Below are 72089 nucleotides of genomic sequence, written 5' to 3'. Positions count from 1 at the left end.
TGAATACACTTTTGTAGCTTTCCAGCAGTTAAGAGAGTCTCTGTTTCTTTCCCTCTCTCTCTCTCTTTCTCTCTTTTTCCCACAAGGCCCATTAGAAACCTGGACAAAGACATGAGATTGCTTTGTAATTTTCTCCTGACAAGGTCACTGAGTGAGGCTAATGCTACAGATCATCTCTCTTCTAGCAGACAGTGACCTTACCTTGGTCTAATATTCATTAGTTAATTTGAAACACTTTGATTATTATGTTTGAAGTCTTCTAGGGAAAAAAAAAAGTGAAGGTATAAAGCCGGCTCCACATTAAGTACAGACTTTTTGCACGGAGGGTAATTTTTGATCTTTTACTGACTTAATAAAGTAGCTTATATGTATTTGCCAAACTTAACTCTCTCTGCAACAGCTTACCTATGTTGTCCCTGGGAATGGAATTTTAGACCTGTTGGTGCAAGAGTAGCAACTTATCTTCATGACTTGGGTGGGGCTTATGAGAAGAGGCATATTAAGGCGATTTGGACAAATTTAAAGCTGGCTTTGAGTATTCTAAGACATTACGGCTTGCAAATAGGAAACGACTACACAAAACTTTCCTCTGATATATTTTTCACAAAGATTTACTTGTAATTTTGAAGGGCAGTCTAAGTTGAGTGACTTTGTTAATTGTGGAATACTAAAATGATCCAATCCCCTATTTTTATAAATAATGAGGTTCATTAGTATGTTGAGAAAATACTAAGTTGTCCCATGCCAAAAGCCAATGAAGACTTGAAATGATTTTTATGGAGAAGCCCAAATAAAAAATTAGTTACAAGTTTGGCTAAATTCATTGGCTGGTCAAGTAACACCCATTTCGTAATGTTGTTGAAGCCAACAAGGAACAAGAAAATGATAATGCAATAGTAAGAATTAGTTCTGATTCTATTGTTTTCCTTCTAGCCAATGACTCTAAAGGAAGATAATATAAGATGACCTCATTTTATGCAATTGTCAAGGAACTTGGTCATACATATTAAAATGTGCTTTGAATACATTTACAATACTATGTTAATCTTTTGCAAATTATAGAAATATTCGAAAAACATCACTCATAGTCACTGTAGTTTGAAGTTCAATATGTTTTTTCTATTTGTTAATAATGGCAAATGTTAGATAAAAGGCAGGGTCAAGAGGTAGCTGAAAAGGTCAGATAGTATTTGAAGGCAGAGTTTCATTGTAGACCTTAGGAAAGAAGGAACAATATAGCTCACAAAGCAATCGTTGAGGTATGGCACAGAAAGAACAAACAATACTTTTTTCCTTAGTGACAGTAAGATTAAGAGCTATGTCTACTTGGTGAGTCACATTTATCAGTCACTCTTCTTGTAGGTAGAGGCAAACAAGTTTACTTACAAAGTACAATGAACAGTCACAGTACCACAAACAGTCTTTGTTGATGGCACCTCACAGTAGCAGTGCTTATTTTTAGCGTTCAAAGTACTTCATGAACATGTTCTCTATTTCTTCACTTCCCTTACAATCCCAGATAAGCCTACCTTGCATCTGTACCTACTCAGATCACAATGAGAGTTCACATAGAGTCATTCACTAATAGACTCAGTATGTGAGGCTTCCCGAGTCCTGACTAATGCTGGGCTGCAGATAGCAAGGCACACTTTTGAGTGTTCTGAAATCTTCCTGATCACTTCTCCACAGCCTCCCTGACTTTGCTCATTATCCGCCAAAGTCTTGGTTAAACCACGCAGTGGCTAAGTCTCTCCTTCCTTGCAAAATCAGTTACTATGTCATAACTAATCCACTCCCTCATCTCCTCCCTTTCCAGTCTCACTACCTTTCCTGGAAGTCTGTGGGAATGTCTGTTCACAGGAGAGCCTGAAGGCCCAGAGAGTACTGGAGACATCTCCCACTCATTCAATAACCATAAAAGACCAAGTGTTTCCTCATATGTCCTAACTGCTGGATCTCTCTATTTCTTTATAGATGGAAGACTTCCATTAAAGAGCAGAAAGTATTTCCTTGATGAGACTGAGAAAGTATGAAATATTAATATAAAAAGTGATTTTGGATTCAGAAATCTAAGGGTTAAGTTTTAAGTTTAGCATGGATTAGTTACTTGGCCCTGTGCTTTGTTTTCCTAATCCATAAATTAGGATTAAAACAGCTTAGTTCCTGGGGGCATAGCAAGAGTAATGAATAATGGAAGTGCTGTGAAGATCACAAAGATTCATTAAAATGTTAGTCATTATTCCAGTGTTTGGTGTTGAGGATGCATGTTGTCAGAAAATCCAGAAAATTGAAGGTTTTCTAATTCTGTGGTGACATTATATGGCTGAAAAATTGAGCACTTTAAACATTTGCCTTTGGAACAGGGAAGGGGGAAAATAGAAAAAAAAATTCTGCTTTACGCATTATGTCTTCCAGATGGACATAATTGGCACCACCAAAAATGTAGACTATAGAAGAATACTAGCTTAACTAGCAGCTCTTGTTACATTTTATTGTTGTATGGATCCATGAGGATGTTAAAAGCAGTGATAACATTAAAGGTCAGATGAATTATTATTGCTCTAATATTGAGGCCAAAATTCCTGATAAAGTTTTCCAAACTTATATAAAGAATTATTCTTATAGGCCTGTCTCAATGAATTGTTCTTTATTTGCCATCCAGAACTTTGTAAATATTTAACTTTCATCAGGGTTTGGAATGCAAGAGTGTGCTTTATTTTTTTCTAATGATTGGAAAGTACGTGGTATTTGCAAATAAAAGGTATGAGTTGAAAGAGACTGCAGAATACAATCCATTTCTTTGTAAAGTAGCAGACAGAACAGCACACAAAGAGAAAAAAGGAAGTGATTCTTAGAATGACTCTTCCCTCACCAATACCCAAAAAGGTGTTTAAAGTAATAAAAGCATTTGTTTCTTTAACACTCACTATGTGTAAGATGCTTTTGGGTTAGGTGCTTTATGTGCAAGTTCTGTTTTCTGAAATACACCAACTATCGGAGGACACAAATTTGTGTTGAGAGTGTTGTTTATCAATCTTTGTATTTTTTTTTTCAACTCCTTTGAATGATAAATCCACATATCCTTGAGAATGGCAGAGGCAGGGAGAGACAGAGACAAACTGAAACTGATTAGTTGTGAAATTCAGAACTTTGTGGAAAAAAAACATGACTTATGGCATGTAATATAAACACGACTCATGACGTGTAGCATAAACGTAACTTTACATTGTCTCCCGCAGTCCTATTTCAAACATTCAATGAAAGTAATTTATCTCTTGTTGAGTCAGAACTTGGGTAGGTTCCATAACTTTTCTGCTCACACTTCAATATTAGCATCTCCTACCTTCTCTGTTAAGATACAAACCTAGTTTCAAATAATCAATCAGAGGTGCCAAGTATAAAATGTTAATCAAACTGAGTTTGATTCCATGTCAGATATTTCCTTTTTTGCAAGTCAGGTCTGATTCTAGCTGATAGACATGATGGGAGCAAGCAGGTGGCCTTCTCTCTCTCTCTGTTGTGTGTTTTCCTTCTCCTCAACAGTCTTCTTATCCCAGTTTTTGAGCTTGTTACTGATGAGGTTTAGAAGTATGGGAGTAAGGGAACAGAATGGTCATAAATTTACTCTTCCAGGCTAGGTTTATTCCAAAGGTGATTCTTCAGTGAGCATCTTTTGTGGGCTCTTTTGGGGTTCTCATCCCTGGAGTCTTGTCCCTTTTAGCATGGTCCACCTTGTCAGATCCGTTGTTGTGTTGCATGGCCACTTGTACCCACCTGCCACAGTTCCCAGGAATCCGATGTCTTCCAGCTTCTCACTTTGGGATTATTTGTCTCCTCACAGGGGGTTCAGCCTTACAGGACCCAGTTTGGCACAATACCAGCTGTCTTTACCAATGGACCCATGTCTGATCCTCCAGAAACACATGACCTTTGTCTCAACAAAAATTTGGGTGTGTGGATCCAGCCCTGTTGAGATTCTTACTGAACTGCGACCACAGATCACTTTGGCTAGCTCAGGCTTCGGCATTCTGTGCCCACTACTGCAAGGACACACCAGGTTCTTCAAATGGTGCCTTGAAAGTCCATTCACTGTGTCAGAGAGAAGTGAGGCTGTTCTGATCCAGAAAGACTGTCCTGAGTAAATGGGAGGAAGCCTAAAGCATGTTTTTCTCCACAGAAATCTCTTCTCAAGTTCTTTTATTTTTCACTTTTTATCTCTCTCTCCCCTTTTTTATATTTTCAAAGTGAAATAGTTGAGTTAGGGAAAAATTTCTATGATTTTTTCTTTGGGACAAATTGTACCTGTGGTGATCTGTCTCATACTCAATTTGACATATGTTATAAAACATATTGGTGCCTCAATCAAAATAAAGGTAGGAAAAATCTCCCTTTATTTTAGCAGCAACATGATTTGCAGATCCAATAAACATGATTAGAAAATAAATAAGAAAAAAAAAAGAAAACAAATAAGTAAATCAAGTAATTTTAATGACCTAAGTGATTATAATCTCAGAGCCTAGTATAGTTCTGGTTACATTGAAAGTACCTAGCCAGTGTGTGTTTACAGTCAGAAGGGAAGAAAAATGATAGCTCTCCTTTTCTATACATGTACACATATTCTAATGATACTCTGCTCTCTTGCTCTCACTCCTCCCAGTTGTGACCTAGAACCCCAATGGTCATCTTTATTTTGATTATATCTACTATTTCTCCTTTGAGAAACTGAATATCTGGTCTTAGGTATTTCTCTGACTTCACATTTGCTATAAAGAGTGGATTTTAGGCTTACACTTTTTGATAATGAACTCTTGTCTATCTTATTTTCACTAATTTGCCAAAAAATTATTGAGAACCTACCATAAGGCAAGCATTAAATAGACACTGGGAATATAAAGCTTGTAAAGACTGTCTTTGTGTATGAACACAAATAACTGACGTAAATAACAAACACTAAATGCTTTATGAAGATTATCTCATTTAATCCTTAAAATAACCCTGCAAGTAGATGTCATTATTATCCTTTCCATTTTATATATGAGGGAATTAAACACAGGAAAATGAAATTAATTGTCTGGGCACCTATAAAAGTAAGATGGAGCTGGTAGTCTAATTCCTAATCAGCTTGCTATTCCTAATCAGCTTGCTATATAACGTCATCTGCTTGGTTCTGCCTCATGTGTTGAATAATTTGTTTGCTTCTAGGGTAGAGTTAGAACATTGGCAGTGGGACTGGAACTGGGGCTGGTGAGGAGTGATGCTTCCAATTAGAATGAAAGAGGTGTGATATCATGAAATGATAGCATTGGCTCAAATCACAGCTTCAATATTTACTAGTTTCATGTGTATGAATTTTCCTTAACCTTATTAAGATATAATTAACAAATAAGAATTGTATGTATTTACATTGTACAATACTGCATTTTGATATATATATTCTTTATGAATAATTAAATGAATCAAATTAACATATCTATCACTTATATATCTACATTTTATGATGAGAACAATCAAGATCTACTCTCAGCAACTTTCAAGTATACAATACATTGTTATTTACTATAGTCACCAGGTTGTAGAATATATCTTCAGAAATTATTTACCCTAACTAAATCTTTGTACCCTTTAACCAATATCTTCCCATTATCACCTCTGCCACATGCACACTGTATCCTCTGTAAGACTTATTTTCTAACCTACAAAATAAGGATAATAATATTTAGTCAGGGCTGGAGAGAGAATGAAACAGTGCATGTAAAGAATTAATAGTATAAAACACTCAGCAAACTTTCAATAATTAATAACTTTTTAAGATAATTTTTTTAAAGTCACAGTATATTGATGATTTTCAACTAGCCTGATTTTCTTTTGAAAATGTCTAAGGCTTTGCTCTTAGTAGGACACCCAGAAATGAGAAACTTACTGTTTCTACTTTAGACTTGAGGAAGATAACACAAAACTTTTATTAAAATTGCCTGATAGTTTGGTTTCTAGAAACAAAAAAGCCTCCATAAAATGTGCTTGTGTGTGTGTGTGTGTGTGTGTGTATGTGTGTGTGTGTGTTTATCTCTAATCCCATAGCACAGGAAGACCTGTGAAATCCATTCATTTTCTACTTCATTCATGACTTAAGCATACCAAAGCTGCTGCACAGTGAGGTTCTCCATATAGGGACATCAGACATACTGATGAAGGGTGATGACATCCACAAAGATGTGTAAGGCATGTGCGGGATGTGTAAGCTCACACGGGTGGATCTTAAGATCCTAAATGACAGTAAGGTAGTGGATGACATGGCCCTGTTTTAGTTATAAATAAAAGTGTGTTTCCAGGTCAATTTGGCATTGTGCTTGGCTGTTTGTAAACCTCTCGTGGTGTGTTAGTCAACTTTCTGTCACTGTGAAAAAATAGCTGAGAAAATCAACTTAGAGGAAGAAAGATTTATTTCAGCTCTCCATCCATGATTGACTGACCCCATTATTCCAGAGCCTGTGGTGAGGCAGAGTATCATGGCAGAAAGGCATGGTGAAGCAAAAGCTCCTCACCTCATGGTGGCCAAGAGAGAGGCAGGGGAGGAGAGATGAAGGGGTCAGAGAAAAGATATATCCTTCCAGGACATCCCATCCCCAGTGCACCTCCTCTACAGCCTCTACCATCTCCCCTCATTGCCACCAGCTAGTTGCCATCATTGCCACCAAATCTTTATCTGAAGTATAACACATATTTAAGCATTTTTTCCATTGGATAAGCTTTGGTTAATTAGAAAATTATGTCATCAAAATGAATAGAAAGATACGTCTGTGACATTAGAGAATCCATAAAATATGCAAAAACATTCTCATAAAAGGAAATAAAGTTCCATTATATCTATTTGGAGTTACATTAGCTTCAAAGAGAAAAATCCATAGATTTGAATTTAAAATTATCTTTTAAAAATTCAAATCTTTTGTTTTAACTTTAGAAAGAGAAAATCATTCTAAAACAGAACAAAACTGAATTTCTTAGATCCCTAATATTCTGCTTAGCCATTTTACTTCAAAAAGTCCATAGAAAGTAAAGTCCTCCAACATGAAAATATTCTTTAGCTTTATGTCAATGGCTACCGACTGTGAGTTTCCCAGAAAGCCCTGAGATGCTCAGGACATCCTTGCTAAAGCACAGTGGAAAGTTGTTTCTCCAGTCTTCTCTTCTGTAGCTACAAAAGCAAGAGTGGAGGGAGAACTTTATCTCTACATGAGAAAGTAGTGGGGAACTGGGAGAACAGACAATGCTAGCGTCAAAGAAATAAGAAAGACATAAAAATCAAGTCACTTAACTGCTTCTCTATGTCACAAGCATGAAACTACATGCAGATTTATTTTTAAGCAAATGAGTGTAATTTTCCACACTCCCTAATAAAAGATCTGGACTCATTCATCACAGGAGACTACAGTAGTTTCCAGGAAACTCCTTAAGGGAATGGCAATGAAAAAGAGTTGAGAAACGCTGCCCTGAATGGATTTTAGTAAAATGATGAATTTTTTAGAACCCCCTGAAGAAAATAATTTATCTTACCTCAGATCTGATTCTGGTTCATTTTACTGAGCTAGAGCACTGAGTTGAGGTGAACCAAGGTAATGTGAGTAAAAACACAAACTCAACTTGGTCAATATAATTTTGGAAAATGTACGTGAGGTAAATTATGCAGAAGTTAGTTTTTCCCTGACTCATGGAGAGAATGACTTCCAAGGTAATTAGGTAATTTTTCTTTCCCCTTGATTTTGGTGGCTTGGCATTGTCATTCACATGGATTGCAGAATGCTTTCAGAGCCCATTACAGTCATTAAATAATGAACAATCTCCAGTTTCACCAATTCCATTAAAAATGACATCATGAATTACAGTACTGTTTGGTGGTAGAGCTAGGATTCAAGGCCATTTTTTTTTCTTCTAGGAGATGCACTCAGTTTCACTCTATCATTTTATTAGAAAATAATTATGAAAGCACAAAATATATAATGAATATAAAAACTAGGCCCCATGATCTGAAAGCCTTAGCAGATTAGAAAATATAGTCCTAGTCTAATAGGCAGTGCAGAAAGAATATAAAACTCATGATATTTTGCTTTAGAAAAAGTTCATGTGATAAGTTACTTTGGCAAAAATTAAACCAAAACAAAACAAAATACCTGTTTTTTGTTTGTTTGTTTGTTTGTTTTTTTAAATAGTGTTTGTCTTCTTTGTTACAGTAATGAGAGGAGGTGCAGAGCTGGAATCAATCCATCATGACACAGGCATAAGTGAGCCACGGACCTCTGCTCCTGTAAGTTGGTTCAATTTTGTTACTATATCTCTACCTTATCTGACTTCGACTAAAAGCTAGACTGGCAAGATTTCAATGTGTAAATGCAATTTTGATGAGACTGATTCATGAGAACTGTGGAGAATCCTTCCTTCTACAGAAACCCAAGAGGATGGAGCTCAATAGGAGAAACATTATTATGAACTATGGTCTTTCAATAGATAAGACAGTGTTCTCACTGCTGGTTATATTTTATATTTATATAAATTATGTGTACAGATATAAAGTGTATATTTGTACATTTATCTATTTTAGCTAGTAGAGAGAGGTATAAGCTAATTATTTGAAAGTGGGGAATAAGTAATTAAAAATGCTTGCCTGTTGCATTCTTTCCTCCTCCTCCTCTTCCTCCTCCTCCTCCTTCTTCTTTTTCTGTAGTGAGGATTGAACCTATGAGTGCTTAATCATTGAGCCATATCCCTAGTTCTTTTTATTTTTTGAGACAGGGTCTTGCTGAGCTGCTTAAAGCCTTGCTAAGTTGCTGAAACTGGCCTTGAACTTGTGATCCTCCTGCTTCAGCCTTCTAAGCTGCTGGAATTACAGACATCACAACCATATCTGCCTTACTTGTTATTTTTCAATTTAGCAATTCAGGTGTTAATTTTTCTCTCTTAGAAAGTGGGTGTTTCAGGGAAGGAAGAACCTAACTGTTTATGACCTCAGGTGGGGTTTTCCTATCATTCTCCCACAATTTCTTCTAGTGCTCTTACTATTTCCATTTCTCCATCTGTATCGTATCACTTTTCACTTCACCCTTTTTCCCTGAGTGTGACAGCTACCACTAACAAACACATCTTTAATGTTATTATTTGTAGAAGAGGAAAAACCCACCCAAATGCAATGTTTCTGGTTAATAACTAACATTTATAAGCTCACTCTGTTATCAGACAGTCTTATAAGAGTTTCTCATGGATTATCTCAATTAAATCCTCACAGAGCCCTATGAAACAGGTACTATTATTATGCCCATTTACAGCAAAGGGTCCTGAGGTACAGAGAGATTAAACAACTTGCCCTAAGTTTTATAGTCAGTGAGTGGCAGCCTGGTTGTATGAGCCTAAAAGTTGAAGTTAGGAGCCATGAAACCATTTTCCATTCCTGAGTCTGTCACTAATGAGTGATGAAAATTTGGGCAATTTCATATCTCTAGACCTCAGTATTACATATTTCCAAAAGGAAAGGTTGGCTCAGAAAGTCTTTCTGTTATTAAAAATCAATAAATATGTGGATCATTAAATGAGGACACTGAAATTATTAATATATGGTAAGAAGTGCTACCACATATTGCAGAGGCCATGAGTTTGGCCTTGTCCAAACCTGTGACCTCTGGGGAGTCTCTTGGTTTCTCTAATTCTATTTTTTAGGTGTACATTGTCAGTAATATCTATTTCAGAGATTTGTAACCATGTTTAAGTGAGAATGTATATATTGAGCTTCTTTGCAAATTTTAAAGAATGATGTAAATATAAGAAATTATCACTGTATAAAAGACATTATTCATCTAGTCTTTCATTGAGCCATCTATCCGTTCTTTATTAATCTACCCATCTATTAATTCATTAACTATTTGTTAAATGGTGAAAAATAGAGTTTCCTCACTGTACAGAGCTCTCAACCTGGATGGGTGGCAGACACGTAAATGAATATGCACAATGTGAGGAATGCACTTGGGGGCAGGTTTAGAACACAGGTTCTATGAATCACTTAAACGCGTCAGGAGGCTTTGCATGAAGGCACTGTTTAAAATCACATTCAAAGCTGTAATCATATAAGTGTACACTGATGTAAGTGACAGTAGGTGGGGGGTATTCCAGGAGAAAAAACACAATAGGCAAAGCATATTTGCATGAGAGAGCAAAGCATTTTTGAGGACAGGCAACTGGGTCATGGAGCCTGTGTGCAAACTTCAAGGTGGAGAGGAAAGGAAGTGGGGGAGCAAGCAGGTGGAATTAGATCATCAAGGATCTTATACATATTTATGATTTAGGGAGGTTAGAATTTATCCCATAGGAGATGAGAATCTACAGAAGAATTCTAAGGGAAGGGAAGTGACTATATTCACATTAAAAATACCAGTTTATTTTGTGGAGGTTGAGTAAAGAGAATGAGATGAGAAACAGTTTGATGGCAGTGTGGTGGTCTCTTTTGTTTACTGTCTGGGTCCCACGAAGTGACTGGACCACTGATAGTTCTGAAATTATAGCCATGAGAAAACATGCAGGTATCTGATGGAAAGAGAAAAGACTGCAGAGACATGTGTCCATCTACTATGCTGGAAGGGTTCACTTGAATATGGCTAAAATTGTGTTGCTACTGGAAATTCACCCATGTAGGGGCTGCTGTTCAGCTTAAGAAGTTGCAGGCAGGGAAGCCCCTGTGAGGATGGGAATAGATTAGGAAGATATCTAAAATTGATCTTACTTTAAACCTTCCATTCAGTTTGTCTCTCTTTTAAATCGGTCCCAAGCAGAACTAACTTCAAACAGTAGCAAAATTGTCATGTTTGTGTTTTTCCTTTGTTTTATTCTTTATTTTCTAGCAGACATATCAGAAAATGGGGAAGTCATAGACACCTAGATAACCAAGAATCCTTTAATTAATTTCTTTTTTTTTTTTATTGTAAACAAATGGGATACATGTTGTTTCTCTGTTTGTACATAGCGTAAAGGCATACCATTTGTGTAATCATAAATTTACATAGAGCAATGTTGTTTGATTCATTCTGTTATTTTTTCCCTTCCCCCCACCCCTCCCACCCCTCTTTACCCTCTATACAGTAGTTCCTTCCTCCATACTTGCCCCCCTCCCTAACCCTAACTCTAACCCTTCCCTCCCCCCCATTATGTGTCATCCTCCACTTATCAGCGATATCATTCGTCCTTTGGCTTTTTGAGATCGGCCTATCTCACTTAGCATGATATTCTCCAATTTCATCCATTTGCCTGCAAATGTCATAATTTTATCATTCTTTATGGCTGAGTAATATTCCATTGTATATATATACCACAGTTTCTTTATCCACTCATCAATTGAAGGGCATCTAGGTTGGTTCCACAGTCTGGCTATTGTGAATTGAGCAGCTATGAACATTGATGTGGCTGTATCTCTGTAGTATGCAGATTTTAAGTCCTTTGGGTATAGACCAAGGAGTGGGATAGCTGGGTCAAATGGTGGTTCCATTCCAAGTTTTCTAAGGAATCTCCACACTGCTTTCCAGAGTGGCTGCACTAATTTGCAGCCCCACCAGCAGTGTATGAGTGTACCTTTCTCCCCACATCCTCGCCAACACCTGTTGTTGCTCGTATTCTTGATAATCGCCATTCTAATTGGGGTGAGATGGAATCTTAGGGTGGTTTTGATTTGCATTTCTCTTATTACTAGAGATGTTGAACATTTTTCCATATGTTTGTTGATTGCTTGTAGATCTTCTTCTGTGAAGTGTTTATTCATTTCCTTAGCCCATTTGTCGACTGGATTATTTGAATTCTTGGAGTAGAGTTTTTTGAGTTCTTTATAGATTCTGGAGATTAGTGCTCTATCTGAAGTATGATTGGCAAAGATATTCTCCCACTCTGTAGGCTCTTTCTTTGCATTGCTGATAGTTTCCTTTGCTGAGAGAAAGCTTTTTAGTTTGAATCTATCCCAGTGGTTGATTCTAGCTTTTATTTCTTGTGCTATGGGAGTCCTGTTAAGGAAGTCTGGTCCTAGACCAACAAGGTGAAGATTTGGACCTACTTTTTCTTCTATAATCTGCAGGGTCTCTGGTCTGATTCCGAGGTCCTTAATCCATTTTGAGTTTAGTTTCGTGCATGGTGAGAGATATGGGTTTAATTTCATTCTGTTGCATATGGATTTCCAATTCTCCCAGCACCATTTGTTGAAGAGGCTATCTTTTCTCCATTGCATATTTTTGGCCCCTTTGTCTAGTATGAGAAAATTGTATTTATTTGGGTTTGTGTCCGTGTCCTCTATTCTGTACCATTGATCTACCTTTCTATTTTGGTACCAATACCATGCCGTTTTTGTTACTATTGCTTTGTAGTAGAGTTCAAGATCTGGTATTGCAATACCCCCTGTTTCACTCTTCCTGCTAAGGATTGCTTTAGCTATTCTGGGTTTCTTATTCTTCCAGATGAATTTCATAATTGCTTGCTCTATTTCTGTAAGGTACACAATTGGGATTTTAATTGGAATTGCATTGAATTTGTATAGCACTTTAGGTAGTATGGCCATTTTGACAATATTAATTCTTCCTATCCAAGAACATGGAAGATCTTTCATCTTCTAAGGTGTTCTTTAATTTCTTTCTTTAGTGTTGTATAGTTCTCATTGTAGAGGTCTTTCACCTCTTTTGTGAGATTGATTCCCAAGTATTTTATTTTTTTCGAGGCTATTGTGAATGGGGTTGTTTTCCTAATTTCTCTTTCTGAAGATTCATCACTTATGTATAAAAATGCGTTGGATTTATGGGCATTGATCTTGTAACCTGCTACTTTACTGAAATCACTTATGAGTTCTAAGAGTTTTCTGGTGGAATTTCCAGGTTCCTCTAAATATATAATCATGTCATCAGCGAACAGGGATAGTTTGAGTTCTTCTTTTCCAATTCGTATCCCTTTAATTTCTTTGGTTTGTCTAATTGCTCTGGCCAGAGTCTCAAGAACGATGTTGAATAGAAGTGGTGAAAGAGGGCATCCCTGCCTTGTTCCAGTTTTTAGGGGGAATGCTTTCAGTTTTTCACCATTTAGAATGATATTAGCCATGGGCTTAGCATAAATGGCCTTTACAATGTTAAGGAATGTTCCCACTATCCCTATTTTTTCTAGTGTTTTGAGCATGAAGGGGTGCTGTATTTTATCAAATGCTTTTTCTGCATCTATTGAAATAATCATGTGATTCTTGACTTTAAGTCTATTAATATGGTGAATTACGTTTATTGATTTCCTGATGTTGAACCAACCTTGCATCCCTGGGATGAAACCGACTTGATCATGGTGCACTATCTTTTTAATATGTTTTTGTATGCGATTTGCTAAAATTTTGTTGAGAATTTTTGCGTCAATGTTCATTAAGGATATTGGTCTGAAATTTTCTTTCCTTGATGAGTCTCTGTCTGGTTTAGGTATCAGTGTGATATTGGCTTCATAGAATGAGTTTGGGAGGGTTCCCTCCTCTTCTATTTTATGGAATACTTTGAGAAGTATTGGAATGAGCTCTTCCTTAAAGGTTTTGTAGAACTCGGCTGAGAACCCATCTGGTCCCGGACATTTCTTTGTTGGTAGGCTTTTGATGACTTCTTCTATTTCAGTACTTGAAATTGGTCTATTTAAATTGTTTATGTCCTCCTCACTCAGTTTAGGCAATTCATATGTCTCTAGAAACCTGTTGATGTCTTCGAAATTTTCTATTTTGTTGGAGTATAGATTTTCAAAATAGCTTCTAATTATGTTTTGTATTTCCATCCTGTCTGTTGTGATATTTCCTTGTTCATTCCGAATTTTAGTGATTTGGGTTTTCTCTCGTCTTCTCTTTGTTAGTGTGGCTAAAGGTTTATCAATTTTGTTTATTTTTTCGAAGAACCAACTATTTATTTTGTCAATTTTTTGTATTGTTTCTTTTGTTTCAATTTCATTGATTTCATCTCTGAGTTTAACTATTTCCTGTCTTCTACTACTTTTGGTGCTGGTCTGTTCTTCTTTTTCTAGGGCTTTGAGCTGTAGTGTTAGGTTGTTTATTTGTTGAGTTTTACTTCTTTTATTAAATGCGCTCCATGAAATAAATTTCCCTCTAAGTACTGCTTTCATAGTGTCCCAGAGATTTTGATATGATGTTTCTTTATTCTCATTTACCTCTAAGAATTTTTTAATTTCCTTCCTAATATCTTCTGTTATCCATTCATCATATAATAGCATATTGTTTAATCTCCAGATGTTGGAATAGTTTCTGTGTTTTACACTTTCATTTATTTCTAACTTCAATCCATTATGATCTGATAGAATACATGCTAGTGTCTCTATCTTCTTGTATTTGCTAACATTAGCTTTGTCGCATAATATATGGTCTATTTTAGAGAAGGATCCATGTGCTGCTGAGAAGAAAGTGTATTCACTCTTGGTTGGATGGTATATTCTATAAATGTCCGTTAAGTCTAAATTATTGATTGTGTTATTGAGATCTATGGTTTCTTTGTTCAATTTTTGTCTGGAAGATCTGTCCAGTGGTGAGAGCGGCGTGTTAAAATCACCTAGTATTATTGTGTTGTGGTCTATTTGGTTTCTGAAATTGAGAAGGATTTGTTTGACATACATAGATGAGCCACTGTTTGGGGCATAGATGTTTATGATTGTTATATCTTGCTGATTTATGCTTCCCTTAAGCAGTATGAAATGACCTTCTTTATCCCTTCTCACTAACTTTGGCTTGAAGTCCACATTATCAGAAATGAGGATGGATACTCCAGCTTTTTTGCTGAGTCCATGTGCATGGTATGTTTTTCCCCATCCTTTCACCTTTAATCTATGGGTATCTTTTTCTATGAGGTGAGTCTCTTGCAGGCAACATATTGTTGGATCTTTCTTTTTAATCCAGTCTGCCAGTCTATGTCTTTTGATTGATGAATTCAGGCCATTAACATTCAGGGTTATTATAGAGAAATGATTTGGTTTCCCGATCATTTGGTTCTCTTTTAAAATTTTGTTTATTTATTTGTTTGACACAACTTGTTTCCTCCTTTATTTGACAATTCCTTTAGGATAATTCCTCCCTTTGCTGATTTGCTTCTTTGTTTTTCATCTCTTCCTCATGGAATATTTTGTTGAGAATGTTCTGTAATGCTGGCTTTCTTTTTGTAAATTCTTTTAGCTTTTGTTTAGCATGGAAGGACTTTATTTCATCGTCAAATTTGAAGGTAAATTTTGCTGGGTATAAGATTCTTGGTTGGCATCCATTTTCTTTCAGGTCTTGGTAAATGTTGTTCCAGGCCCTTCTAGCTTTTATAGTCTGGATTGAAATATCTGCTGATATCCATATTGGTTTCCCCCTGAATGTAATTTGGTTCTTTTCTCTCACAGCCTTTAAAATTCTGTCTTTATTTTGTATGTTAGGTATTTTCATTATAATGTGCCTTGGTGTGGGTCTGTTGTAATTTTGTGTATTTGGAGTCCTATAAGCCTCTTGAACTTGATTTTCCATTTCATTCTTCAGATTTGGGAAATTTTCTGATATTATTTCATTGAATAAATTGTTCATTCCTTTGGCTTGTTTCTCTAGGCCTTCCTCAATCCCAATGATTCTTAAATTTGGCCTTTTCATGATATCCCATAGTTCTTGTAGATTCTGTTCATGATTTCTTACCATCTTCTCTGTTTGTTCAACTTCGTTTTCAAGGTTAAATATTTTGTCTTCAATGTCTGAGGTTCTGTCTTCCAGGTGTTCTATCCTATTGGATATGCTTTCTATGGAGTTCTTAATTTGGTTTATTGTTTCCTTCATGTCAAGGATTTCTGTTTGGTTTTTTTTCAATATCTCTAACTCTTTATTGAAATGATCTTTTGCTTCCTGTATTTGCTCTTTTAACTGTCGATTGGTGCGATCATTCAATGCTTGCATTTGCTCTTTCATCTCATCGTTTGCTTCTCTGATCATTTTAATTATGTACATTCTGAACTCTTTTCTGTCATTTCTTCTGCCATGCTGTCATTGGGTTTTATTGATGTAACATCTAGATTTGTTTGCATCATTTTCTTTCCTTGTTTTCTCATATTGTTCAGGTATCAGTGGACCGCTGAGATATTGCAGATTTCCTCTGTTGATTTACAATGTCCCTGAAGATTTCTATATATATCCCCTCTTAGCCTTCAGTAGGCTGAAGTCTTGGAGGAAGTTGATAATGTGGTGCTCCACAAGGAAGCTGCCTCTCTAGGAGTGGTGGCCTTCAGGTGGGGTATATTCCCTGCTAGTGGGCAGAGGTGCCTCCACTTGTTGACCAATGGTCATCCAAAGGGGACCTAGGCTGTGGGCTGAGGCAAGGCCTGTTTGGGCCTGTGTCTCTGGTTTTACCGTCCTTGTGGGGAAACCTCACCAGGCAGGGAAGACTCACCCAGTGGGGAGGTCTCGCTGGTCAGTTTCCTCCTAGAGGTTCCCCTCAATTTACAGCTACTACCTGGGCTGGGCTGCCTTCCTCTGCAAAGTTTCCAGGGGCCCGGCCCTACCTCCTGGGCCTGGGAGCCTCACCCTTCGCAGATGAATCTCCTTAGGCTGCCCCTCCTCAGAGAATTTGCCCACAGGCCTGGAACCTTCGCTCCGCCCTAAGCCTGTCTCTGTGCGGCTCTTCCACCCAGAAGCCTCCTAGATCCTGGGACCCTGTTCTGCACCTAATCGCCTGGCTGCGTGGCCCCTCCTCTGAGCAGCCACCTGTGGCCCCGAACAATCGCTCTGAGTCCCAGAGACCCGCCACAGGCCTCTTCCTCCAGACAGCCGCCCAGTATTCCGGTGCGGTCACTAGGAGTCCAAGAAACTCACTTCGTGCCTCCTCCTCCCACCAACCACCCGTAGCCCGGGGCAATCAATCACTCTGAGTCGAAGTCACCCTCCCCGTTCCTCCTCCTTCTCCAGATAACCCCCCGGGTGTTCAGGAGCAGTCCCTCTGAGTGGCTCTGAATCCACGTGACCCGCTGCATGGGTCCTCTGGGCACCACCCGGAGCTCAGGTGCGGCCACTCAAGACCAAGCGTCCCACCACGCTTCTTCTCCAGGCAGCCCCCCTGTGTTCAGGAGCTGTCACTTTAAGACCAAACAACTCACCACTCGCCTTCTCCTCTGAGCAGCCGCCTGGAGCGCTAATGCAGTCACTGCGAGTCCAAACGGCCCGCCGCGCTTCTCCACCTCCTCGTCCTACTCCTCCGGGCAGGCCCTGGGGTTCAGAAGTGGTCAGAGTCCAAACAGCTCGCCACGCAGCCCCTTCTCTGGCAACCGCCTGTAGCTCTGGTGTAGTCACCCGAATCCAAGCGGCCGCGCTCCTCTTCCTCCTCCTCGTCCTCAGGGCAGGCCCCGGGGTTCAGAAGCGTCGTTCTGATTCCAAACAGCTCGCCGTGTGGCTTCTCCTCTGGCAACCGCCTGTAGCTCTGGTGCAGTCTCTCCGAATCCAAGTGGCCATGCTCCTCTCCTCCTCCTCAGGGCAGGCCCCGGTGTCCTGAGTCCACACAGCTCTCCTCGCCACTCCTCCCCTGGCCAGCCGCCGGAGCCCCAGTGGTTGCTCCGAGTCCCAGCGCTGTGCCGAGCGGCCTCCTTTACGACGCTCCCAGCTGTCCGCGTTCACTGCTCCAGCTGGGGGGAGGGGCGTCTCTCCGGCAGTTCTACTTCACAAAGTTTCCTGCGTTCCGGGACCCTCGTCCCATCCGGGATGCCCCCCCAGGGGGTGAGAGTCACCCGGCTGCTTTGAGTTGGTCCCAAGCGTCTCAATATCTCCTCTTTTGAATCCTGAGTCCTGGAGCAACATGAAATGCAGCCACCCTCTAGGCCGCCATCTTGAAACCCCCCCTTTAATTAATTTCTAACCCTCCCTCTTCATTGACCAGAATAAATAAAAATAGATACACAAGCAAATCATATTTAAATATCTTTCCACATGTTTAAATATACATCCATGCTTTTCCACATATATAAATTAAAATTAACACTTATTCTCAAAAATTTTATTGGTAAACATAGAAAAATATAGACTAGCATAGCATATTGTAAGGGTGCCAACTCTGGAACCAGGCTGGCTGGTTTCAAACACTGGCTCAACTTTGGACAAGTTACTGAACTTCTCTCAGCTTCAGTTTATTCAACTATAAAATGGAGGAAATTATAGTTTCTATAAGTTCAAAGGGTTTTCAAAACTTCAATGAATATAAAAGTGTTGGAACAGGGTCTGAACCATAGTAAGTGTTTAATTGGTGTTAATTATTAATATTATCAGTAATGATTAATTTTCATGCTGCTGAGGAAGCAAGTTTGCCTGCTCAAGGGTGTTTCTGAAGACAGACATATATTAAATATGAGTCCAACCTTCACTTAGAATGGTAGTGCAGTCAGAGAATAGTGAGAGAGAAGAAACTTAGAACTGGGTCAGTCAAACCCCTTTTAGACTTGCCTTTTTAAATAGAGCTTCTGTCTTGAAATTGCAAACCACCTTCTTCATAAGGACTCATTCTGGTATTGTCCTCTTCCCTGTTTTCATTCTCGCCCTGATGTCAACTAACCCTGAGCCTGACCCCCTCAGACATGCAGATGCACCAATGCAAACCTGCTTTCCAAGTGTTAGAATTTCTGGGTCCTTGCCATTGGCTAAATGCCATAGCGGAGATAACTGTGTTGCCTATTAATAGAGCTGTGTCTGGGTTGATGCCAACTCCTCTTTCACCAGAGATACTTAATAATCTCTTGGCTGATGATTTCAAATTGACTTCTAACAGAATGGCAATAGTCAGTATCATCAGTTTTAACTTTAATCTTAGATCGCTGAGTTTTCGAATACAGGAACTATTTTTTTTTAATTGAAAGAATGAGTTGATATATGGATGCATTGAGGATTTCCTCTACTTAATTCCCAAAGTGTACAAAAAGAAAGCAATGAAAGAAATTCACTAGTATATTTGAGTTTAAAAAACTCAATGTCACAATTCACAAATAATTTTAAAATTCAGATTAAAAATTTGGAAAAATTTGAGTTATTGTAAAAGAGAAATTGTTTCTTAATGTGTAAATAATATAAATCAATAAGGAAAATACTGCAAATGGAGCAAATAGCCAGATGTGGTGGCATATGCCTTTAATCCCAGTGATTTGGGAAGTCAAGGTGGGAACATTGCAACTTCCAGATCAGCTTCTTTTACTGAGCAAGACCCTATTTCAAAAAATAAAAAGGGTTGGGGATGTAGCTCAGTGATACAGTGCCCTTGGGTTCAATAAACACATGAGAGCCCCCTCACCAACATACACACGAAAGAAAACAGATAGGAATAAGTGATTAAAGGCAGAAATAAAAAATCAATGAACATGCCAAGTTTTTATGTAATCCTACAGAAACAAGACAAGTTTCTCTAGTAATCATACCGAAAGAAATAAAAGAGATACTACTTTTGGCCCATAAAATCAATCATGATTAAAATAGGTAATAATTCCAACAAGGCTATCATAAAGTTAATTTTCTTACTTTGTTTAAATAGTACAATAGTTCAGAAACAGAATCTGACAATATGTGAGCAAGAAGCTTAGAAAACTTCATACCCATTAATCCAGTGATTTCAGTCTTGAAAATTTTATTCTAACGATCTCTATGGAACTAGAGATTTTTGCATAGAAATTTTTTTTTTTTTTTTTTTTTTTTTTTTTTTTTTTTTTTTTTTTTGTGCAGTACTGGGGATCGAACTCAGGGCCTTGGGCCTTGTGCTTGCGAGCCAAGCACTCTACCAGCTGAGCTATCTCCCCAGCCCGAAATATTTTCTGATAGCAAATAAACCCAGTGATGTCAACAAAAAATAAAGTCAAACTAAAAATAAAAATCTGGGAATGAGTACTTTTGTTAGCTGAACATGGAAATGATCAAATAAATTATGGTTAACTCATGTGGTGGAATCATTAAATACCATTTTTTAAAATGCACCCAATTTTAACCATGTTTGAAAATAATTTTTAAAATCCTAAAATTATATACACCTGTACATCATGCTTTGTTATATATTACATATAATGGACTTAGTTTAAACTGTTAATAACCATGTTTTGGAAGATCTTTTATTAATCTCTATACAGATATAATATACACAAGTATAATAATACATAGTTTTATTATAACACATATTTTAAAATTATGTGCTTTTATAAAATAGATACACATTGAGTTCATGATACATACTTGTATCATAATAAAGTGATACCTATATTTAATAAGGTAAAGCTATACATTCACAAACAGTTGTGTACTTATTCTAGAAAAAGAATGAAAGAAAACAAGTGAAAATCTCAATAGTAGTTATTGCTGGCTGATAAAGAAGAAAGGCCACAAAAACTTAAAATACCACAAAAAATCCTGCTACAGAAGAGTGACTTAAACAGCACTTTTGCATTCTTTTCAACTTCAGCTTACTACAACCCTGTAGGTAAATGCAGTCAGGTATTGTTTCCCCTTTTTGTGGGTAAAGATGCTGAGATGCTTGGTTTGGTCAAGGTCACAAGGCTAATGAAAGGAGGAGCTGAAATTTGAACTTGGGTCACTTGACTCCATATCTGGAATTACTTACATTCACTAAACTAAATTAACTTTAAGGTCACCCTGCTAGAAAATCTATAGCTATGGAGAGGCCAGAAAATGCTGGGAACCTATAGGCAGGATTCCTAAATGTTTTTCATGTGTTAAAAAGAAATAGAAAATGTCAATTAAGATTCTAGGTAGGTATTACAGGCAGAGAAAAGATTCTTCCGGCTTAAGGAAATTATTTTTTATATAAAATATCTTAGTGCACTGGCTAACTTGAAGAGTTTTTTCAGGAGTCATTCTTGGGAACTTCAAAGAAAATTAAGTGGGTAGCATTTCATTCTGTGCAAAGGGAAACACTTATCAATGAGGGAAGAATGCTCTCTCACACCATCACAGTTGACAAGAGCAAGGTAATTCCTGTCTTCCTGTGTCATGTGGTGATTTCACACTCCCAGTGCCCTAATAGGCTGAGTGGCTGAGGAGGTGCCAGGACTCTCTTGCGTGGGTAAGTGAGCAGATGCACTCCTCACTGAGGTGCATGCTCCTGACTTCTTTCTTCTCATATTCCATTTTGAGTTTCCAAATAAGAGCTTGAACATTCTAAGCTAAGAGTTTAGAAATAGAAAAATGAGCACTGGAGTAATTTCCTATTCACTGGAAAACCATAGTATGCAACCTTTCCTCCTGTCATATTAGAAAAATCTGTCCTGTGGTAGATGCAGGAAGTCCCTGGGGGTCAATACCTCCTTTGTGCCAGTTATCTTTATCTCTTAGGATCAGATTTATTTTATTTCACTAGTGGGTACTCATTTACATAATTTCCTCTAAAGGAATTATCTACTTAATTCAAACTCTAAAAGGTTGCCCTCAGTTTTCTAAGTTTGTCTGCCTGTGGTGGTTTTCTGTTTGTATTTTCTATTGCTTTTTTTAAATTTGCCAAATCACTTTGTACAGACAAGCTTAGTGTGTTAGTCTTTATATGTAAAGTATGGTTAATTCATTTTATGCTTGATTCTTTCTTTGTGTTATAACTTATTGAAAACTTTCTGTACAAAGAAGATACAGGCTGATTAGAAAATATTATGATTTAAGCGTACATAGATCACTATCTAACATAAGCACTTTGGCAAATGTTCTATATGTTATATAAAAGAAAGTCTTTGTGAAGTTCTGATAGTTCTTATCAACCTGAAAATTGTAACCTAAGATGCCCCAGAAGTAGGTATGTTCATCTCTAATTACCCCATCCTGGTTCTCTAATCTCATGCCAGTTATTCAACCCCTACATTCGGGCTTCTAACAAACGGGAAGAGTTTATTGGGTGGGTTAGATTACTGTACATAACAATGTGCTAGGTGATAAAAGGTCAACAAAAACTTCTACGTATGACTGAAAACTAAGACCAGTTTTTGTGTGTACCTGCAAATGTAGGTTTACGGCTCTAAGGCTCTTTGAGTAATTCTGTCGCTTTAGTAGGTTGATAATATGCTTAGGGAAAGAAACAAAATATACTCATTTAAAATTAAAGCAATTAGTTTACATTATAGCAATATAAAGCAAGTATTAGTAAAGAAAATATGAACCAAATACAAATGTACTTGGAGGAGAGCTCAGTTCAAGCCAGGGGAGGAATCATTATGTGGTGGAGTCCCCAAGAAAGTATTGGTGGAGACTTGGTAAGAGTGTCAGTGCAATGTCGTAGCAAAAGCAATAGCGTCAGCTTTGGATCATAACAGGCCAGGCTTTAAATTCAGGCTTTGTGATCTTGAACTGTCTGAACTTTTGTTGTCTTCTGCTAAAGTGTGTAGTAAAACTTATGTTGTAGATGTGTTGAAATAATTACATCAAACAATACGTGAACAAAGCATTCAGCTTTGTTTTTGGTACATGGTAAATACTGAATAATGGTAGCTGGTATTAATTACATTGCAGCTTGAATGATGAGTTTTATTTCAATGGTGGAAATGTGGATAGAGTGAGCACATGGGAGTGAAAAGGTCCCAACATGCAGCTGTTTCCGGAGAATGTACATGGACAACATTGAAGATTTTGGGGGACTGAGAATGTTAAGCCATTTTTTTTGAACAGAGGCAATCTGCATCAGATCACAGGCCATTTGACCTTAGCAGGTGGCTTGGCATCTTCTGAGATACTGCCTTTTGGAAAGGTACACCCAATATTTACTTAGTTTCTTGCTTCACAGTGACACATCTGTGAGATAGGAAGAGCTGGGGGAAATGCACCATACACATTAGTGCCTCACAGCAGGTGAGTGCTGTGCAGATGGCTTGGTCTGCTATCCTCCTTCCTAGAACTTCCCTGTGACCAGTCTTGGCATTTCTTATTAGGTATCTATTATGGGGGAAAAAGAAAGGAGAACAGAGCATTATCAGGGCTTAAACAAAGACTGCAAAGCCTTCTGTAAATGAGTCATGGAAACTTTGCTTTACATATATGGAACATAAGTCTGTAATTATGAAAACATTTATATATGACTTTCACAATAGCAAGATTTCAATCAGCAGGGCCTGTCCCATTTCTAAAATGTTTGTTTTTGTGTTTCACGTTAGACTTGGTCTTATCTTTGGACAGCTAATAGCTGTTTCCCCTTTTCTTCTGCTGATGAGGAGGTGAGCAGAGATGGCAAATATCTCATGAAAATGTAAATCTTGGAGAATATCTGTATTCACCAAAGTCACAAAGTTAAAACACAAAAATAACTCATTGGTTCTTCTTCATGGTTTTGGGATCAACAGAAGGTGAATATTAATTAAAGGAAAAAATTTTTTCATTCATGATCACAGAGTTGAAAAACTTGGGCTGAAAGGATACTCAATGGTCACCTAACTGATGCTTTATTTTCACAGAAGAAAGCTTAAGCCAAGAGAACTTGATCAGAGATTTGAAAACTTGGCTACATATTGGGATCTCTGGAGATTTGGAAACCACTGCTGCCTTGGTCCCATCTCCAGAGTCTAATGTAATTGGTTTGGGGTGTATTTAGGACACCTGTAGTTTAAAAACCTCTCTATACTACTTCTGTGTAACACAAGATTGAAAAACCACCATACAAACAAGATGTACAATACTACTTGGGTTGATTATTAACATGTACTTAATAAGATAAGCCAATATAAATACCCAAATATGCCAGTAGGATTCCACATTGCTAAATCTGAGGCTTTTTCCTCAAGCCTCCAAACTTCTGTTCTTCTTCCTATTTTCTTTTTATTTTTAGCCTATGGCTCCTGCATTCTGCCGTCTCTAAACTATAAAAATAAGCTATGGGAAAAGGAGTTGATAAAAGCATCATTCTGAAGTGTAGCTGTCTAACTTGTAATACCTCTTTAGACAAATTTTAACCAAAAATGAAGGCCCAGCTTGGGGGAAAAAAACAAAACCTTCATGATAACCTTGAAATAATAACCCAAAGGCAGTTACTGTTCATGAAGAGATGACCCAGATTTTCTCTATCAAGTAGATTAGCTGGCTTATCCAGGAGAGCTTCAAGGTCTCTACATACTTGAAAACATGTGGCTATGCAAGATTTATTGGGCAGTTGGCATCTAAACACAGAAAGACTCTCACTCTGATTGTAAAGACCAGAATTCTTTCTATTCTGTTGGAATATTTCCTCACAAATCTCAATCCCGATGCAAATAGAAAACAGGGAATCTGTCTCAGTGGCTCCAGAGGCTGAGGCAGGAGGATCACAAGTTCAAAACCAGTTTCAGCAATAGCAAGGTACTTAGCAATGCAGTGAGACCTTGTCTCTAAATAAAATGCAAAATAGGGATAGGGATATGGCTCAGTAGTCAAATGCCCCTGAGTTCAATTCCCAGTACTCCTACCCCGCCCCAAAAAAGAAGACAGAGAATCTGAATCTTTTTCCTAGAATAAAACTTAAGTATGTTTGATTGTGCCTAGACAGAGTGGTTTCTTCATGGAATATGAAATCTGGAAAACTGTGTGAATTCTGCTAACCACATAACTGTAACTTAATCTAAGAAATCTGATTTGTTCCTCCACTGTGTGTTGTTTGTAGTGATTGTCTTTAGACATGTTGTCTGAGTCTCTTTCCATAAGGTTGCATTGAGGTAATTAAGCAATTGTAAATATACATTTCTTCCATGAAGCCTCACAGAAGGTGAGAAGTCTAGACACTAATTGTTGTGATTGTAATTCCTGCTGTCACTATTTTATAGATCTTTTTATCTAGGATGATAGTGTGTTCATATTTCCTGAAGTAGGTTTATAGCCATTTGTAGAAATTATCTACTAGAAATTGGTCTTTATTATGTTATAGTTAGTGACGTATGGAAAGAGAGAAGACAAAGAATGTGGAAGTTCAAACTTCACATCAATTAGGACTTAATTCTGTATTTAAGAACTTTATGCCTGGCTTTAGATTTTAGCCATGACTGAATAGCTGTATTAGACTTTCCATCCCATCAAAGCATATGTAAAAGAGAAAAAAATTAAAGTGTTATTTGTAGGAAATGGGCAGCAATCAATGCAAGGGTGAGACCCATAAGGCAAGCAAAATGTATAAGCTTAGGATTTTTCCTTGAGTGCAATTTCCAAACCATCATATGGGAGAATAGAGGCCAAGCAGAAAGTAGTAGAAAGCATTTGTTGGCTTGGATGCTGTCAGAGGAAACAAACCAGTGTGTGGAATTATCAAAATGACTGGGGTGAGATACAAGATATGAGAGAGTCGTAGAGAAGGAGCTACAAAAAGTTACACAATTTATATTGAGTCTTAGACTGACTCATAAAGCTGTGGATTCACTGAATGAGGATTTATAAACTACTGCAGAAAAAAGGTATAGGAAAGCCTAGAGATAATCAGAGATTTCAGAGGCTGTACATGGGTTGAGATTTTGGTCCAGCTAGTGAATATGCTAGGTTTGTTGTTGTTGGAATATCAAATCCTAGAATGTAGGAGCATGCTAGGAATAAGGGCTAGACTCTGTAAGGAAAAAAGTGAAATAGATCCACAATAACAAAGACTAAAATCAATCTGTAAAAGGATCCGGTGATTTTCTGTAATTTAATTTTCAGATAAAAATGTAATACTCTCTAGAGTAACGTAATACACTCCATAGAATCTATGGTGTCTATTTGTAAAATCAAGCATATAATAAAAAAGTATGAGCCATTTAATCAAGTAGAAAAAATGGCTAGCAATCAAGAGATAAAATAGTAAGTAAAGGAAGACTTAAAGATGATGTAAATATGGGAGTTAGTGAAGGAGCTAACAAAACAACTAGGATTAATGTACTGAAAGGGAAGTTGGTTAAAATGAACAGAGAGATGGATCAATTTAACAGAATTGGAATCTATTTTTAAAATCTAATAGATTCTGAGTCTGCAAACTACCATATTTGAAATTAAGGTGTTTATGTTTGACAAATGACTAAGAAGTCTGCGTTCTCATGGCAGTTGTATTTATCTGTCATATAGATGCAAAGTAAACAGAGAAATCAAAAAGGTCAGGTTGGTGGAAAAGTAGTTTTCAACTTAAGGGACTGGAGCTTACATATGCAAAAGAGGGAAGTCTTTCAGTTGACCATACTGACTCAACCAATCAGAAGAAACAACTACAAAACATAGCCTTTAGATGACTCAGAAGTACATATTTAGTCTGTGTGTTAGTTCCCTGGGACTGCCAAAATAACAACACAAATGGAGTGTCTTAAACAACAAAAATCTATTGTTTTACAGTTCTGGAGCCTGGGAGTCTGACATCAAGGTATTAGCAGGGTAGCTACTTCTGACGGCTGTGAGAGAGAAATCTGTTTTGTACATCTTTCCTAGTTTTTGGTGTTTTATTGTTAATATTGGGCATTTGTTAGCTTTGATGAATCATCCTGATCTCTGCTTTCATCTTCATTTGAAATTTTCTCTGTGTGCATGTCTCTATCCATTTTTTTGCCCAGATTTATTACAATTAATTGCCATTTCATGCAACTCAAACTAATAACTGAACAGTTAGGCCAATTAGACTTCAGCAGTCTTGGAAGGAGATAAAATGGAATGAAATTTGGAGTTCAGATGAATAAACCACTGTTTTTTCTTGGTGGTGTGCAAATGAAAACAGTGTTCTTGAAAAAAACCTCACATATTTTGGTACTGGGGATTGAATCTAGGGGTACTTTACCCCTGAGCTATATCCCCAGCCCATTTATTTGTTTATTTGTTTGTTTATTTGTTTTAAGTACCAGGGACTGAACCCAGGGGTGCTTAACCACTAAGCCACATCTCCAGTCCTTTTTACATTTTTAAATTTTGAGACAGGATTGCACAAAGTTACTTAGAACCTCACTAAATTGCCCAAAGGGTCCTTGAACTTGCCCTTTTCCTGCCTTAGCCTCTGAAGTCACTGGGATTACAGACGCGCCACTGCACCTGGCAAAATGTCATGATTGATAGGTAGAGACAGAAACTGAAGTCAACCATATGAGCTGTCAATCGTTGAGTCTCAATAGAGACTGGTCACACCAGAGCATGGAAGATCTTCCCTGGTTGGCAAAATTTTGTGTGTATGATCATACGTTATTTCTGGGACAGTAATAAGTCCATGGAGAGAGGACAATTAGAAGATCTGTGTTTGCAACTTTCCTAGGCTCTTCCCTATGTACCTCTTCCCTTGGTTGGTTTTAATCTGTGTAATTTAACCTGAATTAATCTGCATCCAAACCATGATTGTGAGTATATCAGCTTCCTGTGAGTTCTGTGAGTCTTTCTAATGAATTACTCAACCTAAGAATGGTCTTGGGAATACTGAACTTGCAATTGGTGTCAGAAGCAAGGGTGGTCTTGTGGGCTGTCTCATAACTTCACATGCAAAAATAAATTTATAAACTGTGTTTCTATGATTACTAATACTGATAGATTAATATGTGATAAACTGCTAATTTGAAGTTGGCATGAGGGTGATGCTGGTTGTGGCTTATTAAAAAAAAAAAGAATTTGGAATTTTAAAAACTTAGCAGATCCTCTAAATACTGAGGTATTCATTCATTCACTCATAGCAAATGTTCGGCAAGTACCTTACTATGTGCCTTGGTAATTCAATTGGGATGATGCCACGATTTTAAAAATATATAATAATGACTATTAGAGAAATATGATTTAATTCAAATAAGAATTAGTTTGCTACTACAGATAGATACATCAATAATGTCAAGTCTATTTTATAATGGTCGTGACACTGGAGCCAAGGGCTATAGTTTAGATCTGGAGTGTCCACAAAGGCCTTTATGTTAAAGGCTTGAACTCCAGCTCCTGGCACTTTTGGGAGGTGGCAGAACTTTTGAGAGGGGGTGCTTCATGGAAGGAAGTTAAATTATTGGGGTTGTGTCATTGGAGGAGACACTGAGACTCAGGACTCAGTCCCCTTCTTGTCTTTCACTTCACTTCTTGGCCACCATAGGTGAACAGGCCTTCTGCTATGTGCTTCCACCATGATATACTGGGCTGCCACAGGCCCAGAGCAATGGGACACGTGACCATGGACTGAAACTTCTGAAACCATGAAATAGATCTTTCTTCCTTATAAGTTGATTATCTCAGGTATTTTGTCAGTCATGGAAAGCTGATGTTAACACAGCTGTTAGGTCTAGGCTAACTACTTAACTGGCTATTTTCAGAACTATACATACTGTGCTATTCATTATTATCTTAAATTCTTTCATTTTCCTTATCTGCAAAATGGGGCTAATAATATTTACTTTATATAGAATTGTTGTGAGGAGTAAATGAGATGATGCTTTAAAAGTGCTTAAGGCCAATTATATAAACAATACATGTTATATAATTATTATTATTATTATTAACAGATTCAGTTTTATCTTTTCAACCACAATTTGATTCACTAGTGTGAGGGTGAATTTCTTCTTTAAATACCTATATTAGTTGTGGTGGTCACTTAGTTCCTTGGTCTCTGGAGTTATTATGGCATCAAGTGAAGAACAGTATAGGGTCAGTTTTAAACTGTATATTGCAGCAGAAAAGAGAAAATGAACAAGTTTGTAATTTATCTAGTAGCCGTGACTTCAATTACAGCTGCTTTTACTGCCTTTCTTTCTCTCTCTCCTTCCTTCCTCCTTCCTTCCTTCCTTCCTTCCTTCCTTCCTTCCTTCCTTCCTTCCTTCCTTCCTTCCTTCCTTCCTTCCTTCCTTCCTTCTCTCTCTCTCTCTCTCTCTCTCTCTTTCTCTTTCTTTCTCTCTCTCTCTGTCTTCTTTTTTTGTCAGTAAAATACCAGAGGGATTTGACTATTTTCTATATGGGGTACAAAGCCCCAGAGAAGAAAAAATTGGACTTTGTAATCTCATGGCTTTTAGGCAGGAGGAGGATTATAAAACAGCTGGTGAGAATAAAATATTCATTAGTTCAGTCTGTAGCAACATTCAAATGTTTAGATGACTTCTCATCTGGGGTAGCTCAAGCTCTGCCCCCAAGACATTTTAATTGTGGAAATTACATTGATTGGGCAGGAGTAGCATGAATCCTTAGAGTAAATTGCTTATTTGAGATTGTCTTCTCATGAAAATTCATATTAGGCTTTATTTAGTTTGCCATATTGAATTTATGGGATAAAAAGTAGAGACTACATAATATGAAAAACTAACATTTTATAAAACAAAAATGCTTTTCCTTGAGTACATTAAAAAAAAAAAAAATGTTGTCAAACATGGTGCCTTTTGCATACCTCTGCCTTATTAAGCAAGTTAGCTGTTTCAGCTCTGCATACAAATCTTGTAGGTAATTATACTTTACACTGATAACAACACCTTGGGCCCTCCATTTTTAATTCTCAAAACTAATTATTCTTGTTGGTTAGCAGGGAAAGTGTCTTATTGCTCACTTTTAAGTACATTGCTCAGAGTCACAAGGCCAAAAGATTTAGTTCTAGTTCTCTCTTCCATGAACACATGATCCCTAAACTCTAATATGCTAGGGAATCACATGGGAAGCTTGTTGGAAATGCATATGCTTGGATGTGACACACTTAAGTGCTGATTCACAATGCACAGTCCAAGGCCTAGAAATCTAACAGCTACACCTGGTGATTCTAAATTAGGTTGCTATAGGGCAGTACCACCAGGATCATATACCACTCTTCTGATAACAAAAGCTAATAGTTATCACCTGCATCATCTAAACATTTTATGCAATTTAGGATTAATATTATTTCTTGCAGCCTAGAGGAAAATAGAGCTGGTTTCCCTAAAAAGGAAATAGTGTTTTCCTTTTCCTTCTCTGGTGATTACCACTCACCATGTGATGATGATGTGGCATCTAACTAATTGAGGTTTTAAGTTGAAGCTAAGCTTTACTGTTGGGAGCCCCAGGAGTAACTTTTAGTTTTTATTCTTATAACTATATTAGGAAAGTGAAACTCATAGAAGCAAATCAAAACTTCAACCATGAAATGTTTCTGGAAAAGTCACTGATAATGCTGTAGAGGCACTGATTGAAATGCCATGACCTCACCCTGTTCCTGCTTTTTGATTAGTCTCATTGACTCCTATCAACCTTTGCAAGTAGTTACCAGGAAAAAATAACATTCTAACTTCTCTAAAGACCTATTGCTCCTTCCCAGAAATATCTAAGCAAGTCATCTCCTGAGAATAGAAAAGTCAGTTTCTGAAGACAGCAGTTTCCCCTGCCGTTTGATACTCCTACTTTTGCTGAAATTGGAAGCTGCCACCTTTCTTTGCATTACCTAAAATTCACCTTTTGGCATGAGATTATACTACTTCTTTTTAACCTCAGGTTTTCCTGATCCTAATGGGAATTACTTTCCTTTTTACAATGCAAATGCTAGATGTTTTGTGTCCAAATGAAACTCCATGTTCTGTGGGGTACTCAGGAACTATAATTGTGCCAGCAGGTTTTATTTATATTAGTAAATAGTCTGCATACAGACGAGTTTCCTGTAAACTAAAAAAGATGATGTATTAGGACATTTTCTTAGCAAAGTTTTGAATTAAATGATTTTATTTAATTTTCTCATCAGAAAAGTGGAGGTGTTAAATTAGAGTAGGGGCCCAGCAAATGTTTTCTGAAAAGTATTTCATGTGTTGAAGGCCATAGGATCTCTTTCACAATTATTCAATGCTGCCATTGAAAGACAAAATTAGCCATAGACAATAAAGAAATAATTGAATGGGTGTGGTCATTCACAAAGACAGGGCTGTATTTATCCTGCAGGGTATAGTTTGCTCACTCCAGAACATAGAGATCTTTTTTAGTGCCCAATTTTATAATTCTATTCCAGCAAATTAAAACTCAGTTCTCCTTTGGTTACTCTTTGGTCTGTTTCTAATTTTGTCTACCAAAGGCCACTGAAATTAAAAATAATAATAGTAACAATTACTAAAAAATTTGAGCCATAAACTTGATAAATATTTTTCAAACACTATTTAATTGAACTTTCTCAAACAAACCTAAAAAATGGTAATACTATTGTGATCAAACTTGACAGATGAGGGAAACAAAACCTCAGAGAAATAAAGTAAGGCACTTGTAGAAAGTGGTTGTCTCCTTCCTTTCCGACTGATGTAACAAAGGGTAATTTATAGACTGGATAATTTATAAACAACAGACTCTATTGCTCACAGTTCTAGAGGCTGGGCAGTCCAAGATCAAGCCAGCAGAAATGGTCCCTGGTAAGCCTCTGCTGCAGATGGTATTTTGTGGATGTGTCTTTTCCTGGCAGAAGAGGCCAGGGGATTCCCTCAAGTCTCTTTCCAAAGGGCACTAATCCCATTCCTGAGAATGGAACCTCAAGACCTAATCATCTTTCCAAGTCCCTCCTCTGGGTTTGATCACTGTGGGAGTTAGGTTTCAACACGTGAGTTTTGGGGGAACGCAAACATTCAGGCCATTGCAGTGGTACAGTTTGGAATCAAGTCTAGGTGTGTCAGCTAGGAGAGCTTGATTCTTAACACTGTGCTCACACAAAGGTAAAATATCACCCTCCAAAATTTGCTGATCCCCTGGTGGGGAATGGGTGTGAAGCAAGAAGGAAAGAAAAGGGCAAAGAACAAGGAGAAGGTAGCTATGGAGAAGAGGGGTTTAAAAGGTGCAATGTGTAAGATATCAGAGGCTGAGGCAAATGAAGACTAAGATGAACCCCCCTGGATTTGAAAAGTAAATAGGGTCTGATGACTCAGGGTAATGGTTGGGACCAGAAGCCAGAGTAAGAATAATGAATGAAAGCAAATGGGACAACCATCATTTTAGAAGATGGGCTAATATAGTGGAAAGAATTGAGAAGGTTATTTCCAGCTCTCCCAATCATTTTATTCTCTTTACATGGAGGAGGAAACCAAACAACAAGAAACAAAAACCAAAGCTTCCCCAACTTAACACACATCTGTTCATTAGTTGGTCACTATCCAGCTTCAGGAGGTTGCCACAGTCAAAAGATCAAGACTTGGTCTGATTGACACTGGAGCAAATGTTATGAAGCAGAACTTCATTAGTCTTGATTCCAGTCATCAAGGGACAGAATAGGCAGTAAGGTCTCCTTCTTGGCAGCCAGAAACATTGCTTCAGAACCACACAACTCATTATTCTTTTACTTTCAGAGTGAGATGAAATTGGAGGTCAGCTCATGGGGAAGTCAGTTCACTGTGCCTTAAAAATCTAAGAGAGACATTGGAGCAATTGCTGCTCTCATAAACATATGCAGTTAATGAAGCAAGAAGCAGAATCTTATTGACTTTTGCTTTTCTTATAAAGCAGGGAAATGAGTCAATTATGGCAGGGTTCTGAGCTTTCTTTCTGTGCTTGAGAAGAAATATCTCCAAAGGACAGAAAAATAAAAAGACAGTGTGTTCATGTGAATCCAACTTAAAAAAGTATCAATGGCTAAAGTTCTAAATTACGCTATTTCTATTATAGCCTTGTAAATGGGAATTGGGAACTTGGTACTTACTTTGAAGGGAATGGAAATGATTGCGAAAACCTTTGAATTGAAAGATTGTTTTGTTTGTTTATTTTGGTGCTGTGGATCAAACCTGCAGCCTTGTACATTCTAGGCAAGCATACTACCACTGAGCTATACCTCAGCCCTGAACAATTACTTTAAAAACAGTGTCTATAATGAGTCACTCTGCAAAATTTTAAAAATATCAATATTTAAAAAAGCATTATCAGGTGGAACATTTTAATAAGACTTTCATGGGTGATGAAATATGGAACTTTGAATGGAGGTGAAAGAAGAGCTTCTATGATATATACAGATGTTTAAAATAGTAATTTTAAATAGAGGAAACTATAAATTATCTATAGTAGTCATAGTGATATAATGAATATATCATCCACCAATAATCAATCTTAAACCTCAATTAACAAGGTCAGTCTCCATGAACAGCAGACTTTTAACCAGACAACTAATAAGTAGCAAATTGATATGATTCCACATATTAGAATTTTTCTTTCCATTTTGATAATGATAGTTTGTGACTTGCTGAAAGAATTGTTATTTGAAGGAAAGAGATGGGGCAAAAGATTTGAATAATTTTTTTCTTAAATTTTATAGTCAAGTCTTGGCCAAAATAGTAAAAATTCAGTGACTTAGCAAACAGGTTGTTGGTGGTGTGAAGCTTTTATATTTTAAGAGATGTGATACTTTATATATACCCTTAATTTACTTTTTCTTATGTTTATATCACTATCAACTGATCCTTAAAAAGAAATATAGAATAGTTTTGTAATATTTTAGTAAGTCATAAGTAGTTTCTCCTGGAAGCATGGGAGTATAATTATTGATTTGTCCTTTTGATTCTTTTCTTCTTTTTCACAATACCTATTTATTCCTGAATTCAGAAAACCTTTAAATAGTTCTGCTGATAACTCTAAGGGCCAGTAATTGCTTCTCTTAGAGATGTGGTTTAGTTGTTTATTGCAGTGAATTTCAGTGGTCTACAGAGATATTCTTGCTTCTCCATGTGGGTTGAATGTTCTTTGTTGGAAGATGCACTGGCTTAGGGTGCAGTATCTGATACAGCTTCTCCACACACAGAATAGCCATCTACCACATAATTCTGAGTTTATGTTCCTTTGAATTGACTTATTTTTGGCTTTAATTTATTTTCTGCCAGATAACATTTTATAGACGACTAAGATATATGCTTATTACTTGTGCTAAAGTATAAACCTACTTTGCTGTGAGAGCTTGGAAAAATCTGTACAAGTAAGCAAATCACCCCATGTTTCCTTGGGTGCTTATTAATTTTTGGGTTCTATGGAAAAAAAAATGAAAACTAATACAAAGCCAATCTCCCGCCCCTTCCGTTGCACCACAACCTAACTTGCCAGTCTGAAAGTTGCTCTGCCTGCCCCTTACATTGCAAGAATTTCTGGCCTATGCTACAGCCATTTCCTGCTTCCCATGTTACATCCTAGCTTGTCAGTCTGAACATGGTAGGTAGCTATTGGTTCATCAGTCATCTTGCAAGTATTCTCCTCCGTTATTGGTTCCTTCCAGCCCAGGAGATTCCAATATCTGGGAGAAGCGTCCACGCCAATTTTCTCTTTCCCTTCTTTTCCAACCCTGGAGCAAATGCTGTAGTCATCCACGTAATAAAGTCTCTTGCGTGAGGTCCTGTGTCCCTGTGGATTTTTGAGAGCTATTGTTGAGCCGCAACTCAGACCGGGCATACGGAGCGCCAGTTCCATCAGAAGGGCTGGAGCCACCGTGGGTCGCGAGCTGAGCTGCATTTTTCCTTACAAAAAAACAAACCCTAAAATGCACGGCCTGGCCTGTCTTAACTGTACACACTTCAATTCTTAGGGTAAACTTTACATTTTGAGAATTTGTTTATTATTATTTTTTGAGTATTTGTCATGAAAAACTTTAAGTATAGTAGACTGATAATTACTACCTACTAGCAATTCTCTCTGGAGTTTTATTTGTACTAAACATATAAAGTTGGTAATTAGATGCATCAATATTTAATTAAAAAACAATGATGAAGTAATTCTTATTTCCTTTGAAAACAGGAATTTATTCAAAGTGTTTGAATATGTTGGAACACGGATGTTCTCAGGTTGTTGCTAGGATATTCTAGACATCATAATATTATTACTTGCCTGAGAAATCTTGTTCTTTCTGTGGAGCAATCAAACACATGATTACAAGAAGAAATAAAGTAATTAGAATCAGCTCACATTGAACAAAACTATCTAGAGTCCCAACTAACAGATATATTGAAATTATAAGTCACAGAGTCCAGGTATGTTTTTTAATTGGATAGTTTAAACGTCAGACAATAAGTTATGATGAGAATTTTCATAGAAGGAAACAGAACTATACTTCTGAAAATATCAGATATTGTAGTTTCATTTTGGTAGGGTAGCAGAGTAAGCATAATTTCTAGAAATTAATATTAAGGATTTATTAATCTAAATTTGTTCTCAGGTCAAAATTGTTTCTCTTACTTCATTATAGGGATAAAAGAAAAAGGGCAGTTTAAAAAACATTATTGATATCAATAGTCATTTGACCTAGACAATTTAACCTTAACTTCAATAAGAATTAAGCTTCTACTTCTGATTGCAAATAATTCCTACACTATCAGAACGTTGTTCTTTACTTAGTACTTGTTATTGATTGATTGTGTACCCCTCCCCAAATTCAATTGTTGATGACTTAACCTTCACTACTTCCAAATGTGACTATATTTGAAGGCAGTGTCTTTAAGGAAATAATTAAGTTAAAAATTAGGGTGAGTCCTAATCCAATATGACTCCTGTCTTCTTAAGAAGAGATTTGTAGGAAACAAAACACTACAGAAGAAAGACCATGTGAAAACAGAGAAGGACCCATCTCTAGACAGGGAGAGAAGCCTCAGAAGAAACCACCAGTCTTGCCAGTACTATGATCTCAGACTTGTAGTCTCCAAGATTATGAGAAAATAGACTTCTGTTGTTTAAGCCACCCAGTCTGTAATACTTTATCATGGTAATTGTGGCAAACTAATACAGTTATAGCTGTAACCTTGGGAATTCCAAGATCAACTCCGCCTTCTAAAGGGTTTTATGAATCCCAGGCATTGGCAGAGGTAAACCACACTGTAGTCAGCTGCTCTGTCACTGAAGCCAGAATTGGGAACAGGCAGTTAGTGTAGAAATAGGGGATCCGGTCAGATCGAGGAAATGGGGGCCATGAAAGACATCTGCCTCTGGAAGTTGGAGACTGCCTTGGGAGAATGAATGTGAAGGACCTGCAGAGCCCATTGATAACCAAATTTACCTGCCCTTGTCAGGGACTACAGACAAGGAGATGCTAATATGCCCCCTGGGCCCTTACCTGCCTGAATCACCTTGGCCCTCCCCGTGTCCATTACTTCTCACTTTATGCAAAACCAAGCCTAATTACATAGGCAGGAAGGAAAGAGATAAGGGGAAAAGAACGGGGAGAATAAAACCTATAAAAAGGACAAGATTTGCTCAATCCGATGGATTCCACCTTTGGGTTCCCTTCTTCCACCCGGGAGAAGTCTGCTTTTACTTTTCTTTAATAAAGCTTACTTTCTACTCTACGATTATCTCAGCGTGCTTCTCTGGCTTTATACTTCAACACCTGAGGAAGCAGGACGCGTCACCAGTAAATGGCGGAATCTTTGCCTGGTTTATTTCTTCTGACTCCTTGTCAGGTAGATTGAGGATGGTTACAATGGATACTGAGAGTTTGACTTGTCCTGAGTCATCTGAACTTGGAATCTACCCCCTCTGAAGCTCCGTGTGTTTGTGTGAGAACTCAGTCACACTGCATGTGCATATGTGCGTACTTGTATATGAAAGGGGTGGGGGTGTGTGGAGCCTGGGTATATTGAAAAGATGTTGTGGTAATTAAGATCACAAATTCTGGAACCAGATAAAGTCCAACAACTCACATCAACTGTGCGGTCTTGGGCAAATTATTCAACTTCTCAAGGCTTCAGATTCCTCCCCCATAATCCAGATCAGTGATAGTCCTATCCTCACAGGGTTTTGTGAGGATTAATTCATCAGAGCAATTGGAATAGTGTCTGACACACAGTGTTAGCTAAGAAATAATGATCTCTACTTTATAGACTTATTGTGAGAATTAATGAAATGAAACTGCAGATTTGAAGTAACTTACATAGTGACTGGAAGTGGCAGGCACATTCCAATCTCACTATTTCAACAACCTCAATATGTATTAAGGTTGTAGTCTCAAACAAGGGAATCAAGCTGTGAGAACTTCAAAGGCACTTAGAGATCTACCAGTTTAATGATTCATGGACAGGAGGACAGTGAGGCCAGATTGGAACTACCAACACTCAGACTTTTGCTCTGTCCACAGAAGCATATGGATTCACTTTGTTGTACAGATAAAACATGCGTTTGTTTTTCTCTTCCCTCCCACGTAAGGGAGAATTACATCAGTGGCTCGGTAGGTAGATATTGACAGAAGAAACCAGATGATGGTAAGCTCTTGGCAAAGGTTTTATTGTTCTCATTCTTATAAATGTGAACATGTTTTATTTTTCACAAATTATGGCCACCAGCCTTTTAGAAGTCAATGCTTAAGCACTAACTCTCTTTTGGTTCTTCCCTGCCCTTGAAATCCTTCACTATGGCCTTGTAGATTTGCCTCAACTTTCCCACCTTCCCATACTTGTTAATTCAAGGCTCCCACAGTCAACCGAGGGAAAAGTGCATCAACCTACTTTGCTCTCTGAATCCAGAATCGACACATTCCCTCTGCAGCATTATTGCATAATGGCTGATTTGCTATGAATTTCTTTTTTGCCAATAAAATGTCATTAGTCAATTAATTTCCACTGTAATCTTTATAAGGCCCCTACATATGGTAGGTGAACAGAGGAGGCATGCTGATAAGATCAGGGATTTTTAAATAATGTAAATCTAGTCCGCACAAATTTCAGCCCTTTCACAAGGAAATGTGAAACTCGGACCAGGCTGAGAATAATTGCAGAAAGCTTGAAAAGTTTTACGAGAGACCAGATGGTGGCAGCATAGAATGTGTGAGAAAAACTCTAGAGCAGTTGTGGTTAAAAACATAATATGAGTATGTAGCAAATAGTCGCAAAACTAGTAATTATGATTAACTATTAATTACAATAACAACAGGAAAAATGGTTAAGGACATACAATTTAGTACTAGAAATACATGAATTTGACTTTGTTTCACTGGTAGTATGAACTTGAGTAAGCCAATTAATTTCTCTAAACATCATTTTCTCATAAAGTGAGGATAATATTTATAGGATTGTTTTGGGATTAAGGGAGATAATATATGTAAAAGATTTAACTAGCAAGCACTTAGAGATTGAGAAAGAGTTTCATGTCAAATATAAGCATCATAGTTCACAAGAAAGTTGCTGTAACTTTTATTAAACCAGTAAGGTGCCAAGAGGAGGGAGCAGTCTGCCCCTGCCTACAGGCGCAAAAGGGGTGCATTGTCTGAAGAGAATTTAAAAGTGCTAACAATGCCAAATAAAATTAATCTGCTTTTTTCCAATAACTATGCCCTGACAATTGTAAACAACATCAGTGATAAAATACTCTTCCTCTTAGGAACTTCTTTGTACCTAAGAAACAGGATTTTCTGATCAATTCAGCATTTTGAGATCTTCTGGCTTCTTATTCTTTTACACTTTGCTACTGAAACACTCTTTCCAGTCCAGTTGGACTAATTTTAGTATGGAGATACTCGACATATTCTTGCTTCTTCATTTTTGGTCACCACCTGCTTTGTGTATATGTGTACTGAGAATGGAACCTAGGGCTTTGCACACGCTAGACAAGCACTCTACCACTGAGTGACATCCCCAGTCCCACTCAATCACTTCACCACACAACACCCATCACCTGAATCACCTTATAATCTCCCCTTACGTAGATCCTAGTTCTCCCTTCTGGCCCAGCATAAGGGTTACATCTTCTGGGATGCTTTCACCATCTGCTGGATCCCAGAAGGAGATCTCCCTTGTGTATGTAGCTATTTTGGCCCTTAGCATCTGCGATCTTTTATTGAATCATATTCCTTCTTTTCCCCATTGTAAAGAGGGGTTCATTCACAGAGTGGGGACTTATTTCCATAATCTAGACCAGTCTTAGGTTTTGATATCATCTGTATATTTGGTGCTCACAATTGTGCTTAGAGTTTGAGACAGTCTATTTCACAGAATAAATGTAACTGGTGGCTGGGTATCTTCTATTTTGAACTGGGGGCATATGGATGTCATGTGTATGTTACCTTAGGTAGTGCATATAATGTAATGCCAGATAACATTAGGTCTTTAAAAAAGAAGAAATATAGTTACCTTGCAAGCTTGGAGGCAAGTGTTTGGAGCCTCCATCTTTTAGAATCAAGATTAGTATGCAAGTTTCCATGTGGAAGCTATACATTCCACATTTTATTGAAGTTAATTTTTCAGTCATTCCTGTGGGATCTGGAATCTTTTCATCTCTTTTTTGTTGGTGAAAAACTTAATGCCAGAAATCTGAATCTAGGATTCCTAGGAAACCTGTTCATGAGGAGACATCTCCTGGAGAAACATTGCTATAAAACCATACAAGGAGGGTCCCAGGAGAAGTTGCTGCCTCCTGGATCTTACTGATTGCTCTTGATTTCACCTATTATGTCTTTGTTATGGTTTGAATGTGAGGTATCCCCCAAAGCTTACATGGGAGACAGTGCAAGAAGATTTGAAGGAGAAATTATTGGGTTATTGCCTTAACCTAATCAGCAAATTAATCCCTGATGGGGTTAATTGAGTGGTAATTGGAGGCAGGTGGGGTGTGGCTGGAGGAAGTGGTTCATTGGGGGCGTGGTTATGGGGTATATATTTTGTATCTGGAGAGTAGAGTCAGTCTCTCTGCTTCCTGATCACCATGTGAGCTCTTTCCTTCTGACATACTCTTGCGCCATGATGTTCTGCCTCACTTCCAGCTCTGAGGAATGGAGCCAGCCTTTTATGAACTAAGACCTCTGAAACTGTGAGCCCTCAAATAAACTTTTCATCCTTGTTCTGGTCAGATATTTTAGTCACAGCAGCAAAAACAAAACAAACAAACAAAAAACAAAAAAACTGACTCAAACAGTCTTTTAGTGTTATTTTCAATTTCTTTTCTTTTTCTTTTTTTTTCTTCCCTATGTTTGGTTTGGTATGACTTTTCTCTGCTTTTTCTAGTTTCTTAAATTAGAAACTTGGATCACTAATGTGAGGTTTTTCTTCTTTTCTAATATAAGTATTTAGCACTATGAATTTTCCTTTATGTACTGCTTTAGGTTTATCCTACAAATTTTGATATGCTGTTAAAAAGGTACAAATACTGATTTTGGAAGTTGTGAGGAAATTTTGATTTGGAGCTCTTTTTAAATGGTATAGTTCAAACTGTAGTATACATTAGCTGGTAAGTGGAAATGGAGACTATCATGCTGAGTGATGTAAACCAGTCCCCAAAAGTCAAAGTTGAATGTTTTCTCTGATATGAGGAAGTTAATCCAAAGTAAGGGGGGGATTATAAAACAGAATAGAAGAAAGATCAGTGGAGTAGACGAAGGACACTGAAGGGAAGGGAGGAGGAATGGGATAGGGAAAGGCAGTGGAATGAATCTGACATAACATTCCCTTGTACATATATGAATGTACCAGGAATCTCACCATCACATACATCCACAAGACACTAATTAAAAAAATATATATATAAAAAATAGAAAAATCAGTAGAGTAGAGAGAAGGAAACAGAAGGTAGGAGGAAGGAAGGGGAAGTTCTGGGGACTGCATTAGAACAGATTATATTCCATGCTTTTATAATTATGTCAAAATGAATTCTATTGTCATGTATAACTAAAAAGAACTAATAAAGTAAGAAAGAAAAAAAGAAACTTTATTATATGACGAGTAGTTTTTTCTTGTAAGGTCATTACTATCAATTTCCTCCTTTGATCAAGTTTCCTACCTTCTGTTTCTCTCATCAAAGGTACTTCTACCAGAGAGAGCTGTTATCTCTTACTTTCTCCTTAGAACAATCTGATAAAGTATTTCAAGTACCCTCTGAATTAATTTCTCTCAAGATGGTTATCAGTATAGATGACCATGCTTTTGTTCAACCCAGCTTGAGTTCTTCTATGCTTTGGCACCTGAACTTCATTAGTAAGAAGTGATGTCATGCTTTGTATGCTGGGTACAAGGACATTCATGAAGCATGGGTTCTTTTTTGGGCATTGGTGATCCAGATTGGGTCTCATGATAGCACAGCTGCCTTTCTGATCATGGTTTAAGAAACACATACCTGGTCCTCCAGGTATGATCCCTTGTAACAAAGTCAAGAAGAAAACATCAACTATATAGACATTTATTTCTTTGTTGCATATGGAGGAGACACCACAGGCTGAAATGGCATTCCACAATGTCATGGAAGAATTCAGACTTCTATCTCCTCACTCCTTTTCTTGTGCATAGTCTCCATTTACAAGTTTACCAGATAGTCCAAGAGGGCTACAGTGTAGCCAGAAAATAGGGATAAAGCAGGGCAAGTATCCTCATCTTGAGAAAATATTCTGCAAGGTAACTTTGCCACTTCCACATTCTCACAGGATGGCTCTCAGTCACCAGGTTCAAAAAGAGTTTGAAAACGTTGGTATACTGAGCTGCTGTGTGCTCAGCTAAAATTTGGGACTTTTAGCACAAAAGGAAAAAGGAGAATGATTGGCAAACAATCTTTGATCTAGTCCACATACCTCAATAGTATGCACATTTCTAAGAAACAGATCATGAAGTCAATCAAATTCAAAGCCAAGCATTTCATTTACTCCACAAAGATAATTAACAAATTTTGTTGCTTATCAACCATTCAAAATAATTAATGAATTCAGTTGCACTAGAAATATGCCAGAGCAGCTTTCAAACTGCAATGGTTTTGAATGCAGTTCTATCCTCACACCTCAATATGTATCTCAACATAACTGAAATTTATTCAGTCATTTTTTTATACTAAGGATATTTTCCTCATGAAGTTAGCATAAAAATATGTCACTGAATATCAATACATTTATATGTCTCAGCATATTCCCTAACAGTTTCAGTTCACATGTTCATACATATTAGATGTATCAACCTCTCATCTTACACTTCTTCCCAGTGTTACATTCTGTGCTGTTCACATTTGCTCTGGTTCTAAGAGTTAAAAACTCCAAAATCTATAATAATCAAAAGCAAATAAGAAATTCAAATAAGAAATTTGCCCACTGACATAAAAATATTAAAGGAAGTATTTAATTGAGGACTGTATCCAATTAGAATTATGTTAATAGTACTCCGAATCCCCTAATTGAACTGTATGATTCCAGAACATTGTCTTCAACACTTTATACTTTCTGCCTTCAGTTAGTCTTCTCCCAATCTGTCAGGCCTCCATCATTACACTCCACCTCTATCGATGATGTCTGTGTTTCTATGTCTTATGATCAGGTCTCAACACTCATTTTATTCACATACCTACAACATAGGTGCTATTGGCCACTCCTTCTTTCTTAAAGCTATTTTTCCTTTTGGCTTCCAGGACACTGTTTTTCTGATTTCTGTCTTATCTCAGGGACCCTTTGTGCTATTTTTTGGTTGGTTCTTCCTCATTTAATCAACTCTATAGAGCATGCCGCCCTGGAGCTTACACTGGAACTTTCTCTCTATACTCACTGCCATATCAAAACTCATGGTTTTAAAAACACTCTGTAGAAAGGCAACTAATTTATAGCTATCATCTATATATTTCCTCTAAGTCTAGGTAATATGTATAACTGTCAACTTGAAATTTCAACTTAATAGTCTAATAAGCATTTCAAATGTAGCATGTCTGAAGTTGAACTCCTGATCCTCGTCACACAATTTCTCCCATAGTCTTTTTGAATTCAATCAATGATATCGCCATCATTCTAGGCTTTAGCCCGAAACCATAGTGTCATTCTTCAAAATGTTTTTATTATTATATGCCATGTAGTGTAAATATGCAGCAGATTTTACCTTTAGCCTTCAAGAATATCCAGAATCTGACCATTTCTTACCATCGCCACTGTTGTCATTATAAACCAAGCCACAAATAGCAACAGATGGATTATTGCAGTAGCTTCCCACCTATCCTCTTTCTTGTCCTCCTGTCTACCTTCAGTTTCTTCTTAGCAGTCATGTCATTTCTATGCTCAGAACCTGCCAGTAATTTCCTCTTTTTGCCCTAAATAAGGCTGAGGTCCTTGCCATGTTCCAGAGCCCCTTTGTAACCTGCTTTCTGTTCTCCTGGCCTGCTAATCTTTCCTTTACTCAGTTGGTTGCTATCTTGCTGGCTTCTCCATCACTCTCAGACAGGTCTCTGTTTCAGGGACTTTGAGCTTGCTGTCTGTCCCACTGTGCTCCTGTGTACCAGTTTGACTTGTTTGCCCGCCTCCCTCAAATCCTTGATCTTGTGTCACCTTAGCGGGTCCTTCTTCATCCCTACTTTAGAAAATCATAATTTGTCCCCCTTTGCCCTATAAGCTATCTTCTCTGTTGGTCCTCTATCCTGTTATCTTTTCTTAATAACACTTATTACAGTTTAGTATAATATATACTTACCTATTTTGTTTATTTTCTTTCTCTTCTACTTGAACATAAACTTCATAAAGGACAAGAGATTTTGCTTGTTTATTTTTTTTTCCACTTCTGTTTCTTTGGTACCTAGAATAGTGTCTGACAATAATAGACGTAACCATAGTGTTGAATAGATGAAGGAACGTGAGTTCACCATAACCTTCATCAGCTGATTTAGCTCAAATGATAATTTCTTCCTGTTTTAACTAGGAAAAAGTTATTTAAACCCAAATCTATTCATAAAGTATGCAAAAATGAGTCTTTAGTTTTTTTATGCAATTGTAATCTTGTATTTTAGCACCCCTACTTATGTGGCTTTCTTCTTGTCTTGAGCTGTTGCCTTCAAAACCAACTGGGGAGAAAATATGTCTCATACTTCTGAGATACAAAAGTATCAAACCCTATGTTATAATAAAGAAAGGTAAGATTGGTCCCTCCAATTTAAGTTAAAAATAAATAAAAACACTGACTCACTAGAAACTATTGGTAAGAGACTTGTACTTCGAAATGTCTGCTTTAATGACTCAAGAAAAATAAAAAACTGAATGAATTATCTGTTACAGAGAAGTTGTTTCACTTAACCCAGTATAGAGCAAATAATCTTAGTTGCTTCCTCATATGTGTGAAGGACCCACTGGTCAGACAGTGGCTCCCAGTTGTAAATGGGCAAACTTCCAAGGCACGGTTTGTTAGTTAAGAAAATTCCATGGGGAGATCATTTTGAGTCATTTTCTATGAAGGACATGTTGCAACAAAGAGTGAGAAAGCATTCTGGGTGGAAGCAAGTGGCAGGTGTGAGAGTTGAAGGTGAGACCACAGAGAACCTGTTCAGGGAGTAGAAGTTACTTTTATGACTACAACAGCATTTGAGTGGAAAATATGTAATACAAAATCATAGTCATGTCTAAAAATATGGGACTCTTAACCAATCATTTTATTTTGATCCTATAAATGTTTCTAAGAAAGTTGTGAAAGTGAGAAGTATTGAGCTAGTCTCCTGTCCCAGCTTTCCTGCTAACCGGCTGAATTCTTTGGTCATCCAGTTTCCTGGTCCATAATATATGAACATCATTGAGGAAGTCCTTTTTGGTTTAAAATAATCTATAAATAAATGATGAGTAAAGACTAAAAATTTCTCCAACAGCTGAGACATAGGAAATATCATGTAACTTTTCTGGGTAAATTAAATCTTTTTATTGTTTATTTATTCCATACATAATTATTGACTTCTGATATTCTTGGAAAAGAAGGCAGTCAAATTCCTGATCTCCTGAAACTTATCTTAGTCTTATTTCCCAAGAGGAAGTCTAATATTACTTCTTGTTCATAAGGCCTGCACTTTCTCTTCACTTATTGCAGAATGGTGAGATTTACACAGTGCAGGAGAAGGAGAGCAATTCTTACTTGTCTTTATGACCATCATCACAATTGTCACTGCTTTCTATCTGGACTCAGAAGATACTTTTGGAAGTGTTCAGCTGTACCAAAAAAGCTATACAGGAAAGGAAGCAATCATGAGTGAAGAGACAACCTACGGAACTGAAGAAAACATTTGCAAACTACATATTTGACAAGAATATGAGGAACTTCGAAAACCCAGTAACCAAAAACCAAACAATCTGATTTAGATTAGGTAATAGACTTACTAGATATTTTTCAAAAGAAGACCAATGGCCAATGGGTACATAAAAATATAATCATCAGGGAAATGCAAATCAAAATCACGGTGGGATAGCACCTTAACTTAGTAAGAATGGCTATTAGAAAGACCAAAGAAAGCAAGTGCTAGAGAGGACTTTTTTTTTTTTTTTTTCAAAAAAGGGAACTTTGCCACATTGTTGGTGGGAATGTAGATTTGTACAGTTATTCTGGAAAATATTATGGAGATTCTTCAAAAAATTAAAAATAGAACTACCATATGACACAGCAATCCCACTACTGGGTATATATCCAAAGGAAATGAAATCATTATGTTGAAGAGACATCTTCTGCCACACCAGTATATCAACTTATGAATAGATAAAGAAAATGTGACACGTATACACACTAGAGTTTTATTCAGTTATAAAAAAGAATAAAATCCTGCCTTTTTCTGCAACATGGATGGAACTAGAGAGCATTACATTAACTGAAATAAATCAGGCACAGAAAGACAAGTACCATTTGATCTTACTCATTAGCAAAATCTAAAGACGTTGATTTCATAAAAGTTGAGAGTAGAATGGTGGTCACCAGAGGCTGGTGAGGTAGGGTGGAAGTAGGCATGGGAACCATTGGTCAATGGGCACTAAGTTACGATTACAAGTGAGAAGTTCTGGTGTGCTCTTGCACTGTAGGATAACTATAGATAACAGTAATGTACTATACATTTCAAATAGCTAGAAGAAAGGACTTTTTGAAAATTTTTTATTATAAAGAAATAATAAATTTTGAGAAGATATATATATATATATATATATTTAACTTCATTTAAACATTATATAATATATACCTGTATGGGAACATCACACGTTATCCCAGTAACACATCAAATTTTTCTGTTTTTATGTATCATAAAATAAATTTCATTTGAAAAGGTATTTTAAAAGGGCCAGTGGACCTGGTGTGGTGCCACATGCTTGTAATATCAGTGGCTCAGGAAGCAGGAGAATCAGCAGTACAAAGTCAGCCTCAGCAACTTAGTGAGGCCCTCAGAAACTCAGTGAGGCCTGAGTAAAAGAGTAAAATAATAACAAAAAGTAAAATAATAATAATAAAAAAGGGCTGGGGATATGGCTTAGTGATTAAGTGCCCTTAGGTTCAATCCCTGGTAACACTCCCCCGCCCCCACAAAAAAAGGGCCAGAGTCTAGGCCTGCAGGCAGTACCTCTCCTCTCCTCAAGTACTCTGTTTCACTTTAGGAGCTCTTGTCAAGACTCTGTTGACTTCCATTTCTACAGGAGTCCAAGTAGTGGAGAATGTCCTGTTCCATTTCTGGTGCTATGAACAAGGTTGAGTGTCTCATACTGCACAAAAGCTCACCTTAATCCATTTCCCCAGTCTCTAGGGGAATCAAACTTCCATCAGGCTTTGAACTGCTATCCTACTCAATTCTCTAGGCCATAGCATCCAATGCATCTCACTTTGGGTAATCTAGTAACACTCTCTTCTTCAGACCTAGGGCTGAAAACCAGTGGTGCAAGGATTCAATCTGGTTTTCAGATAGGGTTGTTCCCCAATTTTCTACAGTCTCCATCATTTCTTTTTGATTGTTAATAATGAAGCTAAGAATCTGTGCCTTCATCTTTGACTGTTGCTCTTGCATTTGAGTTAAGAGAGCACCACCTAGAGGCAGATTGTCTACTTTTGATTCTGAGCACCACCACTTACTAGCTGTGTGACTTAGATGAGTTGTGTAAACTTTTGCATTTGTTTCCCCATGAGCAAACTGCAAAAAATATGAGTTCTATCTCATAATGATGCTGTAAGGAGTAACTGAGTTAGTACATGTGTGGTACTTGGAGTTATGCCTAGCACGTGGTAAATCTCTGTAGGCCTATTACTAATTGTTGTTATTATTATTATTATCATCTTTTTATTTTTACTGGCCCAGTTCTCATAAGCAGTTAAATGAGATCAATGGATCAGAAATTTCAACATACAAGTCTTAGTGAAGATTTTCTTCAAAGTAGTTCTACCTCTGTTCACACTTTAGCAATATTTTTGGTCCTCACCTTAACAGTGAACAAAAAGTCCGTTTTTTTTTTGTGGAAGAGTGGACAACTATCTTTCATTACTTTGATATGAGACTGGTAATTTTTGTCACCATATCAAATTTTGACAAATTTTCCCCAAGTTCTAATCCTGAAGTTTGCACAGATTTCTTCACTCTGCTCCTTATGTAATGCATTACCAATAAGATGTCTCTCCAACATTGAGAAATTGGCCAAATTTTCCCCATCTGCTTCCAAGACTAAATTGTGACTTTTCATTCCATATCACTTATAGCTGAAGGTAATGTGAGTTGCTTCTTAAAGTCATAACCTGTTAGCTGGCTCGTCGGTCTTCCATTTTCTATGGTGAGTCAAAAATAGTGTTCACTTGGTGAATAAATAGGACTATTTCCATTTTATTGAACCATTTCAAGTGTCTAGCCTTCGAATTGTTGATGTCTTGAGATTCTCTGAACCTGCTTTATTTCGATATGTGACCTTTACATTACTTTGAAAGTCAAACTTGTAATGGGCAAGATTTTATTTTAATGTACGCATTGGCATGTTTCTTAGGTTCATACACTTTCTCTTACGTGCAGAGAAAGAAAATAAATGATCCTTTGACAGCCTGTCAGCCAGAATTTTATTATCTATGTCTGACCACGTCCCTTGGGTGCAAATGGCAGCCAGGAGCAGCTGGGTTTTTATTTATCGACAGGACATTTTGTACACATTTAAAAGGAGCTGTGGTTATGAATCCAGAAGGAGTGTGTGTACAGACCAGAAGACTGACTTCCAAAGCTGCAGGAATGATCCTGTGATTAAATGAGCAGACCTTAATCTTGCTTCTTGTTGGATTATTTCTTAGGTAAATAAATCCCTCTCTCCTCAGGGAGGTAGGAAGGGCCCTTCTCAAAACTGTACTTTAAGCATTTGTGCTCTTGCCTGCATGCTGGTGGATTTAGAAATTTGAAGACCTGGGGAGGGGAGGGCATGAAGAGTTTAGGAAAAGGGAACCTTGTTTTTCATGTTTCGGCATACTAATTTAATGAGATACAACAGGAAACACACTTGTCATGGTGGTGGTTGGGATTGTTAAGGATCCAGGGTCAGAGACAAAGATGGAGAAAAGGAAAAGAAATAAATGAAGAATTATTTTCAGTTATTTTGGGATGGTAGTTATCTCAATACAGCTCATTTTTTTTATTGCTGTAAATGCTTTAAATTATAAAAATGAAAAATGCAATTTTGCACTAAAGTCATTAATATTTAGATTGACAAGACATTGTGCTGTTTCAAGCTTCTAGTTGAAAATAGAGGTTGAGTCAGGCACAGTGGTGCACTCATTTAATCCCAGCGACTCAGGAGGCCTAGTCAGGAGGATTGCAATTTGAGGTCAGCCTCAGCAACTTAGCAAACCTGCAGCAATTTAATGAGCTGTCTTAAAATAAAAAATAAAAAGCACTAGGGATGTTACTCAGTTGTAAAGCTCCCTTGAATTCATTCCTAGTACTAAACCTCCTAAACAACCAACCCAACAAGCAATGAATAAATGAATGGAGAGAAATGAATAAATGAATGGAGAGAAAAAGGAAAGACATTGAGATTAAGGATGTTCCAAAGGTTTAGCATTTCTCCTCTTAGATTATTTCTAATTTTACCCACTCTTTATAAGAGTTGAGAGACTTCAACTCTGGCTTTAACATAAATTATTCCATTAAATCCATAGATCTCTCCCTAGAATTGATCTTTCATATAATACCATGCACTTTCAATCATTTTGTATCACTACCTGCTTAATCTCCTGCAAATTTACATTAATTTGAGAACCTCAGATTTCCTATGGTATTTAAAAATTGTAAAACATACTGTATTTGAAACATTCATCAAGCTGTGTCTTGAAAAAAAAAAAGGTTAGTTGAATTAATGAGTTTAATTTAATTTACAATGATTAGAGGATGATTCTTTTGTTTTAATCCTCAGCTTTTGAGATCATTAGCCATCAGAGATTTCTGAAAACTGTTTCAATTAGGTTTAGTTAGGCCTGAGGGAGAAGGGAATTATCAAAAGGAGTGACATAGTGATTTGCTTTTTCTCACCTGACTGATGAAAGTTTTCCTGAGATTGAGATTGTGGCCCTTGCCAGATTCCTTGAGGTGCCCTGTACCTGATGACACCAACAATTGTGTCATCAAACAGGCAATGGGGACTTGCCTTCAATGACAATGACATTAGTGGTGGTGATTTCAAAGCAAGTCAGTGGCTGAAGAGGCACATGCCATTTCTTCCTTTGAGCAGTTTCCTCCTCTAAGATATATTGGTTTCATTTAGGATATTCTTTTAATTTTTTTTTTTTTTTTTAAACCTCCTAATTTTCTATATGTTTCACTCAGAAGGGTAGAGTTTAGAGAGGTACCCAGGGCTCTGGGGTGAGCACGGCTTCTCATCTGTGCTTACTCTTTAAGCTCACGTTCATTAAAGACATAGATGTTTTTAGCACGGGGGTAGGGGCTTGCAGTATTTCAGTGGAAATAAACCAATAACCTGCTGGTAATGAATTAGCTGAAAAGAAATACTTCACTGTGCCAAGTAGAAGTATAAAACCCAACCCCACTTGTAGCGATTTGACTTTTTGGATTCTTTCCATAGTTTTCTTCAGAGAGGGATTACCCATCTTTTGCTTCTAACTGTTGTGATTTGGCCCCTGTGTGACTCCATAGGGAAGGAGGAGGGGACAGAGAGCTGGGAGGGAGAGACCTGGTGTGTGGTATTATTGAACAGTTTGAAAGATATTTTAAACATAGTCTTTTAATGCTACGTTAGAGCACATTTGTGTGTCTCAACTGGCTTATTCTTTCCTTTTTGTTCCAGTTGCTGAGAATAGGCAAAATGCTCTTAGAAAGACAGATTTATGGATTCTATATATTTATGTATTTATGCATTCTACATATCTGAACCCAAATATTATGAACAAGTAAGTTCCCGGAAGCATGTGCCTAGAAAAGTGCCTCTGTGACTGGAGAGCTCATTCTCTGGGGAAATGGTGAAGGACTCTCCCTCTTCATGTGAATTTAGCATTAGAAGATTGTGACAAGTAGCAACCTGTGGAGGCTCAGCTCAATAATGTGCCACTTCTTTTATTCCTCTGAAATATGGATTTCTATTCATGCCATCCTTGTTTCCATTCCACCCTGTAATTTGTGCAAAAGAAAAGTATCAGACGTGCCTGCATAACAGTCTCTATTGACATTTTGCAGAACAGAACAGATTGGACCTATTTTCTTTCTGCAATCAGTTTCAAGTGTTTGAACCTTCCTAGCAGATGGGAGACAATATTTATTCTTAATCAGCAACTGATTTCATGAGCCTGATGCCGCGTAATATCTGTGACTGTGTATTAAGACACACACAGTTGCCTGAGTGCTGAGGCAGTTTCAGCAGGAAGAGATCAAATGCGCTGTGACAGCGATGCTTTGGGATTTTGGAAGGGGTCAGATTCTCTTCTAGAAATACATTGAGGTGATTTTCTGGGCAGGTCAGGAGAAGGCCAAGGATTTCCATTTCCAGGAAAGCCAGTCAAATGGGCAGGAGGAATACTAAAAGAGATTTAAGGTAAAGGTAAAGGTGATAGTGCTGGGAGGGTAGAGTTAATGCAGCAGAAGAGATGGGGAGTACTAGTAGGGTCTGATCATTTGTGGTTTACAGAATATCAAGTGAAGACCAGCAACATTCACTTGTTTTCATATTATTAAAGATTCACAGGGAAAGACTCCAAGTTTTGTACCTTTAGAGTGCATAATAATCAACTTGAAAGTTTATTAAAAATGCAGATTCCTGTTTGTATGCTCCAGAATTTCTGGTTGAGAAGTTCTAAGGTTGAGCTAAGGAATTTGTATTCTAAATAATCACCACAGGGAATTCTGATGTGTGCAATTTAAGCAACTTTGTTTAGCATTTCAAACAGAGAATAAAGGATGGATTATTCTTATTGCCCACAATTAAAACATCTCTAGTCTGCAAATATCAAGACTAGAAAACGGAGCAAATGTGATTCTAAAATATGCTTGTGTGACTTGACTATAAGTGATGGGAAAGATAATTAGCGCTGTTTAGTTCCTAATATGTGGCAAATGATTGAAGCAAAATTAATTTTGTTTAATCTCTGTTACATCTCTGACCATTTTACAGGTGGTAAAACAGGCTCAGAGTAACTTGTCCTAAATTACATATATAGTGATTATCAGGACCAGTTGTGTTTTTCACTCTCATTTATACTTAGGAAAGTCTATTAACTGTGGCTTCAATCAAAGGATACACCAACAAGTTTCAAATTTCTGTCTGTAGCTTGACTCTTTCTCATATATTCTCTAGTCATTAATCCAATGGCCTGTTTGACATCATTGCTTAGATATTTCTCAGTCATCTCAAGTTTAATATGTTCTTTTTTTCTTTTTCTTTTTTTTTGGTACTGGGGATTAAACCCAGGGACACTTAACCACTAAGCTATATCTCCAGGCCTTTTTTATGTTTTATTTAGAGACTGGGTCTCACTGAGTTGCTTAGGGCCATGCTAAGTTGCTAAGGCTGACCTTTACCTTGAGATCCTGCTGCTTTAGCCCCCAAGTCACTGGGTCTATAGGTGTGCGCCACTGTGCCCAGCTTCAACTATTCTTAATTGTACTTAAAATCTTCTTCCTCATATATTTTTCTTCTCCATTTTCCCTGAAATCAGCAAGTAGGACCTTCCATCTACCTGGTATTGAACCTCTTAACCAGTAACACAGTGCCTGCTACATAATAGGTGCTTAAAAGATAGTGGTTAAAAGAACAAACACCCCTGTCTGATTTCAAGTCTTTCTACTGTACACACTGGAACTTAGATGTGGTGAACTTGTTTCTGTTGCTTTTATGTTTAATTTGTTCTGTGTTCATGAGCTAAAATTTATTTTATTACTATAGGGAGAAGAATATGTATTTAAATTCACATTGCTTCCTGTTCAGAGATAAAGTATAAATGACATTTTATGTCAATGCATTTTCCTGTACCTCAGCCTCCTTATAAAGAAGAATAAATTATTTAGGGTAGAAAGGTTTAGGTCATGCCAAGGGACACTTAGGCAATTCTTCAGTGGACTAAGTAGTCCAACTAACATTGCTCTAGCTGTGGTCTGTGGCCACGTGGAAGTTTCCTGGTGGGCTGTTGTGATAAAGGCTGGCCAAGATCTGCTCTGAGGCCATTCTAAAAGTAATGGAAAACTACTCAGGAAATGTTGCTTTGAGGCTTTCCTCTTTGACATGTGCACTATCTGTGTCCTGCACATTTTGTGTCAGGTGAAGTTTCCACAGCAAAGCTCATGGTAGCTCTGAAAACTTTGATATTATAAGGAAAAGGCAAAATAGCAATTTATAGAAACCTTCTTTGGACACTAGAAAAAGCAGTCAAGTCAAGTAGTTTATACAAAAAAATGATATTTATTATCCTTAAAGGCTAATAAATCTAGTTGGTTAGATACCTATAGAGTAGTTTACACCCCTCTTACCATATCCTTTACCTCCCAAGATTTCTGAGTTTTCCCTTTTGTGAAAAGGAGGCGTTTGTAATCTCATGCTTCATAAGCATAAACTTGATCTTATATTTCATATGAGATTGCTATAGAGATAAGATGAGCTAATATATTTGAAAATAACTTTGTGTGTACTATGAAGTTATTCATTCATCAGACATTTAATAACACATGTATATGGGACCTTGTGATAGGCCCAAAGGAGTAATATAAAAGTGAGTCCTTGTTCTCTGATTGAACTGACAACCTAGGGAGATGACAAATGAAGGTAAATCATCATACAGGGTAAACAGAACTGCATTTCTGCAGATGGTGTAGTAATTAATTCCTTTCAGAGGGTTCACAGAAGAGAAGATATTTAGCATGGGCCTGGAAGGATAGGTAAGATTTCACCAGAGGGAGAAGACTCGAAGGGCAACACAGTCAGATATCTACTTACAGTCAATACCAGGAGAGTCACTTCATGTTTAAAACAATGATGAGTGGCAAGAAGATACCCTGAAGGCACATAAAAGGGGTCAAATTGTTCCTTTTTTTTTTTTTTTGGATTGAGAGAAGACAAGCTAAATTCATAAAAGAAGCTAAAAGAAGCATCAAGGACAATGAAACCAGGACAAGAAATTTAGCAGGGGAAACAGTAATGTTTTGCTTTACATATAAACTAAAAATTCAGGGTGGCTCTGAGGCCAACCCACCACCCCTGCCCTTTGAGCCTCAAGAATGAGAATAGGATACTCCTCTCTTAAGACCAAGTGAACGTGTCAACTTGGACATTACAGAGTGAATGAAAAGTGATCTATAGTATGTTTGGAAAAGGATATAGCAAATGCCTTTGATGAAGCTTTCTCAATACTAGTGCAGGAGCTAGGAAGGAAAGTGGGAGAAAAAACTGAGTTTTCACTAGAATTATATCCCAGGTGCAGAGACCCATTGCTTTCTCACACTTCCTCAACTCTTTTGCTAAATGACTAATCAAGATGAATGAATATTCTGATTTAATTCTAAAGACAGAAATTTGTGCAATATAAATCTAAAAAACAATGTCCAGACATTTTAAAGATAAAGAACTAATAATTTTGGGGGAAAACACACACACATGCATGTGTGTATAAATACAAACATAACACAGACATATTTCCCACATTCATAAATACTCAGTTAAAGGCAAACATAAGATTTAAGCTATTGTGCAGAAGGATACCTTTGGAAGGATTCTTTTAGTGCTATTTATAATTTCACCAGGGCAATAAGTACAAAATTGGTCTGTCACAGGCAAAATCAGATGTATGGTCATCCTGTTCTTAGGGATCACATAGTTAGATTTTGATGACGAGGACAAACAAATGCGCTTTGCCCTCATCTAGGGAGCTTCTGGGGTGTCTGGTCTTGAGACACCAGAAATTTTGGTTCAGGGAGAATTTATGGTCGGATGGGATTAGCTGAGGTAGGAAACCAGTGTAGTATTGTGGGTAAGAGCATTACCTAGTTTCAAATGATGGCTAATAATTAGTTGTGTGACCTTGGGCAAGTGGCTTAACCTCCTATACTTCAGTTTTCCTTATCTGAAAATGGGGAATAATAATTGGCTATTGTGAGAATTAAATGAATTAATATGTGGAAAGTATTTACGAAGTACAGAGACTGGCTCACAGCATTATATAAATGCTTGTTATTTTTATAGTTACTCCCTTTTTATAGATTATTTAAAAATCCACAAAATAAAAAAATAACAACAACTAAACAAACTATATTCTAGGATTAAACTGATGGGTAAATTCATGTTAAGAGAGCCAAGAAGTAGGGGCTGGGATTGTGGCTCAGTGATAGAGTGCTTGCCTAGCATGTATGAGGCACTGGGTTCGATTCTCAGCACTGCATATAAATAAATGAATAAAATAAAGGCCCATCAACAACTAAAAAAAAAAAAAAAAAGAGAGAGAGAGAGAGAGAGAGCGCCAAGAAGTGATCCAGGCACTAGAATGAGCTAGAAATGTGCTTTTCCCCTAGAAAGAAACTATCCTCCAGGTCTTCTCTGGAAATGAGTGGACAAAGGTGGAGGTCCTATTGGTTTTGTTTCAGGTCTCTGAGATGTCTGATGCTGGTTCAGTCCTTCCCTAGACTTGTAACACAGATGTGTTTTCAAGGCAAATGATGTTTGAGAAAACAGCAGAAATAGCAGAATAGCCAGAGCGAGTCCCATATTCATATGTTTAGATTCTTGCCTGCCAGGTTGAAACTCTTCATTAGTGTAAATAATAAGAATTACAGTATTCTGGAGCAGTTAGTAGATGCCAGGCCCTGCCCTAATTATTACACGTGTGTCAACTTATCTAATGATAAATACTTGAGGAAAGAACTATTACTATTACCATTTTATAGATGAGGATGCCAAGGTACAGAGAGGTTAAGGATGTGTTTACCTCTGCCTTTCAGGAGTGCCAAACACATTGGGCATAAATAATGTTCATTGAATCAAATTTGCTTATTGGTTTATTAATTTTTCTAGTAGAACTCATATGGTTTTTTTTTTTTTTTTTTTTACTAAGAAAAAATTCGAGAGTTTATATACAGGAAGCATATAGTTGCCTCACTACCATTGCCTACATTTGTCTTTGGGTTTTAGATTCCTGCAAGACCATGAGAATCAGTAATTATGAACAATGTTTCAAATAACCTTATAATTAATATTTTAGGTAAGGATAGAAATGTTATGAGATTCTAAATTCTGAAAATCCAGCCTGACAAATATAGGCTGTTTTAAATAAATCATTTATAGTTGGCTTTGGAAAGCATTATTGTGGATATTTTTTTTCTTCTGAAGATTTGATTCCAAATCATATTTACCTCAGAACAATATTGTTATTGCTTGCATTTTCAGAGTACACACCATCTGATGAGTGGAGGGAGGGACATTACTGGGCAGGACCGTGAATATCAATGGGCCTGTCCCGGGTTAATGGCGCGCTTGGAGTCTTCCCTTGAGTGGAAGCTCCACACAAGAACATCCTCCAGTGGATAGTGCATTAAGTACCAACAGGAGGCCAAGCTACAAAAGAGTCAGCAGGGAAGACATATAAACAGCATCAGAACATGGTCAAAGACAACACAAAGTAGCCATTAGAGGCAATTGATTGGGAGGTGAAAAGATGGCAGTAAAATTTTATTCTCCTCGCTGGACTATTTACAATGGCATTTGGTGCCCTAAATGATTGGCTGAAAAAGCAGATCACAGTTTAATACTCTTTGTCAGTTACAGAAAATAATAACAGGGGAAATACAGTATTCCCAAGGATCGGGTAATAACAATGTGTGTTTATTTGCTACAATTAAAATTTAAAGGACCAGATTTACAACATGAATTATGATCAGATTAAATGCTTTTCAAAATAAAAGTGATGCAGTGACCTTCTCCTATTTCTCCCTCATTGTGCCTTAGTTTTGTGGCCGATATCTGAGCCTGGCCATCCCCTCATCAGGCTTGATTCTTTAATAAAAGATATTATCTACAAGGATCTCTCCATTTAGTTACACCCACTGAGCAGTAATCATGGGCAGGTATAGTCTAGAAGAGAGAAACACTAAAACACTAAAAAACAATTACCTATGTAGATCACCCTATAATTACCATTATTTTAAATGCCATGAAGAAAGATTATGATGTTTGTCAGGAACTTGTAAAGAAGGATCTGATCTAGACAGGTGTGTGTTGGGAGAGAAAGGGGGTGGAGAGCTGGTCTCCCAGAGTAACTTGACACACTCACATAGAGGAGAAGGAGGGATTGCCTGTGAGAAGGCAGTGTTGGAAAGAGGCAGGGTCCACACGACCGATCTTACTCTATGTGAAATAGTTCAGTACATAGGAGGTAAGGTACAAAAGGGGCCTGCCCAATTGCCCATTGGTGTGGCTGAGAGGGAATGTAAAGAGAATATGGAGAAACAGCTTAAAGTCACAGTAAGGCACTGGTTTTTGACACAACTTCTTTCTTCTAAAACACTTCTCTGCTACACTGGCAAGTGAGGGGAGGGGGTGATAGAATTGTAGAAGCACAGTCACACATTTTTCCTTCTTTTTGTTTTTGAAGGTGCCAGAAGATGGAGAGAAGAGTCTGTAAATTCAGAAAAGGCGGAAGGCAGCATCCAGGAAATGTGGATTGCTCTCCACGGTTGTGTGCTTATTATGGGCTACTGTTGATTTCTCTCTGGACAGACAAGATAATGCATAAAATGCCTTCTAAGGATGGTAGGTAGAAACACTCAGATGGCAGACATAAAAATCCCATTTCAAAGACATTCTAAGGGGAATTCTGTGTTGCTCTCAGAGCAAGGGTTTTAAATTCACAGTTTAAGATGATGTGTTGGCAATAATTTCAGATACTTTTATTTTAATATGGGAGATAAGGGACTCAAATAGCTTGTTCAGTGCTTGATGATGGATTCTGTAAATAACCTCAGAACGAGTCTGACATTAAAAGGAAAAATGAGTTAAAACCCCATACTTAAGAAACAAAAACAAAAAACAAACAACAACAAAACAAAACAAAACAAAACAAAACAAAACAAAAAAAAACCCACTACACCAAAACTGTGTGGGAGGCAGCTCTCCTAGCTTGGGGAGATTCCAGAGGAAACTTTCATGCTGCTCACAACCTGTGATCACATGGTATGAATTCTCAGGCAGGCGACTATGGCAGCCTCACATACATAATCACATTTTTCTCAGAGAAGATGATTTTGTATTCAAGTTTTTACATCACACAAAGATTTAAAGAACTGTTCTTTAATTATGAAAATGGCTAAACACTTCCCTATAGTTTCCTTTCAGAAAACAGGTTTACTGCAACCAGAGGGCTGATGATAGGGAAGTGCAGACTCATGGAGCACTCATCTAGGAGTATGTATGCGTGTGTGTTTAGGTGAGAACCCAGACAGGAATGTGCATTAGCTTATTCTATTTTCATGCAATCAGGTGGATTAAATAAGCAAATCTTCCCAGCATAGTTATTCCATAAGGATTATGGCTGCATTGACAGCTCATTCTTGAGTACAAAATTAAGTATCCAAATACAAGAGTTTGCCTGTCAATTCTTGATCATTACTATGTAAATTACTGTTTAATGCTAACTTGACTTCCCAGGGTTAACAACATCACTCCTTCAGGGAGTCCAAATTATTTGAGTACTGCCATCTGTCAGCTGGGACTGAAGGGAATAGGAAGTTTCATAATGGCAATGAAAATAGTTAAAGTTTATTGAGCATTCTCTATGTGCCAGGCAATATTCTAGGTATTTTCTATGTCTTATCTCATTGACTCTTCAAAGCAACTCTTGGAAAAAGGTGTTATTCTTATCCCCATTTTACAGATTAGAGAAAAGGGAAGTTACAAAATTTGGCCAAGGTCCCAGAGCACAGAACTGTGGTCACACTGTCAACTGGATTTCCTTACAGATTTGTTACATGAAAGAGAAACTCATATTTCATAGGTTCTTTTGTTTTAAAGATATACTCAATTAAAAATTTGTCCTAATCATTTCTTATTCAAGTTCCTTCCTTCCTTCCTCCCTCCCTTCCTTCCTTCCTTCCTTCCTTCCTTCCTTCCTTCCTTCCTTCCTTCCTTCTTCCTTCCTTCCTCTCTTTCTTTCTTTCAGGGAAACAAGTATAAGTGACATAGAAATAAACTTTGTTGCTCTACATTTGTAGAGCAGCTCTATTGAAAATGTTTAAGCAAATGGTATTTCCTCACTTTTTTTTTTTTTTTTTTTTATCTCCCAAGGTGAGAAAATCACAAATCAATCATGAAATGTCCTTGTAGGTATGTGCATGTAGCAGATCTCATATGCATTTGACCATGGAGTCCCCCTTCTTTTGGGGGAGCATCTTATACAATAAGTGTTTCCCAAACACATTTTGAAAAATGCTGCTGTGTATTTTCTTCAAGCAGACTTCCCTTTCATCCCCATCACTACGATGTGGACTCGCTCTTTCAAGGGTCCATCATTCCACCATTTGAAATCCAATGGCCTTTTCTCAGATCACATCTCACCATCTCCCAAAGAAATTTTCAGACAATTTTGCCTCCTCTGGGAATATTCTTCTTTCTGGGTTTTCAGAGTACCCTTTCCTTCTGGTTTTCTTTCTGCTCTTCATTTTTCTTTATTGACTTGTCTTTGCCTTATTCTTAAAAGGGGTGTTCCCTAAAGCTCCATCCCTAAGATCCTTGTCTCCTGCCTCAATGTTGTATTTCCTAAATTGCTTCATGACCGCACTCAAGCTTATGGTATGAAAAGTTTCCAGACTTCATTGGAAATAATTGCTCTTTCTTTTCTCTGCCAAGGGCACTTTTTAATTTATACCATAGTAAAGTACTTGATACGTTATGATACATCTTCCTTCTAACTAGCCTCGTTTTTCAAGAAACAATAGGCTGCTGTGGTTAATTCTAGCATATTATCAGAACAGACGTTTATATCCCACTCATGCAAGAGTCTAATGCAGATCTGGGCAACTGTCTGCCATTCCATTCTGACTCAAGGATCTAGACGCCATTAAACTTGAGGTTTCACCTTCTCACAAAGGACTATTTTCTGATTTCCATGGAAGAAGAAAGACAGAATGTTGAGTAGGGGCTTCCACGGCCTCAGCCTGGATTGACAGTTTTGTGCTATTCTCATTTCATATTGGCCTGAACCAATCATAGGGTTCCATCTTTTGACATGGGACAGGGAATCTTAGTCATCCATGTACCTAGGAAGGGAGAGCTCCTGGGGACTAGCTCAGTACAGGATAGTATTTATCATGTTATCATAAATATATATCACTAGTACCTGACACAGAGTTTGATAATAGATACCCAATAAATGCTTAGTAAATTGAATGTAGTTCAAACCTGACTAATTTTATAGATGTAAATGCTGAGATCTAAAAGAAAGTGACGTTCTGTAAATTACTCAAGTATGTATTTACCAAATTAGAATAAGGATCTAAATCTATTGCTCTCTTTGTTACTTTGCATTCATGGAAAAATTTGTTCTTAAGGACTGCATGACTTTGCTACATTAAGCATTAATCTCATTAAGGCTATGCATGTTTTTCTTGCTTGATTTAAATTTTTACTTACACAGTTAACAGAGACATGGCATAAAAATATATCAGGAAAATGACTCAAATAAATTAGAAAAAGTGAGTATAGATTATTAGCTGGTTGTCAGGCAGCATCAATAACTGTTTTATGGTTCTTAAATAGGTCAAGTAATTTTGACTAATACTGTCTCCTTTGCTAGATGTTCTTCAGTTGCATAGTAAATGCTTTCAGTGATAGCAAAATTAAAAAAAAAAAAGTTTGGAAAAACCACATTATTGTAAATTGTAATATTTAATTTCTTTAGTGCTTTACTATAGTTTCTGGAATAGTAATTCTATGAATTTGCCTAGCAATATGGGACCTATTTTTCTATTTTATCCTTACTATCTTTTTAAAGTAGTAGGCAGGGATTCTTTTAGTGCTATATCGAGACTGTATGACAAATATAAGATCTTTTCTTTTTTTCAATCTTATTTATTTCAAAGCTTGGTAGCCTTATTTATTCTTCATTTTTAGGTTATCCTCAAAACTCCACTGAGGCTCTCTCTTAAGCTCCCCTTCTATGTGGAAAATTCCGTTTGAACGTATGCACTTTAATGTAGGGTTTCTAAAATAAACTCATGCTTTCCTTCCCTCCTCTCAAGGCTCCCCAAACAAAGGAACACACTGGCAGAGGCTTCTTGATGTGGCATGTGGATCATTTCTAGTCAGCAGTACATGAACAGAAGTTATGAGTATTTCTTCCACGCCCATATCATCTTCCTGGCCCACAAACAAATAAGCCAACAACAGCAATAACAAAGACAGAAGGCCTCTCTTTCCTAATTTCCACTTGATGGAGAAGACAAGTGCCAAGCTTGGAAGCCATATTTTTGAAAGTGGCAGTTTTTTTATCAGCCAGAGTCCTTAAATGACCATAGGGAATGAGCCCTATCCCCATCCTAGAGTGTTCTGAGAATAAGAAATTAAAACACCACACTGAGTCATCCTATGAGACTGTCACTATTACAGCATACTCTAGTACACAAACCTCAATTTGCTGATCTATGAAATAATAATAAGAGCCACCTTATTTTGAGAACTAAATGATATAAACAAAGCATTTATTTTAATGATGACTTACAGAAGAAAATGGATCAACTTTGGTTTCTTCTTTCCTTCCACCCTTAGATATGAAGAATACAATCCTTTTTTTTTTTTTTTTAAACTTCTGAAACCTCTGACCCAACTAGCCCTCTTTGTACCCTCTTGTCTGAAAAAAAAAAAAAAAAATAAGGGGGATTATGAGAGCAGCCAAACCCTGAAGTTACTATTCCATTCTCTTTCACTCTCTTGATTTTCTGTATTCCTCGCTTTCACTCTTCCAGACACCAGACTTCTGTCCTCCTGTTTTGAGTTGCCTTTATTTTTTACAATATATAAAAAAATGAAGATGTCCAGTTCCTATGTCACTCAACCTGTTTGAAGTAGTCAGTTCTGTTGACTGCTCTCTGTCCCCTGAAACATGCGCCCTTTTCTTTAGCACCCTTTAGAGTCCATGCTACATTTCTAGCCACTCTTTCATAGTTTAACTTTGAGGATGCTTATTCTTTGATTATTTCTTAAATGCTGATGTTCCTCATGGTTCTCTCTCCAAAATCTCTCTCTCCCTCTCCCTGTCTCCCCCCTTTTAAAGCTTTAAATATTCTGCTGATAACATCACTTACTCATGTGGCTCATCTGTGATTGTGTGCCACTCATTCCCAGGACATTTAATTGGTCTATGTGTCTCTCTTGAATTCTATACCCCTTTAATGGTCAGTGTTGCCTAATTTATCAATTTATTCCAAATTGTCCTAATGGTTATTACAAGTATTAGAACGTTTAAGGTTGGTTCCCAGAGATGAAATATGATTTTCTAGATAATAACTTTTTAAGGGTGATATGCCACTGGAGAACCTGGTAGAAAAATCTATAGATGCTAAAGATTAGTAAAACAGAATCAATATAAATTTTAAAAATTCTCAAAGGAAAAGTTGTTTTACAGTCCTTTCTTTTCTTGCCATTTTATATGGGACTGCTTGTCTACCTCTGAAATTTTTTCAGTTATCTTTGAATGTCATTTTCTATTTTGGTAAACGTTAAACATTTTCCTTATTCTTTTGCCATTTCCCCAAATGGCATAACAGCTCTCTTTTTATATATCTAACATTTAAAATCTAAGATTAAATTAAACTTTAATTAAGATTAGACTTTAAATTTAAATTCATTAAAATACATCAGAATTTTAAATTAAATTAAAATTTAATTAAATAAAATGTTTAAATGAAATTAAATTTAGAATTAAAATTTAAATTCATCCAACAGAATCAGAATTCATTAAAACCATCACTTTTCACAAGAAACTGTGAATATGATTTTGACTAAGGAACACTTAGGGTATCTTGACTTAATTCGTAGCAATTTGCAAACCGATTTCCACAGAAGCACAAAAACAATGAAAAGAAATGACCATGATGGGCCAAATGAAAAAGCATATGAAAGAAGAATAAAGATTAAATTGAGTAAGAATAGTATACATTATAACAGATGGAAGCTAAAAGGTTGGCTCAGCACAAAATGACATCTTAAAAAGGAGTGCAGGTCAGTGCAAACAGATAATTCCCATATGAAAGCTAAAATTATATTTACTACATATTAACTATTTCATATTCAGTCTTTGGAAGATCATTTTTGTTAATTTAGTATATTTGATGAGTCAGTTTTCAGGGAATCAATCATTTGGTGAACTTATTTGTAGTGATTTCCTTTTACTTGTCACCAGCAAACTTTCCTATACTCTCATCTCCTTTCGTTTTGACATTTTCCTGGCGGTTATCCTAAGTGATGTCTGTATATTCTTTCAACTGTTATCGTAAGCTTCTCTGACTGAACTATTTGTTGTTTTTTCTTGGACCTGACCCATATTTCCATGGGCATCCACACATCTGCACTTTGGTGTCTCTGGAATTTTTCGAACTCAGTGTTTCGAAGAAAATTTATAGATGTAGATACGTCCCTCCCTGTTCTGACTTTCCAAACATGATCTAGGGCATTTTCTTTTTAGGATATGGCTCCACCATCTAGCCAGTGATATTGGCCAAAACACCAAGGAGACAGGTGACCCTTGTAGTTCCCTCTCCCTCAGTGCCCAAATTCAACCCATCATTGGTTCTCCTCTACATTTCTCTACTGTATCTTCATCATTTATCTCCATTGCTGCCAATCTAGTTACAGCTGCCATTGTCTTTTGTTGAACTACTTCAATAGCCTGTTACCTGATTTATATACTTGTGAGGATTACATTTTTATACATAAAAGCTTAGAACAGAGACTGTCACCTAGTAAGGTCTCACTGAAGGCATGACATTTTAATAAAAATAGTATATTACCTGGTCTTCCCTTATGTCCTCTTTAAGATATATTTAAAACTATTTAATATATTTTTAAATACACAGATGGTATCATGTCCTATCTAATATCTTTCAAAGACTTTACTTCATGACCTGGCCTTCCGAGTTTTAGCTCCTGCATACCATTCCATATCCCCTGGATGCTCTCTCCCTCTCTGACATCTTCAGGCTCTGAAATGGGCCATGCCACTGTTCTTCCCAATGTGTTGCTCGTTGTGGACTTTCCTATTCTCTCCTCTGTGTACCCCAGCACTCTTTGTCTATGAAATGCTTCTTTATCCCCTTCTTTCCTAACAGATTTTATTTTTAAAAGAAGTTGTAAAATGGAAAACTGAGAGAAGAGTACGGTCTTCCCCATCCTCTCCCACTTTTTAGTTTCCCACCTGTTCTATCTACTACTTTTATTACTAACTCTCATAGAACCATAGTTTCTTCCTTCAAATACCATTTTGAGATTATTAGTTTTTAGTGTGATTACCTTATGCTTGCCATTTCTTCTGCACGAGGCACAAATTTGCTGAGGGAAAGGACCGTGTTTATTATTGCTTATAATTTTTTTTCCTAAGATCTAATCCAGTGCCTGACATATAGGAGGTCTTCAATAGACATCTATCACTGTGGTTGAATGGAATATAATCCTATGTAGTCGCTAGGTAAAACATAGCTCTTATAATTATTATTATTACTAGACTTTAAAGACCTAAAATAAAAAGAAACATTTTGTTATTTGTTTCTGTCTCAGACTAACTTAGCATTTTACATTTATAATCATTCTTCTCCAGTAGCTCTTAAAAATTAACTATAGATGTTATATTTTGTGTACACATGTTGGTAGAAATAAAATTGTTTTATGAAAATTAATTTGTTTTTATTTTTTCTGAAGCCTGTTTTTAAGTCTGAAGTATTTTCCTAAAAATTTGCTTTCACTATTTGAGATGCACATACCACCACAAGGGGGCAGAGGTAGACAGATATTCAGTTCTGGCTGCACATTCTCCATTAGAATATTGTTTGACAGAATAAACTTGGGCCATTATTTTCCCATAATTTTCTCTCTTCATGTGATTTCCAATTTAAAATCTATTAGTGCTATCATCTTCTTCATATACAGTATATGTCTTTTAAAATGTGATAGGGCTGTACAAATTGTAAGCATTAAATAACTCCTCTTTTTAGTACATTAAGTATTTTTCTAGAGTTTTAAGAATGATATGAGACATTAGTACATTTTGTTCACTGGAAATTTTGTAGCTGTATTCTATTCTTTTGTCTTATTTTAGTTACACACATAAGCAAGTATTTTGGTGAAAGGAAAAGGAGATTATTATTTTTAGAATAATCATTTAGGGAGTATTAGGATATTTATAGATATGAGAAATTGAAATTTGGGGGACAGGATTTCATATATATGTTTTTTATCCTTTTATCTTTTGTATTATAAATATTTATCCATTCTCACATTGTGTAAGAAAAGTACACCCTGAGCTGTATGTGGTTACCTTGATATAGTTCTTATCAACAGTTTTAAGAGAAACTGCAGTTAGTGGTCTAATTGCATGACTGATGTTGTTTTATTGAGCCTTCTGAAATTCTGTTCTCTGCAAATGAAGAATCCATGAAATTTAGAGTTGAATTTTAAAACCGTTTAGTGATTGATAATGAGATGATATATGTGTGAACTTCATGATTTATGTATGCCTTACTTAGGAGGAAGTTCAGAGAAGGAAGAGAGATTTTTAGAAAAATCAGTAGCAGAAAGAATGAGACACTGATTCAGATTGGGAACCACCAAAGATTGAAAACCACAGTGGCAGTTCAAAGACAGATCATCTAAACCGATGATGTTGGGTGTTCAAGATGCCATAGTCATGGTCCAAACTTCCTTGTTGGCTTTTCTCTCATGTGTCCACCTTCCCTCCATTCCATTCGCCTGGATCGCTTGCCTTTCTTAGAAACAGTCATGCTTTTCCATGCCTCTGTCTTTTCTCTTTCTTCCTCTCCTACTCTGAAAAATACCTCTCTATGTCATCCCCATTTGTCCCCAGGTAATGCAAATAAAAGGACAACCTTGGTATAGTCTAATCTTTGAAACTCATGGCAGATGTTGCTAACAGATCATACTATTTTCCCTATCCCCACTAAATTTAACCTCAATCTTTCTCAGTTTGGATTTTAAGAAAAGCACAGATACCAATGCCTTACAATTGGTTTCTAAGAGATTTGCCCTCTTTGTGACTTAGCTCAATTTGGTGGCTTGTGTTGCAAGACCAGGGTTGGATGACTTTGGAGAATGTAATTTTAACTGGAATATGAAGATGCTGGAGAAAGAGATGTTTGTCCATTCCTCCAAACATTTTTACAAAAGAAGAAACCATTTAGTCTGAGGGACAAAGTAAAGAGACTTAAAATACCTTATCATTCAATTTATTTAAGTTCAGCTGAATTAAAATACTCATCCATAAGCACCATGGGGGAAGAAACATGTTTATTTGTTCCTCATGGTGTGCCCAGCAGTTAGCCAAGGGTTTGGCACATGCCAGGTTCTCGATAGTAATATCTAACTTACTGAATGAACAGTGCATAAGGGCAGATACTACATTTTGTGACACACCATCTTATCCATTAAGTCAAATGCCTTTTTTATTCTGTTTCATTTTGAATTATCCAAGAATCAGTAAATTTAATGGAGAATTATCGTGTATCAATATAGACAAAGTATTAAATTGAATAAAAAATACTAGACATCAGTCTTCCTTTGAGACCCAAACTTTGAGAAGTTTTAGTTCAACTCTTACATTTTTGAGGAGAAATATTTCAATCTTTGTTTAAATCTTCCAAGGATATTTTATGTGATTTCTGTTTCTAAAAGTCCCTTAATGTTCCAGGTAAACTCCTCTTTTATAGTGATATCCTGAACTAAGAATAAAAGACTCAAACCTGATAATTTTGTTATTCATATGACACAATAAGTACCCATGATTTTAAGTTTAAAAACTTGAGTCATGGAAGCAACTGGCCTCTTGGTCATCTGTCTTATTTGTTGACACATTAAGAGAAAGACAAATAAGTGCTCGAGGTTAAATAATGGAATATATAGTAAGTTCCTTAGATGCCATCTCTGCCAGAGCTCTCCAGCATTGCCATGGTGGTAATGTTCTGCATTTGTGTTGTTCAATATAGTAGCCACTAGCCACATATTGCTGGTGGGCACCTGAAATGTGACTAGTACAGTCAAGAACTGAATTTTTGATTCTAGTTAAAAGAATTTGATTCTAGTTAAATTGCTTTTAAGTAGCTACACGTGCCTAGAGGTTACTGAAGTAGAGAGTACAGGTATAGAGGAATAAAGGTTTAATTAATGCACAGAAATTTTGAGATGAGATATTGATGATATCAATAAATAAGGTATCATACGGAAACTAGAGGAAGGATCTAAAGCAATGTAGTATGGGAAGTTTTGAAAGTAATAAATTGAGCACATACTATGTGTTAGACCCTATATGAAGAAGCACCTTCATATTTATCATCTAGGCGAATGCTTATGATAACTCTCCAAGTAAATATTTTATCATGTTTTATACACAAGAAGTCAAATATTAAAATGTACTTAGTGGAAATTACACCCTTCTGATTTTGAAAGTGTTGCTGAAAAATTTGAGTGGGCAGGAGAAAAATATCTAGATGCTATCATGAATGTGTGTTTGATGAATCTAGATCAAATCTGGAATATGTGTAGAATGCAAATATAGGTCTGGCATTTCTAAATTCCTCATTGCTAAGATTAGGATTGGCGTTTGATGGTGTCACAGGCCTGATGCTAAAGATGGGGTCAGGTTGGTTAGAAAAAGGGTGACAAGGCTGGGACCAGGCAAGCACTGGCAGACGGCATCAATGTTCTGGGTGGTCACCAGTCTCATTCAACACTGCCCCTCAGGTGCCCAAGTAACAATTGCTAGCCTTGCTATTTCCATTCAGGGTACTGAATTATGACAGTATTCTGGGCTGTAATTTTATGGTTCAATAATTTGATGTTATTTTTCTCTCCAATAATGCTCCGTGACCTGATTTTATCCTCATTTCTCATATAGCTTATGTGATGTGGCATTCACAGGGTGAGTGTGAGTCGGGGGCATTTTGCTGCTGTAATTGTATCAAGGAACAGCTTGAATAACACCAGAAAGCAGGCTTCCTTGCAGTGAGGCCAGTGGGGACATGCCTCTGTGTGTCGATGGAGTTATTAGATCCAGTGCCTTTTGGTGCATACATTTCTAACCACCTAAATAACTCTGCATCCTGTATCCTTAGAATAAAAAAAAAAAAAAACAAAAAAACACAGCATTTGTTCTGGTTAGGCTTCCAAATTGGTTCTATAAAACCAATTGTGCACTAGCTTGATTATTAAATGAAGACGTCTGCTTAAAAAGGGCTTAATACTTTTGTTTAGGAACTAGTCTTTCGCAATGATTGCAATGAATTGGGGATGACTGGTGACCAGGGAATCTATATCAAGCTGGCCCCATATCTTGTTATCCTGGAATTGTTTTAAAACTTGAAATTCAATATTTTTGAATTTTGATAAAAATTCAAATTCTGAGATGAAGTAATCTGATCTAGCGAGTTGAGGATTGAAGTTGAGGATCATGGAGCAGTGCTGTGAATGATGGTCAGGGGTATCTGAAAGGGCCAAATATGAGTTTATTGCCAGAAGGGGATGCTTTTACAGATTATCATGCCATGGAAATAGTGGGCTAGTTGACAGCATGCTAGCCAGAAATGGGATATAAAAAGAAAATGGAATTTCTGAATATGCAGATGAAATCGTGCAGCAGTCTTTAGAGGAAAAACAGGAAGGGAGCTGGAGGAGGAACACAGAATTGGAAAGATGACTGTCACAAGGTGGCTAGGGAGCAAACTGCTTGAATTAAATCTTACTTATATTTGAGCAAATGTGCTTCCTGAAGCTGGGGGTTTGTTTTTATCAGCAACAGTTCTGTAGGACAGGTATCTTTCCAAAGTCCACATTAATATTGGTACTGGGAGTTACAAATACATTTAGTAATATCCTTTTTCATAACCGGGAGAGAGGAAATGATTTTTCTTTACATGATGTTGTCAAGTGTCAACCACATTTTAGACAATATGCTGCCTTAGAGAGTTGAATGGAATTTCTTCAGGCACAGCACGATTGCTGAATATTTTCCTGGAAAAAAGACGACACTTAGCCAAGGGTCTTTCTCTCCTTTATGACACAGGAAAATAAATCTATCACCTTTTCTAAAACTTATCTCAGCTTTGAGAAAGAGCGGTTTTTTTTTTTTTTTTTTCCTTTTTGCTGTGCTGGGGATCAAGCCCATGCGAGGCAAGTGTTCTATTCACCAAGCTCCATCCCCAGTCCTGGAGTCCTGGAATTTTTTTTTTTTTTTTTTTTTTAATTTGATAGGAAGCTAATCTAAACACCATAGTTTGCAATTCTGTAAGAACCTGCTTGATTTAAACTCCCATTATAACTAAAACTTCCTCTCGTGGTAAAATTCTCATATAGTCTTGTTCTCTTTTTCAATTACTCACACTCTTTACTCGTCTTTTTAGGGGGAAAACAGATAGTTACCAGGCAATCAATAGACACAGGTTTCATATGTTATAGGGAGAATATTCATTTTTCTCTTATTTTACTAAGATGGCAAGTGGTAGGGTCCTCAGTATACAACTGACCATGGGGCTAGAGTTGGAGGTGGATGTGATGCTGATGGTAGGCAGCACAGGGTACAAAAAGGCTCCTTACTGCTGACCAGGAAGTTCAGCTCCCACTTCTCATTCTCTTTCCTCTCTCTGTACATGCACACATGTCTGTCAGTGCATAAGATACATATGAAACATATGAGTTATGACCTAATCAAATCTGTGATTCCTCCAGTAAAAGTATATGATGAGTACATCTATGGGAAAGTGCTGCCCACATGAAAAATCTCTAAATGTTCATTTGTAGTTTCTTTCCTGCTCCCCCTCTCTCTTTTATTTATTTATTTTTTGCTCTTTAGTTCAAGAAAATTCTGTTTCTTGCCTCAATGATATTTGCAGAATAAAGTAAATCTTGTGGAAAGCAACACTTCTGCTTTTATGCACTCAGTAAGTGAAGAAATGGGGAGAAAGGAATTTCTTCAGAGTTGCCAAGAAAGGATGGAATTTCCTCAGATGGGGGTAGGAGCCAAGTAGAATTACCCTGCCTGCTTTCTTGGCCACACCCTGGGCCAGTGGCAAGACTCAGTGTGAACCCAGAGAGGCTCATCCCAAGTCATGGGTTTTCACAATATTAAAGATTCTGAGGCCTCAAGCATGGTACAGAATTCATGGAGGCTGTATGGGACAGTGTGAGGTAACCAGTGGGAACCCAGGACAGGATGGGCCTCCGCAGCCAAGTGCTTTGGGACAGAATATGACACTCCTCTCAGATTTTTATGACACTAAGAAAGGGGAGAATAATAATAATAATTGGGATTAGAATTCTCAATAATAATTGGGATTAGAATTCTCTCCAGATAGGTGGGATTTGGATTTAAATGGATTAATAGGTCTAGGATTTAAGTTAATTTAAAGAAAACAACACAATGCTTTATTTTCTTGCAATTCTGGTTTGTGAATTAAAGTTCCTACTAGCATTCTAGCAAGGAACAGAAATATTAAACAAGTAATTACTGTTGTGAATTGACCTATGAAGGAAGAATTCAGGGTACGTTGGAAACAGAACTGTGGGGCCTAATTAGGAATGTGTTTATAAGTAGGATGGATTAGGGAGGACATTATTCCCTGAATAATGACATTTGAGCTGCTATCTATAGGACAAATGAGTTAGCTTCATTAAGGGGACATGGGAGGCTGGAGAGTGTTCCAGGCAGTGAACAACATGTGGAAATGTCCTGAGCTGGAAAAATTCTGGACCAGTCAGTGTGGCTGCAACACACGAACGAGAGGAAGAAGAGCTGTACAGAGGTGGCAGGGCTCATGCTGAGGCAGGCCTGCCAGACCCATAATTACAAGAGGTCGTAGAAAACCATGCAAGGATTTTTAAAGAGGGAAATGAAATAAAGATATGTGTTTCTCTGAGATTATCCATGGCTGCTGTTTGGAGAATATTCAACAGTGACAAAGGAGATTTGGAGGACCAATTAGTAGGTCTTTTAATTATAACTGGTTGGCTGGTGAGAAGTTATAATGAAGATAATTTTAGGAGTTTGAACCAAGAGAACCTGATGACTAATGTGGGTAGGGGGCATGAGATGGAGGGGTAAAGAGTGAGAATGCTCGCTAAATTTCTGGTTTGAGCAATAAGATAGAGGAGGTAAAATTATGGAATTAAGAAAGACCAGTTGAAGAACACATTTTCAGTTTTGTTTTGAGCACAGTGAGTTTGATGTGAATTGGAGATATTTAAGTTTTTATGTGCATGCTATAACAGCTACATTATTGAACACAATAATAATTCTTTATTAGATAAAAGTGATTATAAAGAATACTGTAATACTGATAAATCAAAGGCAAATGATTTTATTTTATTGGGTACATTTAAATAATTTTAAAAAGAAAGTCAAGTGAACATGAGCAGTTACTGGTATTTTTAATAAATTAAAAAACCTTACTCAAGAATTAGTGGAATATAGTTTTTTGTTTTTGTTTTGTTTTGTTTTGTTTTGGATACCAGGGATTGAACCCAGAGGCACTCAACTACTGAACTGCAGCTGCCTCCCCACAACCTTTTATAAAAATCTGACACAGGGTCTCATTAGTTGCTTAGGGCCTTGTTAAGTTGCTGAGGCTGATTTTGAACTTTTGAACTCAAAATTTATTCATTTCCAGATGAGAACAAGAAGCTGAAGGAAGAAACTTTCTGAACAGACACAATGCCCTAACACTGGCTGACATGATTCTAAATTCTCCCTTAAGTTCCCATGTGTTGGAATTATAAATCATGAACATAACCAATCGTCATCCCAAGTTCCCATGCAGCTGGCTTGGTAGGTCTCCACATCTCCACCAGAGTTGACCCTTTAAATGCATCCTCCTGCAGAACCATGAACCAAATAGATCAATGTGTTGGTCAGAAAGTTCTTTTCATCTTTGGATGGTAATAACAGTGATTGGTTGTGCAGCTTGCCACCTATCTTCCCTCAACCTTCTAAGACCTGTCATTATAAAAATAACCATTTGGTTTTTGGCATAAGCTTTGTCTTGAAATTTGTTACATACTGAAGAATTGCATGGTGTCTTTTTGGGAAGGATTATATTGGAGGCTGATCCTGACAGAATCATAGTTTTCCTCAAAGGGAAGGGAAATGGGAATAGGATCCTGCTTCTGCATATAAACAGATGGATAATCAATAAGAGATTATTGGCAGTTATCAGGGTAAACTTGTGCTCAAACATGTTCAGTGGTTAAAGAAAGTCACCGTCAAAAGCCAGAAATGGCTGCTTTGACAGTCTGTGAGAGCTATTTTCTGGATGCTCTTGTACTTAGTGATACTAATTTACCTTATTCTACCTTGTTGTATGGTTAAATGGTGAGTTTTCTTCTTCTTTCATGATAAGTATAAGCTTCAAATAACAGACAGGAAAGAGTTAAAGGGTTTCTTTGTGCCTATCCCAGCTGGCAGCACTTTGATTAGAAGACTGGTTTGCAACAGTAGAGAAATATTAGAAGGGGAGGTATTTTGAAATGGAAAGACAAAAAGACTGGGGAAGGAAGCCTGTTCTTCTGAGCAATTGGTCTTCTTTGTGGTCTTGACAATTCTTCTCTCCCCTATAATAGCAGTGGAGCAAAAGGCCTCAAATGGACAGTAATAGGTAGAAAAGTTCAGTCAGAGAAGGCAGTGTGAATCCATCAAACTGCAAATGTGTGACAGCCTTGGTGAGCCAGGAAGTGATGGAGAGGCTCGCCTGCTCAGTAAACAGGAGCAGCAATGAATAGGAAAAGAGCGTGCTGGTCTCAGAGGAGCCCTAAGGTCAGATCACATGGCCACACTGTAGGTAATCTTGAGTGGTTGTGAGGTTGAAATGAGATAATACACAGAGGATGCTCAGCTCACTGTGAACACTGAAGAAATGCTAGTGGGCA

The sequence above is a fragment of the Sciurus vulgaris genome (genome assembly GCF_902686455.1).
Source record: "Sciurus vulgaris genome assembly, chromosome: 1".
NCBI lineage: Eukaryota > Metazoa > Chordata > Mammalia > Rodentia > Sciuridae > Sciurus > Sciurus vulgaris.
This window is presented reverse-complemented; position numbering follows the sequence as displayed.